Source organism: Acomys minous (genome assembly GCF_964271855.1).
Source record: "Acomys minous genome assembly, chromosome: 15".
Classification (NCBI taxonomy): Eukaryota; Metazoa; Chordata; class Mammalia; order Rodentia; family Muridae; genus Acomys; species Acomys minous.
Genome location: NC_140497.1, coordinates 87139137 through 87211225, shown reverse-complemented (window position 1 = coordinate 87211225; position 72089 = coordinate 87139137). Strand labels below are relative to the sequence as shown.

General features: G+C 41.5%; 2 long non-coding RNA genes across 3 annotated transcripts in view; both read right to left on the bottom strand.

The window, feature by feature from the left end:
- Positions 1-6448, bottom strand: part of LOC311584488 — a 24086-nt gene extending 17638 nt beyond the window's left edge. Inside the window, exon 1 of the long non-coding RNA XR_014774910.1 lies at positions 6344-6448. This is a non-coding gene — a long non-coding RNA (uncharacterized lncRNA). The remainder of the gene's footprint in view (positions 1-6343) is intronic.
- Positions 6449-33886: 27438 nt separating this feature from the next.
- On the bottom strand, positions 33887-43762 carry LOC311584696. 2 transcript variants are annotated; one of them, XR_014774968.1, is made up of 3 exons: positions 43642-43762; positions 42582-42668; positions 33887-33971 (listed from the first exon to the last, which is right to left on the bottom strand). It is a non-coding gene; the product is annotated as an uncharacterized lncRNA (long non-coding RNA). The 2 variants fall into 2 exon arrangements; XR_014774969.1 differs by having other exon boundaries at positions 42582-42672; positions 43642-43754.
- Positions 43763-72089: the final 28327 nt, after the last annotated feature.

The following is a 72089-nucleotide window of genomic DNA, read 5'->3' as shown; positions in this document are numbered from 1 at the left end:
GCAGGCATCCATGGCAGGATTCTTTGTTTCCACCTCAAGAATTGCCATTTGTTGAGCTTCTAGGGATGAGTTCATCCCAATCCTGGACTAACCGAGCTCAGATGCCGTGGATTATATGCTATTTAACAACCCCATGAATGACAATGTCCCTATCTTTGGCACTGGGTTTCAGGGAAGTAAATATTGAGGCTTTTAGTGCAAGCCGTTTAGTTAACTTATTTATATTTTCATTATATATTTTTATTAATTTATTCATATTACATCTCAATTGTTATCCCATCCCTATTTTCTAAAGTATCTGCATCCCTTTGGCTTCCCACTCCATGCTCATTTCTCTTCCTGTAACAGCTCGTGACAAGCTGAGGCAAACTTCCATTGTTCTGTGTGGGAGGCATGGGTTAGGCGGTTTCCATCGTGACAAGAGCACTCGCCCAGAATTTAGCACACAGGGGGGTGATTGCTCACAGAAGCACCTCTCACAGGTGGTGCTTTTTAAATCTTGAAAATGTCTGGTGTGATGGGGGCTCATATTATCTACCTTTTGGGGAAGGTACATAAAATAAGAACTTTTAGATGATTCGCCCAAGGTCAACAACCAAGTGCGTGGTAGAAACAAGATGTGAATTCTGGCAAGTCTACCTCCAGAACCCCTGCTCTCTGGCTCTCAGCTGCCCTCCCTGCCTGTGGCTGTTACGCCATTTCCTGCTAGCCCCGAATGACCTGCCAAGTTAGGCGCTGTTGTTTTATCTATTATAGACAGGAAAATGTAAACTCGAGGAGAAGAGGCCATCTTTTCAAATACCAACAAGGGAAGGAGAAAGGATGTGAACTAAGGTGTGTAGTCATATTTATCCCTAATGTGTGTTTGCCATTCCTGCTTCTTTATGCAAACCTTCCAAGTCAAATATGCTCTGGGCACCAATAATACCAAGTCCCTGCACGTGTGAGCCTGTGGGTCAGGGGAAATTTATAATCATAATTTGGAACACTAAGTACATCTTCAAATCAGCTCTTTAAATTTATATTTCCCTTTAGATGGATATTAATAGCAATGAAATCACTCGGGGGATTCCTACTACAACTAGTCCTCTTGTTTTCCTGCTTTGGAAAAATGCTTCTGAATAACTTCTGGATATTGCTTCCAAATCCTACAACGTAGAAAAGAATCATAGGTTTGACATTTTACCCATGATATCTCTGTTGCAAACAGCAAAGAATTTGTGCAGAGCGTGGGATACACTAGCACTTGCAGACCGGATAATGATGGTACAGTGTGGTCTAGGAAGAAGCTGAGCCCGTCTGTGGATAAGGCTCTCAGCTTGAAGGCAATCTGGGGATTGTATTGCCAAGGCAGCCAGAATGCCAAGAAAGGGGCATTGTGGTGATAAGTAATTCTGGGAGTCCACACAGGGGACCTCTGGGGTCACTGGTTAGCGTGCTCATGAGAGTCGCCAGTAAAAGAAGTGATTCTGGCAATTCTGAGACATAGGCCCCCGATTTTCTTGATTATCACTATGAGGGAACCATTGAAATCCTACTAGCCAATATGTAGGAAACACTTAAGTCATTATTTTCAGACACAAGCAATAAACCATTTAAAGTAAAATCCCAAACCTTGCAATAGCTGGGGATAAATGGGTGGAAATATGTGTAGGAGATACAGAAAAACAATTACAAACACTGACTTACTCTACTTATGTGAAACAGTTTAAAAGGTCTAAGATGCATTGATTTCAAGTAGACAAGTGGTTGCCTAGAGTACTGACCGATGCTGTGTGTGTCATTTCTCAAAAAATCAAAACTGAATTAGAAATGGGTGAGTTTGATGTTATGGAACTACATCTAAATAAAACTAAAAATTAATCAAAGTAAAAAATAATAAAATTAAAAGTTTTTCTTTACATCTCAGTGCCATGGACAACCCCCCGGACTCCAGACTCGACAGTTTAGTGTCCACTGACTTCCATCTACAGTGCTGTACCCCATGATCGCCCTCTACCCTTCTCACCTCTCATTTCCTTTCCTCTCTTCCCGTAACTGTCCATTGTGAGGAAAGAATCTGTCCTGGTCCTTGATCATGTTTTCAAAGTATGCTATACCTTTAAATACTCTGCTAGGCAATAAAGGAGGGAGGCACATTTGTACAGTGAAGTTCTCTCACTGTGCATCTCCAAGGCACAATGGAAACACATGTCTCCCACGACATCACACCGCTTGCCATATCTGGCTGCTTCACTGGGGACACACGACATCACTATGACATCACACTTTGCCATCTCTAGATGCTGCATCTGGCTTTATGGACATGCTGTCGTTTCTCAGCCTGAGGTATCAATGCTTGTGTTTCTCTACGTTGGTCCTAGCTCTTCCCCACATCTTTTCGTTATTCTGTTTTAGGACAATCACAACCAGTCCCTGAATTCAATTACTGTTACTGTATTATGGCTGCCAAATACATATTAGCACTGCAGTCTCCCTCCACTGAGCCCTCCATGATTATCTATTTGGTTATAAAGTGGTGCTCACATTATTAAGTACCACAGTACCGTGAAATCAACCACATATTTTCATAAGGTTGTAATATTCATACTCTTCCTTAGTGACATATAAAAAATGAAAGAAACTTACACCAGTCAACTTCTCATCACTATAAGGAAATATCAGAGGCATCTGACTTATAAAGACAACAGACTTATTTTGGCTTATGCTCTGGAAATTGTAGTTCAAGATCAGGTAGCCTTATGGTTTGGGGCCTTGGTCAAAGGAGCCCATCATATAAATGATGAAAACCATTTATATCATAAACCAAGAAAGGAGAGAGGTGGGATGGGGTGGTATCCACGTTCTGCTTCAAGGACGAATCTTCAAAGGCTGTAGTGACTTCCTGTCCATTCTTTACTCTGAGCATTTTATGAGACTCTAGCATCCTTCCACCAGCACTGCGTTAGGTCATGATGTCATCCTTTCTCTCACTGACTATTGATTCAGCTTTCACATTTCTTAGCTGGACTTCTTTCATCCACTTCTTTCTCTGCAGCCCAATACATTTCTAAATTACAAATTTCATTTTCGGTCAATTTATTTTATTTTTTTGCAACTTATCTACAGCTGCCTGTTGACAACAGGATCAGAAAAAAAAATTTTCTTGGAACTGGAGAGATGACTCAGTGCTTAAGAGCACTTGTTCCTCTTGTACATGACCTAGGTTCAATTCTCAGCACCCACATGCTGGTTCACAACTATCCAGAACTCCAGTTCCAGGGACTCCAGTGCCTTGTTCTGACCTCTTTGGGTACCAGGCACACACTTAGAACACAGAAATACACAAAGACAAAAAACACATAAAATAAGATGAACAAATTTAATCTTAAAAATTAGAAAATATCTCCTTACGTGACTTAAGATACCATTTATTCATTCTGTTCCCATCTTTCTGTCACTCCCACTCTAATGTTTATTTCTCACCTCTCAAGTCTAATGTTCCTTGTCCCCACCCACATGCCACCAGTTCAATTACCAGGTCTCCCTCATGCCCTGTTCTGGGCAGATACACCCACCTTGTGTGGTCATGACATTTTTTTATGTTAAGGTAGTTGTTGTATACTTTAAATGCCATGGTTTGTCACAACCATCCCTTCAGAAGAAGGGGTGAGTCAGCCTTTACTGCTGGAACCTGGAACTTGACATGCAATTTAAATCTGAGAAATTCAATGATTATTTGTTATAAGAGTGAAGGTAAGAGGAAAGTGGAGCATCATAGCATATTTCACACTCCGCTATTCGAATCCTTCACGTTCCTCATCTTCAGGAGGGTTTAACTGTCTATCCTCAGGCAAGCTGGATCATATTTTACGATTGCTACAATTGTCAGGATCTGTACTGGTATTTGTTTTTAGACAAGACATCACTGTTTTGCCAAGGCTGGTCCTAAACTCACAATCCCCCTGCCTCCGTCTCCTGAATAGCTAAGACTAGAGGAATGTACCAACATGCCTGGATTGTAGTTGCCTTTTAAATAAGTTATTATTTTTAACAAAAACACACTTATATCAGCATATATTTACCTACAGAGGTACCTTGACCACAATACTTTTTATATGCATTAAACAATTAACGTACTATGTAATATCCTTTAATTTCAGCCTAAAAGGGTCTTTTTGGTGTTTTCAGTGGGATGGGTCAACCATAAAAGATTTTCCTTTCTCTAAAATCTAAGGATTTTGTACTTTCTCCCCTGTTTCTGAGAGATAGTTTTGGTGGACGTGGAATTCTATGTGGACAGTTTTATCTTCCGGCCTTTTGGATGTGTCATACACAAGGAGCCGGCTAGCCTTTCTATGTGAAATCACTTTTCCTTGAGGGTGACATTCAAGATAATCTTTGTTGTGGTGACTAGATTACAACGTGTCTAGGTATGTACCCTGTCCGTTTCCTCTGTAAGCGCTATTGACATTCTTAGATGAACAAGATTGTATTTGTCATCAAATTTCAGGACATTTTGGCTCTGTTCTCTTTAAGTATTCTCCACTACACACTTAATGGCATTTCAGAGTCTCTTAGAAGCTCTTTTCCTTTGTTTATTCTTGGTTTTGCCTTTATTACCCAAACTGGATAAATATTAATCAACTATTTTCTGTTATGGGTAGATCTTATTACATTTAAATTATATGTCAATGTACTTGACTTCCTAAACAGACTAGATATTTGTTATTTTATATCACCCAGCACAATACTTTTACATATATGCCCTTTTCCTCGTCAGTACTTACAGCATTTTTTCTTAAGATTTGAAACTATCCGGAGTGCAAAGCTCTTGATGCTCGGGGACTCAGTGAAGCTCATGAGCTTTAATGAAAGCTTATTCCCAAGCAGGGCTGATTTGAAGACAAGTCTTATTCTCTTTGGGAACATTTTGGTGACGTCCTCCTCAATCAATCTAAAGGGGCACTCATGAATTTTTCATCAGGACATCAAATACTAAGTTGGATTTAGTTGACTAATTGCTAATAATTTGAATATATTGAAATCACCATCCTTTTTCCTTTGTGATGATTTAAAACTTTTTAATGAGAGCAATATATCAGGCATTTTAGATACATTTACTTGCAATCCTGAGACTTGAAATAGAATGAACAGTTATTTCCACGAAGTGAGCAACACTGAGCATCAAGAAAGGTGAAATATCCTTTTGTTTATTTTTGCTTCAGTTTTTTTTTATATATAGAAAATACTAATCTTTTCTTTATTGACAGCTACTTTTAAGAAACAGATTTTGTTTTTTTAAAATACAGTGGCATTCGGAGTAATCTTGTCTCATTGTTGCATCTACATATATACACATGCACATATTCTCACCCACAAACACACTAAAAAGCACACAGACACATGAGCAAATAAACATGCACTCACACATGTCATAGAAATGTTAGCTGACCACTGTTCTTGCCTCTTCAGTGAACTGTTTCATGGTTCTTCTTGCTGTATGTAGTTTATTGTATATATGTGTAATAATATAAATGTATATGTAAAAAAATAAAAAATATTTAAAAAGAGCACAAGTCTAGTACTTTTTTCCTCAAAATGTTTGCTTCCATTTTCCATGTCAGTTCTAGCAAGTGCTTCTTAAGCCAGTTGCATCTCCAGGATGTAGGTGCTCAGACACAGGACATGGCCAAAGTATCTCCAGTTCGAAGTCTGCCATCGTTTGGGTAGCTGAATAACTCAGCCTATTAATAGGCAGCAGGTCACATAGTGTCCAGTGTTATCCTTCAGTAACTAGCCATCATCTTACGAAATGCACTCACTTCAAATTCGCCCCCCCCCCCCCCCCCCGCCTAGACTGAAAGTGATGAGAAGTGGACTGGTGTACGTTTCTTTCATTTTTTACACGTCTCTAAGGAAAGAGTATGAATATTACAACCTTATGAAAACAGTCTATCAGTCAGTTACTCTCATCTCAACGGAAAAATCTAGAAGCATCAGGTTCTCAATGGCCCCGTGGCAAGCAAACACTTTAAAAGCATACTTAGTCTGCATTTCTGAATCATGTGTTGCCTTATAAAGAAAACGGTTCTCGTCTGGATGCTAACTCCCTCCCGGTCGTACATGCAAGGTGTAGGTGGCGCATGCCTAGAAGTCCAGACCAACACTCGGGAGACTGAAGCAGGGAGGTAAGGAGTTCAGGGCTAAACTGAGATACGTGGACGTTCCCAGGCTAGCTCGGAACATAGCTTCTCCCGTGCTCAAACACCAGACCATTCTGACTAATTTTTGATGCTGAGAATGACAAGGAACCTCCCTAGAGAGTAAAATTTAATAAAGAATCAAATCTCGCACAGCTTACCACTAGAAATTCCAGAGTATGTTTTACAAAGTTGGTGTATTCGTTATTTTTCTTGTTGCTATGACCGTTAGCTCACAAACAGATCTGCTAGCTTCTAGGTTGCTTACCGACCTCTGACGTCATCGCCTGCCCACCAGCAGGCGTGTGCCAGACTATGAAAGGACAAATCTGCCACCCGTCACTCTCTTGCTCTTGCATTCCTCTCTTCTCTCTGTCTCAGGCACTCCTTCGGTCTCTCTGTGTCTGTCCCTCTTTCTGTCTCTCTCTGCCTGTCCCTCTACCTGTCGCTCTGCCTGCCCCTCTGATTCTCTGTCTGTCTCTCTCCCACTTTGTATGTTCGTCTCTCTCATGGCTGTCTCAGACTATATCTTCTCTCCCTCTCTCCCTTGCCTTTCTCACAATGATAAACATCCTCACACCGTACCTGTTGCACAGCGTATAATTTAAATATCGTAACAGTGACTAAGTGTAAGGGTTTAATTGTGGCTTACAATTCAAGGGGGGTACATTCTGTCAAGTTAGGGGAAATCATGGCAGTTGGTCACACTGTATCAGCAGGCATCAAGTTAGGGGAAAGCATGGCAGTTGGTCACACTGTATCAGCAGGCAGAGGAAAGAACCAGAAGTAGGACCGGCTATGCGCCCTAGTAACCTACTTCCTGTGGCAAAGGTCCACCATCTCCTGGACATATCTGAAAGCTTCCCTCCCCCAGGAGAACCACCAGCAGGGAAACAAGGGCTGGAACTCACCAGTCTATGGAGTCACTTCACATTCAAAACACAGCAGATGCTACGATAAATGTATCGCTCAACTTGGAGTCAGGCACCAAGCTGAACCACAACACAAAACTTACTGATTTCAGTTAATATGCTACATGGAGCAATCTGCCAAACTTCCTCATGGGATTTACTTTCCATGTTTCTTATTTTAGAGACTATAAGTAATCCAGTACTCGTCCAAAATATAAAGACAAAGCCCAATAGAAGCGGTATATAGCTTAAAGCATGTTCCCATTTAACCTCATGAAATAAAATACTTACTTAAAAATATGAAACAACAGACTTCACAAGCAATGCTCCTTTCATCTTCTCTTTGTCAAGACTGTTATTTAAAATATATCTGCTTAAAGTTTGACTGTCTTTCTAGGTCATCTACAAACTGTGCCAACAGCTTGAATGCTCTGTAGGTATCTGACTAATGAATTTGGGTTCTGTGTTGTTTTTGTTCCTTGTTGGTGTCACAGGCTGGGAAGAAACGGTTTACAAGGAGGAAAAGGGCTTTGGGCTTTGATTTTTCTCTCTAATTTTTAGAGATTATTAGCTGTCTCACAGTTTCTGGGCCCCAGGTGAGGCAAACCCCATGGTAGAAGGATGGAAGGAGGCAAAACCACATCTTTGTGGTGACTGGGAAGGGAGGAGCAAGCATGCTTAGGCTAGACAGTGTGTTCCTTTTCCCTCGTTTATTCTGTCAGGTCTCCCAGATGGTGCCACCTACCTTCAGGCGGGATCTCTCCTTCTCTGGAAATGCCCTCATGGATGCCCCCCAGAATGGCACTTCACTGGTCTCTTAAGTGTTTCTCGAGCTATCAACCAAAATTCATCTGCCTCTGAACAGTGTAAGTCATAATTTGGCCTCTTTTTCTGAGCGAACTGTCACACTGTGGTCAGTGCAGTGATGCCCGTTGCCGCCGTCAGACAGTTTTACTAACCCCGGCACCGACTAGTCCCGACCTGTAAATAAGAATGATCCGTCCAGTGCCTGTGGATAAGGACCATGCCACCGCAAAAAATACAAGAACTGTTGCTGTTACAGGGCCTGATAGTAAATGCGTCCCGATTTCCCCAAACATACTGGATTGCAGTTTTCAAGACCTAAGCAAAAAGGAAAATTTAAACTTCGTGACATTTTTATAAAGAAAGAGATTAATGGCAGAGTAATTACGGGCGTCTCAGTTTATGCTCGCTGTCTTGTCATATTTGCATGAATGAGTTTCCGAATTGATTTCGAAAATGACACAGACTATTTTCCTCTCTCATATTCAGCGAGAATATTAAAACAAAACCCCTGGGGCTAGGAATATAACTCAATGATAGCGGGACGCGTGCCAAGTGCAAGGCCCCGGGTTCAGTCTGTGGTACAAAAATGACAACTGAGACAACCAGTTTGGCTGCAGTTTTGGGGGAAAATTTTTTTCTTTGTAAAATCCTTAAATATTCTGATTAAAGTCACCAGGCAAGACAAAGGCTGTAGCTGTATTTTAGAACTCTTGCCTAACATGTAAAGCCGTAAGTTCAAGCCTCATGTCCCGACACACACACACACACACACACACACACACACACACACACATACACACACACACACACAGAGGATTTAAGAATCTTTGAACGATTTAATGTTAATCAACTTGTTAGTGTTTAAAACTGTCTTTAACGTTCCATTCTGCAGAGGGGAAGGGAAGCCCTTTGAAAAGGCCATGACTATAAAAATCACTGACTTGTGCCATCGAGCCTGGCTTTCTGCATGACCAGAGGAAAATGGCCTAGTCTCATTTCCCAAGAAGAAATTATTAATTTACTGATCCACACTCCTGTAATTAAGTGTTTACTAATAACTGTGGCCTACTTCTTGCTGGACGCCCAGCCTTTTAATAGCTAACTTGGTGGCTACAAGCTGTTGCTGAGATGTTAATTGTGGGGAGAGAGCCACTGGGAGGAGTTGAAAGTGACTCCTCAGTAGAGGGCTGGCTGCCGAGGTGCTTCCGTGGGGCAGGAGTGAAATTCACGGTGCCCTCAGATCCCAGCACCTGGTCCACAGCCTCACACACCCCAAGCTTAACCTGCGGCTAACAGAACGTCCTTTGCTCCAGACCTATATAAATTAGAACAAAACCCTTCTTTCGTGGTGAGCCTTTTCAGTGACCAAAATGTCTAACTGCACTGCTCAAAGCACTTGCTTCCCCTAAACAGGAACCGAAAGGAGGTTGTCCCCTTGAGGAATTACAGCAAAGGACTGGAGCCTTTCTCTGGAAAACCTGACCGACTTCAGTAACTTCAGAGCAGGAACAAGCTCTAGAATCTTCAGTTTCCTAAACCCAGGTTCTGTTTCAGTGTCTTCGCTGGTCTCCAGCTGCTGCAGATCCTCTCACGCTTAGATATAAACACTTGAGACTCAGCCATGTCATTGTCAAGCGGGTCAAGGGGCTGTTCTCAGCCTGGGAGACACTCAGTCTCCTCCCACAGCGTGCTGATTTCAGCAGCGTATTTTACAGAGAAAAACCTTCTCTGTCTTCTCTACAAGTTCTCTGGAATACCTCACTCTGTCCCCATGCCCTGTCTTTAAAAAAACCAGCTGAAACATATTTTTTAGAATGTTCACAGGATCTAAAATGTAATTTCAATACAGCATGTAGACTTCTGAAAACAACTGCTGTAAAGAAATCAGGTAAGTTAATGATCTTAAAACTGGTCTAAGTTTGCACAATACATAAGTCATGCCTTTTCTGAATGTCGCCTGGAGTAGCGGCTCCAGACAGTACAGGGCTGGGTTCGGGAAGCCCAGCCACGCTGCTACTGTTGTTGCCTCTGTGATTGCCCTTTTATCTGATTTGATAAGCACCGTCTAAACCAAGTAAACACATTATGCTTGCGAGTGAACTCCATCTGCCTCAGAGGGTTATCCACAGTTCACCAAATGTTTTCTCATAGTGGCTTATGCCCAAGAGTATCTTCAAAGAGTTATGTCGTGAGCGCTTCTGTATTAAATATTGACTGATTCAGTCAGAGGCCAAGCAACTGGCTGCTTATCTGCATCTCCATAAATCCCTGAGTGGTTTATTTATGAAACGGGCAAATAAATTAGCAAGTGTGTAATATTTCTTTCCGGCTACATACTCTTTTAAGGCAGGTCTCCCAAGAGACGCCTGTTCAGGGGGCTGGAAAGATGACTCACTGGCTAAGCGCACTAGTTGCCCTTGCAGAGGGCCTCAGTTCAGTTGCCAGCACCCCTATAGTGGTTTACAACTACCTGTATCTCTAATTTCAGGGGATCTGATACCTTCTTCTGGTTTTTGTGGGCACCAGGCATGTACATATATGTGCCCAGACATATATGCAGACAAATTACTTATACACATAACATGAAATAAGTAAATCTAAAAAAAAAAAACCAGAAAGAAAGAGAGATGGCTGTTTGTTTGCCCACACCCCTCACACTATCAGGCCCAACGGGTGAGGAGGTGTCTGCTTTTCTTTTAAGTGTCTACTCTCGATCACTCTGTTTCCCAGATGCATAGGGGAAAAAAAATCAGGCTCTAAATACTGTGTCACCGGGGTGGGGTGTACCACCTACTTCTCCTTGATAGAACCAACACTCTGCATTCCTTACTGCAGCCCTCCCAGCCCTTGAGTACTTCTTAGAATCATCAGTCCTTCAGCACTGCTACTCCTTCAGCACCGCTTCTCCTTCAGCACCGCTACTCCTTCAGCACTGCTACTCCTGCTTCCAATTTTGGTGTCATTAATATACAGACAGATGAGTCTTCTACCACTTTGATGTCATAGACCCTGGACCACGTGTGTTCCGATGATCTCTTGTTTACATCCATCACAAACTCACTCTCCAAATGGCGAGTTTGAATGTGACATTACCAATAGCTACAAATGATTCAAATGCACAGCTCTCTAGCCAACATCTTTAATTCTGATTTTCAGATAACTTGACTTAGCCTAGCACTGTCAGTCCCTCGATCCAATTCATTTAGATATTCACCTTTGCCCTCTCTCTGGTTGAAAGGCATAGGCGGGGTCGTTAACTATCCACCACACACATTCAAACTATGGATCCTTCCTATCTTATTATAATAATTGTTATTTTTCTAACTCTCAACCTTTAAGTCCTTAATGCTCTATGTCAATGATCTGTCAGCCTAGTGTGGCTGGAGAAAAGACTACAGCCATGCCTACTGATCTCCTTTTAAATTCAGGGTCAAAGCCCCATCACTCCATCCACTGCTGCCCTGTTCACATGCTCGCTCTGCTAGACAACTGCTTTACTGGGGTCCATTCTTCCCCTGGGGGCTGAGGACAACAGGAGCAGAAGCGATGAATGGGCTTCGAATGGCCGAGAGTAGGATGGACAAGACTTCCTGGATCAGCTCAGAGAGGCAGTTCATTTCATTGTTTTAAGGGTGAGGTATATAAAGGCTCCTAGGGCTACGCGCAGGAAGGGCTAACCAGTCCTCACATAGTACCTAACCATCTGAGCTGGGTCACATCACGCTTACAGGAGGCTCCGTGCAGGGTCATCCTCCAAGCAAGGTCAGGCATCTGTGCCTAGAGACGCTCGCCAGATAAGGTCAGGCAGAGAATAGGAAGCCCTACTGAGAAAGGGAGTCCTCCATTTTGCTCTGAGCTTGGAGAGCTATCTGGACATGGTGGACTGCAACCTTAACAGCAGAGTCTTCCAACACTTTGCATCAATTCTTTCTTCAAAACTATAGTATTGCCCCCATCTTCATCCCTGTACTCAAATAACTATATTAGCACAAAATCATGGAGAGAAAAGAACGACAGAAGATAATTTCCAAATTTTCCCATCCCATTTGTCCCTTTCCTGCACCTGTCTTGTACCCTGGTGCCCTCCTTGACTTGTTTTGCTCTGAACCATCTTCCTGAAGCTCTGCAAGGAGCACTACTGCTCTGACTACACTTTCTGTGGAGCTTGACTACTCCCAGATTTACTATATTCCACCACCCTGGACCCTTGACATGGCTTGAACACCTGCACAAACACTGTTTGTCTCTCACCGGGTAACCTGCGTGGCACTTACACTCTTTCCCACAATTCTTCCCTGACCACATTGTTTAACATTCTCACACTCTCTCACAACTCCCTGTTGCTTTTTCTTGTTTTTTTTCCTGCATAGTTGTTGCTGCGATATAATATACATATTTTCCCCATTGATTTTTTTTAATATCACTTTTCTACCAGAATATGAGGTCTCTGTTGACAGATATTTCCTTTTACTTATTTCTGGAGACCCAGTGCCTAAAATAATCCCTGGCACGTAGCGATCCTTAAAAAGAATTTGTTCAACGACTTCATAAATATTTGTTATTCCGCAAACAACAAAAACACAGCATAATGTTCTATGTTAGAAACATTATCCTGGAAGGACCACTGTAAACATATCGTGTTTTCTTTTATTCTGATAAGAGGAAAATTTTTATATGTCATAAATTCAATTATAAGGGTAATGGGAGACAGATGAAGAGATGCGGTCGAGTCCAATCAGTTAATAAGCTACTGGCTCAAAACAAAAGATCATTCTGTATTTTTGAATGCACGCTAAAACTTTTACTCTGTTCTCCAAATCTTTCTTATACCCTTAGCCAATCAAGAAGAAGCAATCACTTTCCCTAAAGGATGGCTCTTCTGTCCCAGCACTTTCTTGGCTTTATTTTATTTTATTTTTAACCTGCATCCACTGGAGAGTCAATGACTCTTTGCTTCCACCACTTTTCCTGATAATGGCTCTCAAGCTCTGCTATTGGGAGTTGGGGGAACTTGTCAAAGACCTGGTTTCTCTTTCAAACCAACATCTGCAGCTGCTCAATGCTTTGTTGTTGGGTTTGTTTGTTTGTTTGTTTGTTTTGCTTGTTTGTTTTGTTGTTTTGTTTTACAGGATCCACTACTCTGTAGAATTTCGGTTTAACAATTTTGCTCTGAAAGTTGAATTTCTGCACATTAGGCTATATAATTTACATATTTTTGAGGGCAGAGCCTATGTCTCTTATATCTCCATCAAAAGAGGGGGAACCATTCCTACATGGATTGATTGAGTCTGAAGACGGTCTGCTTTGAATATAGGTGTCACCACCCCATAGGCTGTAGACCTAGACTAGCAGTTCTTGAACTGTGGGTCTTGACTCCCTTTGGGGGTTCTACCTACCCTTTTACAGGGGTCACCTAAGACCATCGGAAAACACAGATGTTTACATTACGATTCATAACAGTAGCAAATTTACAGTTATGAAGAAGCAACAAAAATAATTTTATGGCTGGGGGTGTCACCCCAACATGAGGGATTGTATTAAAGAGTCATAGCTAAAGAAGAGTGGGAACCTCTGAGCTAGACAGAATAAAAGGGGAAAGTACAAGCACGTCTCTACAGCTGACCTCCCCACTTTCTGGTCCCACTAATATCTTGTGAGCTGCTAAGTTCCCTGCCCTCTATACCACAGTGGACTAAACTCTTGAGCCTCCATACCATAATGAACTAAATTCTGCATCATTGTTCAAGGTATATCAGGATGGGGAAGTTGGGGCAGCAGGAGCTTGAAGCAACTGTCCACATAGCATCTGTGATCAGGAACAGAGAAATGTTAAGCTCATGAGCTCAAGTTTCTGCTCAGTGCCACTTCTCCCGGAATCACTAAGATGGATTCTTCCCTCCCCCCACACCCTCCCCCATGTTAATTAATGCAGAGAATTCCCCACAGGCCCATCTCTGAGGTGATTCTATAATGTCTCAAACCGAAATATAACACTAACCATCACCACGGAGTCTGTCCAATTAACTTGCTCAAGGAAATGCCCAGGCATCCCAGAATACTAGCCATGCCAGTGAATTCTGCTGGCTTATGTTAGCCAGGAATACGGCAAGAATTGGAAGCAAGGGGCAGGGCAAATAGTTGATACAAGCTGGCAGTTGGTACACAGAGCCAGCCTGTGAGGTCATGTTTGACTATGGCACTTTATATTTAAAACACATATACTAATTTTGATTTGTAGGGACACCAGCTTTGATTCTCAGTGGGCACTTGGTGTGCTGGCTAGTTTTATGTCAACTTGACATAAGCTAAAGTCATCTGAAAGGAATTTCAGTTGAGAAAATACCTCCATGAAATGGGGCTGTAGGAAGGCCTGTAGGGAATTCTTTAAAGCTAGAGATTGACAGAGGATGGCCCAGCCCATTGTGGGTGGTTTCATGCCTGGGCTGGTGGTCCTATGCTATATAAGAAAGCAGGATGAGCAAGCCATGAGGAGCAGCCTGTAAGCAGCACTCCTCCATGGCCTCTGCATGAGCTCCTGTCTCCAGGTTCCTGCCATTAGGGCATTTGATAATGAACTGTGATATAAAAGTGTAAGTAAAATAAACCCTTTCATCCCCGAGTCATGGTGTTTCATCACAGCAATAGAAATATTAACCAGGATACATGGAAATTGGGCTTTTGAACACCGTTAAACTTATCAATACTATGAATACTTTTGGAGATTAATTGAATGAGTTTTTGCATGAAGACATGGACATAGTATTTAGAGGCTTCAGGAGATGTACTTGGGTATCAAGTTCACAAGGGTAGCTTTAGGAAGCTTGATCTTTATTGTCATATTGATTAGGCCAAAGAAGCACCTGAAAGCTTAGTAAAGCATGGCTCTGGGTGTGCTCCTGTGAGGGCGATTCCAGAGCGGAGTAAATAAGAGGAGAACATCTGCCCTCTGTGTGGGACAGACTCCATAGGCTGGGGACCCAGATGGAGTAAAAAAAGGAAAAGGAGAAATACCACTAATAGTGCAGTCTCTCTTTCTCTCTCTCTCTCTCTCTCTCTCTCTCTCTCTCTCTCTCTCTCTTTCTCCCATCTTCTTTCCTCTCCCCCTGTGCTCCCATATGCTTCTCTCTATGTCCTCCTTCATGTCCACCACAGTGAGTTGTTCTGCCCACAATGTCTTCTCTGCCATGAGGAAGAGCCCCCCCAATAATCCTTCAAAATATTTTCTCTCTTATCATGTGATTGTTTCAAGTACAAAATGTCTGAATGAGACCCTTACTCTCTTATAAAATCTAAGAGATATCTATTTGACATACTGGAATGTGGATATGGAGGGACAGGAAACTCTTGGACTATAACTTACAAAGAACAAAGCATATAAATACCACAGTCATGAAGAGAGCAGATGAATCCACGATGTACTTCCATAGGCTTACAAAATGCAAAGTTCAGATTTACCCCGCAATGTGGAATAAACTAAAAGCCAGAATCTTTGAGATTTTAGTATTATTGTTATTTATCTTATCACAAAAAATAATAAGACCAGATACTGCATAACTGACAGTGGCATAGGACGAGTTCATTTTTGTCCCATTTCCGACGTATGACCTCCACTTTTACCACTACTGACCCTCGGTCACATGTTTTACATCAAGGTCTCTGTGAGTCTCCGCTCTCCTCATCAGTGAAATGTGAAAAGCAGGAGAAAGTCTCTGGTCTTGGTCTCCCTTAGCTAATAAATCCAAATGGCCTATTCCAACTAAACACTTGAAACAACTATGTAAACACAAAAGCTTTTGCATTTATTTTTATCTTTTATTGAGGGGCCAGGAAGATAAAATGTTTTACAACAGCAAAAAAGACAAATACTGAATTTGCAGTTATCCAAAAGAAAAAAAATAGCAAGACTTAAAAGTTTGAAGAAATGTACAGAACATCCTGTCCCCTGCTCACATCATATAGAGCGGGAGCTTTCAGGCTATGCTTTTCTTAGCCTAAGTGACTCCATTTTACCCAGCATCCGTTTGTACTATTTGAGTACAAATACTGAGGCAGAGGATTATTCATCTTGTGCAAAATAATGATGACAATCTGCCTAGCCCAAACCACAAAGGGTAGACATATCAATAATTAACTCACCTAAATAAAATATTACCACAGACAAACTTATCAAATCAAGAATGTGTGGGCATACGTGTATGTATAGAAAGGATGTCATAAAGATTAGGCCTGTGAGATTATCAAGCATACCAGGTTGACAAATGATCAACCCCTTTGCCTAAGTCATATAAAAGGAGGCAGGGGTTCCTAAAATGTAGGTACCATGGCACTCACCAACCCTTTATCATGACAATTATTGTAGCATCGTATGGCCAAATGAGAATAAAATCATGACTCTGTCTTATGCCCCGGCTCAGTTCACTCCCACTGCTCCACTTGGGCTACTTGAGTTGTCATTCATCTGGGTTCAGGATGCCTTAAGTCAGCTCTGTGCCCTGGAAGAACTGCAGACATTGACAGTCCTGTTCATGAAGAGCTTTTTGACGGAGTTCATTGCATGCCTTAACATCTGATCCAATACCAGCAGTGACTCTGCAGCCCTATTAGCTCTCTGCTCTCTGTCTAAATCCTGAATCCTGAATCTTGTTGCCCCTTTAACCCTTCCTCGACTATTCTACAACTTGTAAATCATTGTGTGATGCATAATGTATCATCTGAAATTACTAAATTAATCTATTTACTAATGGCTCAAAGTACCAAGTGAAATAAATAGTACTTGACAAATGTCATAGTAGCTGAATTTATTGTTACTCTGTGCAGTGGTTTGAATGGGAAATACCCTCATAGGCTCATGCCTGAAAACTTGATCTCCAGATGGTGGCACTGTTTGGGAAGGCTTTGAAAGCTTTAAGGAGAGATGGGGTCTTGCTGGATGGAGTATCTGTTGCTGGGGGCTGGATTTCAGATTTTAAAGCCCAGCCACACCCTCCTCCTCCTCCTCCTCCTTCTCCTTCTCCTCCCCCTCTTCCTCCTCCTCCCCCCTCCTCCTCCTTGTTCTTCTTCTTCTTCTTCTTCTTCTTCTTCTTCTTCTTCTTCTTCTTCTTCTTCTTCTTCTTCTCTCTCTCTCTCTCTCTCTCTCTCTCTCTCTCTCTCTCTGAAATTATGTGCATCTACACACTCTTGTTATGATGCCCTGCAAACCCAATAGAGCCACCAATCCTGGGGTTTTCCTTTCTAAAACTACCAACTACATAAGCCTCTTTTCACTTCATTGAATAACCTGCATCAGGTATTTCTGTATAGAAACAGAAAGCTAATGCAGAGTGAATCATCCCATAAATGCCCCCATCCTAATGTCCTTCCCTGGTAGCAGTCAGACAACTGAAAGTCAAAGGGAGCAGGACAATGCCAGCCTATGATCTTCATCACCTTTAACACAGTCCGAAAGACCAGAGGGATCCCCCAATTACCTGTGAACTTGATCAAAGTAGAAAGAGTAGTGACATACTTCGTGAAAAGGATGAAGATGAGAACTAAAAGAACCCAGGAAAGAAGTACATAGACCCAGAAATGTACCAAGCAGGGAGCGCCTGGTGTTTTCCGTGTAGTCAGAGCACATCGGGCTCTGGGCATTGATGTGAGACATGGACTAACAGGCCAAGTCTCAGTAACTTTGACATCCAGACCACCCATTGGGACTGCATCAGGAAAACATGGTAAGAAAATAATAGACAGGCAGCAGGCAGATGATAAGTAGATAGATAGATAGATAGATAGATAGATAATACATGAGAGATAGATGATAGATAGATCAATAGATTAGATATATAAAGATGATATAGATAGATAAATATGAGAGATAGATAATAGAAGATAGATAGATAGATGATAGATAGATAGATGATAGATAGATAGATAGATAGATAGATAGATAGATAGATAGATAGACAGACTATCCCTGTTTAGTCGCAGTCGAACTGATGCAGTGTCATCAAAAGCCGATATTGTACTAAGTTATTAGCATCTAGTTCAGTCCAAAGTCTCTACCTTAAAACACATTATTAGACTACACTGCGTGCCTCAAGGCTTTCATGGAAGCAAAGGTATTCGTATAAAGTGTGATGTTCCAAGAAGTCCAGAGACGGCCTCTGGACAGTTGGGAGGTGGGAAGGATCTGGGAGGAGCTGCAGGAGGGGAAACCATGATCAGAATATGTTGGTAAAAAAAACTATTTTAAATTAAAACAAAAAGGATCATTCCATGACTCGCTTTCGTTAAGGAAGAGGAAAGCCTCGTCTATAGGTCACGTGTGGCTAGGCTCTGCCCTCACGGGGCTAGGATCCACTCAGCGTGGGAAATGTCACCAGCAAGGGAAGCACACATTTATTTTATTCAGTTTAGCTAGTCTCAAAAGAACAAAGCAGAAGTTCTTCAAAAACTGACTCCTAGGGTCTTGCTGGTGTGCACTATGCTGCTGCTCTACCACTGATCTGCATCTCCAGCCCGTAAAACAGTTAACTGGAAAAAAAAATAGTAAAAATGACAGCAGCAAAACTGCATAGTTTCTACTCTGCTAGGTTTCTCAGCTCAGAGCTCCTTTTCCAGATTACTCAACGGACGGAGTTCACATAAGTTCACTGGACTCGTGCTCCTGGTTTTTAGAGTCCCTGAATTTTCCCTGGCTCTCTGAGTGGCTTTTTGATGTCACCAGGAGCCCAACTGAGATAGTTGTAGAAAATTGGATCTGCCTGTTGCTCACAAGCCCTCAGTTTCCATAGTACCATCGAAATTCTCTTAGGGGAGCTGTTCTTTTTATCCCCGCTGTATCCAGGTTTCAGCACAAACAGTTCAAGATGACAGACACCCAACTGAGAACCTTGGACACTGAGAATGTGAGAAACTTGAAAAGTTCCTCCCACATACAGAAATGATTAAAATCAAGAAAATTATTCAAAATACCTAAGAGCTCCAGAAAATTAAAAAGGTAAGCAGAAAGTAGAGAAGAATTTGCTCCCCAGAGATCAGTGCACCCTTTGGCAAGAGCTGTGAATCTGTGGGTTTCTTGAAGGACATTTTCTGTTTCTTCTGCCCAAGCTTTGACAGAAAAATAAAATCACAGTGATTTTTCTAGTGACACATGGGGTGAAGAAAAGTATTCAGAACAGTAGGAGTCTGGGAATTAACACACACACATACACACACATACACACACACACACACACACACACACACACACACACACACACACACACACACAACCACATCTGCAGAAATACAGATCCCAATCTGGCTATAAACATGACTCAAATTTCTGGTCAGTTTATGTCAACTTACTTACGTGGCTGACTTCAAAAAGTAATGGTGAAAAATAATCTGCAAATACCCAACTTTGTAAGAATCTCTGGTAGGACTGTACTAGTTAAGGTTTGTAAGTGTTCTTAGTCCTTGACTTATTGAATCACTGAAGATGCAGGGAACACAGGCACAAAAAAACAAACAAACAAACAAACAAACAAAAAAACTCTTATAAGTTTGTGTTATCGGGAATATCAGAGTCATCTTAGCAGCTCAGTTCATTGTTTTCTTTTCCAAGCTCAGATAAGTGAGATTTATTAGAAATAGAAAAATTTTTAAATAGACAAAGTATTTAGATCAAACGGACTAAACTCTTTAATTTTCTTGATGTTCTGTATTGGCACTCATGGACTAGACAGTGCAGTGTCTTCCCCCAGTCTTCAATAACTAGTCTTGTACAGGAGGGTAACGCCCATACCAAGGAACCCAGAGCAAGTCAAAGGGTCTTTGGTTATCCTTCTCCTGTTCTGGGAGATGAGACCTTCCTGAATTTTCTATATCCGTCTGTGCAGACCCTGGTACCTCTCAGTCTTTGGCTCTCACTACTTTCCCCACATGCTCCACTGTGCTGGGCCTGTCAGGGTTCCAAGTCTGGAAAGTCAATGCATATGGGGGGGGGGCAGCTTCCAAGAAACAGGGTCTGTAGATGCATGCACACAAGTGAACTCTTTCCTGACTTAGGGAGGCAATGGAATCTGGAACTGGCATTCATTTATTCTGCAGTCACTCAGGAGGCAGACTGATGCCATCCACCGGCCAAACGTACCTCCATATTCGCTCTCCTCAAGCAGTCAGGTTGTGCTGGTCCTACCAGACAGAATCCCACCACTGGACATGCAGAAGCCAATCTCAAGAGAAAAGTAGGTAAGAGACATAGGAGGTAATCCTTACATGTCTCTGGAGAAAGGCAAGAGAAGACCCTCTTGCTACAGGGTATGTCCAAGTTAGTTTCCATTGCTGCAACAAAACACCATGACCAAAATGCAAGTTGGGGCTAGGCATGGTGGCCCATGACTTTAATCCCAGCAAGGTCTACAAAGCGAGTCCAGAACAGCCAGGGCTAACACAGAGAAAGCCTGTCTCAAAAACAACAAAAACAAAACAAAACTATTAAAAAAGAATCAAGTTGGGAAGGAAAGGGTTTATTCAGCTTACTTTTCCATATCAATGCTCATTATTGAAGGAAGTCAGAACTGGAATTCAAGCAGGGAAGGAACCAAGAGGCAGGAGCTGGTGCAGAGGCCATGGAGGGGTGCTGCTTACTGGCTTGCTCCCCATGGCTTGCTCAGCCTGCTTTCTTAGAGAACACTGGACTACCAGCCCAGGGATGGCACCACCCACCATGGGTTCAGCTCTTTCCCATCAATCACTAATTAAGAAAATGACTTACAGATCAATCTTATGGAGGCATTTCCTCAACCAAGGCTCTTCTCTCTAATGACTCTAGCTTGTGTCAAGGTGACAGAAAACCAGCCAGTACATGATCCTGTACAGGGTCCTGTTGTTAAGAATTAGGCCTCTGGGAGAGGATGTCCTCAACTCCCCCTCTTAGTTTTGGTGGCCTTTGTTAATTTCTGTCTTTCTCAGAGTTGATTCTTAAAGCCCAATGATTCAAACCCCTTTATCTCACTTCAGATCAGCTCTTACTCTTGAGATGTTGCCATTTCATGTGACTCTATGCAGCAATATAAACTATTGCAAGTCATAGCAACACAAAAGTGTTGTTCCATTGCCTGTGAGGTTCTAGTTAGTATATTCCTTGCAAACATCATGCAACCCTCTAACATGTGCCCTCTCACAGGTCTGTTTCCCACTAACAAAGGTCACAAGACTGTCTTTAGCAGCAGTGGAAAAACACTTTCACATCCCATACTTGGAACCAAAATAAAAAATACGTAAAAGAAACCAAAGCTTGTAGGTTTCTAGGATCTTCTGGATCCTTCTATTTCCCCATTCTCCCATGCTTGATGGGCAGATTTGGGTCCAGGGGTCCCGCTCAAACTATGGCACCAGCCAAGGATAATACGTGCAGTAAACTTCGAACCCCTACCCAGATCTAACCAATGGATAGGACATTCTCCACAGTTGAGTGGAGAGTGGGGTCTGACTTTTACACAAACTCTGGTGCCCCACATTTGACCACATCCCCTGGATGGGGAGACCTGATGACACTCAGAGGAAGGACAGCAGGCTACCAAGAAGAGACTTGATACCCTATGAGCATATACAGGGGGAGGAGGTCCCCCTCAGTCACAGTCATAGGGGTAGGGGAATAAGGGGAAAATGGGAGGGAGGGAGGAATGGGAGGATACAAGGGATGGGATAACAATTTAAATGAAATATGAATAAATTAATAAAATATATTTTTGAAAAAAGAAACCAAAGCTTCCACTACATGTCCCCCTTTTTGTTTTTTTTTTTAAAGTCTTTTCCTCTCACATTAACAATATACACACAGTAGAAGTAATTGTGAGAACCATAAAACTAGAACTGTACATCACATTTTAAATGAGCTGCTTACGTATGCTATATCAAACAACAGTCAAACAAAATGACCTTAAGTTTCTTTCAGCTTCACAGCTACCACAAGGATAAACATCCCTGCTCCAGCACAAGCTCCCCACTGCCATGACCTCTGCTGATAGCAATGACGCCAACAAATCATAGACTGGTGCCTCAGAAACTGAACTAAAGTATGCCCTTCCTGCTCTAGGTTAATTATCTTGGGTGTTTTGTCATAGCAACAGAAAGGTAATAAAGTCCCTACTTTTCATATTCTGATGAAGAAATAAAATTTTTTTTATTACCAGAGTAGCGACGCTGTTTAAATGCTCCTGGCTCTACTGTATTCCCATAGAAGAGTACAGAATTCTTCTAGCTGAATCTTGTTATACTTTATATGGATATTTCTAGTTTTCTCTTGGAGGCCATGAAATTATTGCAAGAAATCTGTGAATCCCTACATTAGTCCAAGGGTTGTGAAAGGCTAAATAAGTGAAGTGTCTTGTACCTATGCAAATCTCATCTTTTCAAATTTATGCAGTTTTTGTTATAGTTGACAAACTACCAATCATATATAAAATATTACCGCACACATAGAATTTGACACATTGCATTTTCAAAGACAATAGATAATAGCTGTAGTGGTTTGAATAGGTATGGTACCCATAGACTTGTATGTTTGAATGCTTGGCCCATGGGACGTGGCACTATTAGGAGGTGTGGCCTTGTTGGAGTGTAGGTGTTGTAGCATATGTGTCACTGAGGGCTTTGAGGTCTCCTATGACCAAGCTCTGCCCAATGTAGAACATAGTCCAATTCTTCTACCTGTGGATCAAGATGGAAAACTCTCAGCTACTCAAGCACAAAGTCTGTTTGCACACTGCTATGCTTCCTGACATGCCAATAATGGACTAAATCTCCGACACTGAAAGCCAGCCCCAATGAAATGTTTTCCTTTTAAGAGTTGCTTTGGTCATGATGTCTCTTCACAGCAATAAAACCCTAGCTTAGACAATAGTAACATAATTACACTTAAAGTACAATAACAGAGGACTCTGCTATGTTATTGTTGGTATTAATTCAATCATCCTTTATGAATAAAAGTTTGAGTGCTCAATTTCTTTTCTTTACTTTTTTTTAAACGTCTGTGTTTGACATATGAGTCCTATGTCTGCCTGCCAGAAGAAGGCATTGATCCCATTATAGATGATTATGAGTAGCCATCTAGGTGCTGGGAATTGAAATCAGGACCTCTATAAGAGCATCCAATTCTCCTTACTGCTAAGCCATCCCTCTACCTTCCCATCTTCTTTTCAAAATATTTTTATTTTTACTTCATGTTCATTGGGATTTTACCTTCATGTGTGTCTGTGTGAAGGTGTTGGATCCCTGGGAACTGGAGTTACAGACAGTGGTGAGCTGCCACGTGGGTGCTGGGAATTGAACCCAGGTCCTTCAGGAAAGCAGCCAGTGCTCTTAACCACTGAGCCATCTCTCCCTGAAGTACCTGATTTCTTAATAGCATGTACCTAAAGAAACAACTTGTGCCTTTTGTGAGGAAATCTTAGTTTGATAAATATTCCTAAATCTTGGTTCCAATACCATGATACCTAGCAGCATTGTAGTCTCGGAAAATTTATTGCCTGTATGGAATTAAGAAGCCATACTCTTCCCACGTCCTTGCTCCTCCAGAAATAGTTTTTTATTCATGCGTTTTACACAGTGGAAGCCCACATATCTGCTCATTTTAGCCATCAGAATTGTTGTACAATACTATGTTTTATTCTAAAAATAATTCATTGGTTATATTTTCACATCCAATAAAGGAAAAAAGTTTTGTTACCAACATAATGTATAACATAATCATACATTTTGTGCCATATGATTAGTCTATTATTGGACTTTTTATTGCTTACATATCAATACAAATTCATACTTTAATATATAATTTTTCTTTTCATCTTCATTTGCGTCAAATTTACTCAACAATACAAACACACTTCACGCTCTGAATACATATTACTGAACTACTTTCCAGAAATACACTACCCATTTAAACTCCCGTTAGGAGTTAGATTCCCGCTGAGAATTTTACCTCCTCTTTAGCCAGACTATTATTTTTTTTACCTTTTAAGCTTCTTGATAACTTGGCAAAAGTTATTATTAGAAAAATGGCACTTTCATATTCTATTACCCATTTTCATTTCTTCTTTTGAGAATTGTTAATTCTTGTTTTTCTAATGCAGGTACATGTTTTTTCTTTAGAGCCTTTCCTTTTTATACTGTCCCGATTCTAACTTGTGCTCAGATGTTCACTTTATCTCCATCTTATAGTTGCTGATCCAGCTCACCAAAACTGTCCCAAATTTGTTGCTGTATTTACATAGTTGTTCTTAGTTTCATTTTTTTTTTTTGTTTTGTTTTTGGGGTTTTGGCGGGGGGTTGTTTGTTTGGTTGCTTGGTTTTTTGGTTTTTTACATTTTCTATGTTAGTTCAAGATTGGGAAATTTCTAGATTTTGTCCAAATGATGTTTAAGACAAACACTACTTATTTTTCTCTGTGGTGGTTTTACTATCCAGACTGTGTCTCTGTTTCCCATGATTCTAGACTCTTCTGTGTCTTCTGTGATGCACAGTAATGGGGCATGAAAGGAGAAAGTTATTAAGCAATTCCGGGTTTGGGTGAAAAGACTGACCACTGGTTTTCTGATGCTGCCTCAAGCTGTTTTTACACCTTCTGTGGCAGCTCCCTGAGAGTTTGCCCTATGTGTTTCATCATGTACTACTGATTTTAGTCTGTAAAACTGATAACCAAGCACATGTTTGTCACTGTTATAGTGGATTTCAAATTGTGGGAAGGACAAGTTGCAGAGAAGACCTATCATCTTGAGTTTTAAATAATCTGGCTTGTTTCTAGATATGATAAAGTTTAAAATTCCCAAGTAATATATGCTATTTAAATGTGTAAAAACAAGTCATGGAAAGAATATGAACTTTGGCATTAGATGGATATAAAAGTATATTTCCAGATTCTTGTCCACCCAAGCAGTGTCGAGGATAGATTCTATCATATGGAATGGGCCTTAAATTCAATCGGATATTGGTTGGTTACTGTCCTAAGTGTTGTGCCACTATTGCACTAGTGAACCTTGGAGAGGAGCACCATTGTAGACTGGAGAGTTTGTAGCTGAGTTGGTGTTTATTTTCTCCTTTAGTATCATGAAGAGTGCTTTCTAGTACCATGGACATTAGTCCATAGAAATGAAGGCTTTATGTAGGCATCAGCTTGACTTCTCCACATTTAATGAGTTGTGTAGGCATTGCTTTCATCAATAGGGCCTCACCATCAGTTTGTGGGGAGCAGCCAATAGTCTTGGCAATAGTCTGTGTTGTTTGGGAGCTCCCATGGGGCCCCTTTGGTCAACAATTCAATTTTAACCCAATCCTGATTCTGGAAGCTTCATTCGGAGATGAGGGGGGCGGGGAAGTATCCAGTTGCAGTGGAGTAGATTTTTTTCAGTTCTTTTTAATTCAGTTTTTTTCTTTTAAAAATGTAATAAAAATTAGTAATAACTATTCATTTCATGAGTGTAAGGATCAAATAGAATATGCAGCATGCCTGTGAATGCTTGTAATCACAGAGCACTAGGAAGATCATTAGTTCAGAGCTAGCCTGTGCTACACTATAAGACGGACTCAACAATCCCTCTCAAAATGAATCAATAGGCGACTGGGAGTAGGCTAACACAGACGCTCAACTGTGCAGTCCAGTCCCATGAGTCAGAGAGCTTATTTGCTCTCATGCCTTCCCATCATTCCAAGAGTACTGTCACCAAAGCCCAGGGAAAGCAGATGCAAGTAGACTGTGGGGCTCCCTGTGTTCTTCCCATGCTAAGTATGTATTGTTTAGGCCAAAGCAGAAGCAGAGTCTAGGCCGTGTACTATTTATGATCCCTTTAAGCACACATCTTACCAAGAACACCTCACAGTTAAAGGCGCTTGATCCTGGCAAATCATTAGTTTGTTTTTCTTCAGAGCGCATTGTCAAGGTGATTAAATCAGTCAGGTGTCATCTTTTCCCTAAGATAGTTTCCACAAGCCCATCTCACTCCCCATAGGGAACGGAATGAGATATACTCAAGCTATATTTCCTTACCAAATACATAATGCATAGTTCCCTAAGTGATAAAGAATCTGTCGCGTGTATGCCAGGCCCTCTTTGATCTGAAGCAAAGATAAAATGTGATAAATGATAGTGTGTAGAGAAAATAAAGCAAGAGGCCCCCAAGAGCAGTTCCGTGTGGCTAAAGCACAAAGCTAAAAGGTGTTGAACGCCGTATGATTGTGTACCTGTTCCTAACCACTGGGTGCTGACACTCTTGCCCAACTCACAAAGGACTGGAACAGCCTCTAGTGAAGGGGAGAGTGGAAGGTGTGCTGGGTGGGCCAAAGGACGAAGGATTCAAATTTGCAAACAATGAACGTTGGGTGAATTATTAGGGTGATCCAAGTGGCTTGATCAAGGACTTGTGCGTATCTGGAGCTTAGAGGAGCCAGACAGGATCAGAAGCCAAATCTGTGACTCACAAGAAGAACTTATAATTCCTAGGAGACCATCAAAAAGGACTGTGTGCAGGCTTTTACCAGGCCTGCATATCGCCAGTCCATAAAGACTCAGACCCTCAATGGGGCCAGAGATCAGAAGGAACCACCAATAAATAAGTTTATCTGTAAACATCCCATTCATCTTATTTTCTCCAGAATCCTTTTTTAAAGAAATTCTAACCTCGCTCGGCTAAACCAAGGATGTAAAAGCGAGCTTTATTTACTTTGCCTGGTACAGAATAGGTAGAGCCATGTCTTGCCTTGACAACTGCCTGAAATTGCCAGAAATAGTTGAAAATTGCTGCCCCAGGAGGAAAGAACTCTAGTTAAAGATAGCTAACGACAGTCTTTGTTGCACGGCTCTTGGCAAGGTCCAACCCGTTAGTGCAAGAGTTCCCAAATAGATCCATGAGAAAGACCTGGAAATTTTGGGAAGATGGTTTCTCATGAACTTCCTCAGACATTTCTATTTGGTGTACAATTCAAATGAAGCCTCATAAATTGTGTTTCACTGAGCAATTGATTTTTAATTGTGGAATGGCTAGAAAATTAAATGCCAAGAAATGATGACTTTAAGAAACACCCCAGGAAATTTCAGTTATGCCAAAATGCAGCCAGGGATCTCAAAGATGTGTGAGAACTTTCAAAAGTTCATCTTTACCCCATGGATTGTGGTGGTTTCAACCTAAGATAAGTTTCTGTCTGCATTGCAGTCTATTCTGTCCACCTTGGAGTCTGTTCGTGGAGTTTACTTTCTGTTTTTTGGAACAGAATTTAGTCGATATTTTAATTAAGGACATAAAATTTGTGAACTATTCAACGAAATTAAATGTTTACTATTTTGAATCTCCCTATTCAAGAACACAGTATCCTAAAAATTAAGTATGTGGAGTACATGGTATAAATGTGGTATGTGGTGGGGGGGTGTAGTATGTGGGGGGCATGTGGTCTAGTGTGGTATGTAGTATATGTGATATGTAGGGTTGTGTGTTGTATGTGATTTGTGTGTAGTATGTGGTGTGTGTGTGTGGTCTGTGGTGTACGTGGGTGTGGTGTGTGGCATGTGTGTGTTTAGTATGTGTTTGTGTGGTGTATGGTGTGTGTGGTGTGTGTAGTGTGTGTGTGTTTGTGTGGTGCGTGTGTATGTGTGCAAAGTATGTTGTATGTGTGGATGTGTGGTGTGTGTCGTGTGTGTGTGCATGTGTGCGGATGTGTGGTGTGTGCAGAAAGGGGGTCTCTCCTAATGGGGGAGCAGGGGCTTCTCTGATATGGACTATGTTACATGTTTTTTTTATCACTTTCCCCTGAAGAGGCTGCCTGGCCAGGCCACAGGGGAAGAGGATGCACTCAGTCCTGCTGGGACTTGGTGTGCTGGGGTGGGTTGGTCCAGGGGAGCTCCTTTTCTCTGAGGAGTAGGAGAGAGGGAGGGTGAAGAGGGAGAGAGGGAGGGACCAGGCACAGAGGAGGGAGGAGGCTACAATCTGGATGTAAAGCAAATAAATAAATAAATAAATAAATAATAGTGCCTTATGAAAAATCTTATTCTTTATATTGTATAATACAAACACTTATGAATTAACTGCTAGGTATCTAAGAAATTACTAAAATATCATGAAAAGGACAGAAATTCAACTGCCTACATTCATGGAAGATATACAAATAATATTTATGAAGAACAGTCTTATTATTTCATGCTTTTCATTACATTAAATAAAAATTCAACATCATTACAGAACTTATGATTAGTTTACAAAAACTTAAAAAGTTCAAATTTCATGAAAGTTTAAAAACATAAATGTAGAAATGCCATAATTTTTATTTTATACTTCTTTATCTTAAGTTACGTGAACTGATTTTTTAAATTGGACATCACAACTTGTGTTAGTGAAGAAAAAAATTTTTTTTTGGTTTTTCGAGACAAGATCTCTCTGTGTAGCCTTGGCTGTCCTAGACTCACTTTGTAGACCAGGCTGGCCTCGAACTCACAGCGATCCACCTGCCTCTGCCTCCCGAGTGCTGGGATTACAGGCGTGCGCCACCACGCCCGGCTAGTGAAGAAATTTTTACTTCTTTCATTAAATATATTTATTTATTTTAATTTTTCCTTTTATTCAAAAGGAATTTTTTTACATAATATATCTTGATTATAGTCTCCACTCCATCTACTCCTCCCAATTCCTCCTCACCTGCCCTCCCATATGGACCCACCCCCTTTCTGATTCTAACAAGAAAACAAACAGGATTCTAACAAGTAACAAAATAAAATATAATAAGATAAACCAAAACCTAACACATCAGAATTGGAGGAAACAAACAGGATGAAAAAAGTCTAAGAAAAAGCATAAGAAACAGAGACCCATTCATCTGCGCACTCAGGAATCCCAGTAGGCTTTCATGCTCTGCCTCACATGGCCTTTCAGCATCTCTCCCAGCATTCTCTCCCTCATCTTCTCTGTCCCTCCCCTCTGACTTATTTCTAGGCAACTTTTTGTTGCTTTTGTTATCGTGAATGAGAAGGGCTTTTCTTGGGCTGGAGAGATGGCTGAGAGGTTAGGAGCACTGGCTGCTCTCCCAGAGGTCCTGAGTTCAATTCCCAGCAACCACATGGTGGCTCACAACCATCTATAATGTGATCGGGTGCCCTCTTCTGCAGATAAAGCATTCATATACAATAAATAAATAAGTATTTTTTTAAAAGAGAGAGAAGGCTTTTCTTGTTCTTTGTTGTTGCTGTTTTCAAGTAAATTGCTATTATTGTAGAAAAACACTACCATATTTGCATTTCACTTTTATCACCCAGTAACTTTGTTGGATTTATTTAATGCTTCAATTTATTTTTATTTATTCTTTTAAAATTCAATGCATTTTTACAATGTATCTTGAACTTCTCCAACTATGACTCTTCTCTCTAGTTTTCCCTAGCTCCTTATTATCCCTCTCTCTAAATCTCATGCTTCTCTTTATCGATTGACTGATTGAATGTAGTTCACTAAGCGTACTTAGTGTTGCCCATACATGGATGGGCATAGAGTAATCGGCAAACGTAGTGGAAGCAGCCACATTCATAAACAAAAAAAATGTCTCTCCCTCCAGCAGCTCAACTACAAGGGATGTTCAGCAAGGGGCGGGGCCTCGGGAGCCCCTCCCTGCTACACGCTGGACTCTGTAACTGGCTTCACCTCTCCTACCTTAGCCATTCCGTGTCCAGAAGAGGTCATTTCACAACATTCTTCTACATCCTCTGGCTTTTACACTCTTTCCCCGTCCCTTGCTCAGTGAGTTCCCGGAGCCTCGGAGGGCCAGATGCTGATATGTCAAGGCTACTTGTTCTAGGACCTTGAAAAACAACGCCCGCCTGCACCAACCACTACTCACCACAATAAAAGCCTCTCCCACTAAGGCTAGGAGCAGCAAAAATCTATGGATATGGACATATACACTTAGGAGGAAGTTTGATATCATGATCATTTCAAAAATTGATATCAATAGGTATTCTTCTTCACACTAGGGTGACGACAGTCCATAGCAGTGTATTGTAGTTTTTATTTTGAGAAATGATAAATATTTGAAATAAATAGATATGCAAATTACCTCATTTTATCATTAGACAATGGACACACATTTCAAAATATCACAATACACACATTTGTGAAACCATTAGTCATCCCTTAAAAATTAGAAAATGATTAATTTCTTTCAAGTGAGAAAGAAATGGTTCTGGAACAATTGCTTATTAATATGAGAGGTTATGAAATCTTATCAATTGAAAGCCACATAAAAGAAGTGAACCTATAAGCAAAAGGCTGGTAGGAAACACTCAACACACACAATGGGCAAAGGCTATATGCTTGTTAGATGTTTCATGTCTTGGCAAACACCTGAGAGAAAAATTTTTTAAGGAAGAAAGATGAATTTTGGTTCCAAGCCTGAGAGGTCTCAGCCTACAGTGGCCTGGCCCCATTGCTTCTGGGCCTGTGGCAATAAAGAAATCCTAGCTGGAAAGGCCTGGTGAAGAAAAGCTAATCACTTCATGCTAACCAGGAAGCAAAGAAACAGGAAGAGGTGAGGACCTACAGGTCAAAGGATGCCCTCGATGACCGCTTCTTCCAATCAGGCCCCGTGTCCCAACAGTTCATTCACTACAGACTTGTGAGTGGATTTTCACAGTAATGAAGTTGGCTGCCTCATTGCCTAGTCACCACCAGCTAAGGGCAAGACTTGAACCCATGAGCCATTTTGTGAGTGAGACACTCTGTGTGCAAACCACAACAGATAATACAACCTAGTCCCTAGTCAATAAGAATAAAACATGCCAACCAACATGGGAAAATATTGCACATATATATACATACAACAGAAGCAGCTAACGATAGATAGCAGGAAGAGATTAATATGAGTGTATTATATGAGTAGATAATTGAAGGAGTCAATCATTCGTAGTCAGCAAAAGGCCTATTACAGTCGCAAAATGCTACCATAATTATATACACAATACCCGGAACAAAAATACGTAACATAACCATTTGGGATGGGTGGTCTGGGCAGCAAGTACAGACATTCAGACATTCTTATCACTATAGCCCATCAATCCCATTGTACCCACACTCAGAAGCTTTGGTGTATTTTACAGGAAGCAGTTTTAAGAATGTTCATTGACTCTTTCCCTAAATATCTAGCATTACACACATGCACACACATGCATATATGCAAATAACTCTGCAGTGCTGGGCCCATATATATACCAGGCAGACAGATATTCTCCCACAAGGTGAAATACCAGTCTCTTAAGAGCAATTTGCACAATGAAGCGCTATTTCTTATAGCTCAAATTTTAAACATTGTTTTTAATTTCCTCATGCATAACATACAAAAGCATAAAGGCTCAAAGTTTAGCAACTTGTCTGCAATGTTTTCGTGACCCAGCAGTTCAAAGTCAAGAGCAGAACCATGTTTCCATCTTCCCCAGTGTTTTCCTTCAGGTCCCACCATCTTCCCACAGAGTCCCTAACTCATAAATTTCCAGCTCTCTTAATAGAATACTTCTTAATATCTACACCCAGAGACATCATCGCAGGCTGCGACAACGGTTTGTTTATTTCATGACTCAGGATGGAGACAGCATATGTCAATTGCATCAAAATACTCTGAATTCCTTCCCTTGGAAATAAACAAAGCCAACAAAGAAAGCTAAGAGCGATGATAAAGCAATGGTCCCAGGGTTGGCAGAATGGCAGGCATTTCAGTAGAACTGTTTTTTAATTTGCTGGGCTTGACTAGAAACATGGGAGAAAGAAAGCTTTCACTGATGGTTACTCCATGCAGGATGCTTGGTTTTCATTCTCCATTTAACCCTCACAACAATGAAGAGTGGGTATCACTTTATCTACTTTACCCCCCTACCCCGCCCCGCCCCACCCCACCCCGCCCCACCCCACCCCACCCCGCCCCACCCACCCCTGCCAAATCAACCAGGCTATATAGCTATAGATAAACTTTTACATATCTATCTGTATCTACGTCAAATATAAATTATAATAAATTCATAGTAGTAAATTGATTTATACATATATAGCAGAATGAGATTCTCTTCAATTCACTTTGAGGGTCTCCTTTAAACTGTTCGATCTCAACCTCAAATGCTGGCATTGGAAAAAGCTTTTAGGAGTGCCTGCCAGGGACCAGGGTGGCGGGGTTCAGGGGTGGGGCATAAGGGACTACTGGCTCTTTTTTTTCCCAGAGGCTGTGAGTAGAAAGCCAAGCCTTAGGCAAGATTTCACGGGAGAATGGAGCTGCCTCTCTGAGGACCTGCAGGACAGCCATGCAGGCTAACCACAGGGCCTCGGCATTGCTGTGGGAACTGTAACTGTGCACATCTCCTCCATGAGAACAGATGTCATGCGCCATGGCCAGAAAAGAGCAGAGATGCTGGCAGAAGACCAGGATGAGTAAGATGTCTCAGGAGAGGCCAAGCAAGACTCAGAGTGAGTCACATGAGTGCCTTCCGGTCTGAGATACCCTGGGAAGGAAGAGTAAGAGAGAAGAGAAGGAAGCCTGGAGAGAATTGGAGAGAACGTTTACATCAGAAAGGAACCAGTCTGTCCCCAAGAAAGTGGATAATCACTCGGGACGAATTGCTGTAAAACCAAATGTGGGATTTCCCTCGCCTGAAGAGGAAGGCTCAAGAGTAAGATCAGTTCAGTTCCAGAAACATGGCTGCATGTCCGCAAACATGATTTAGACCTGTATGTAAAACTGGCGGGGTGAGAATTATATAATTATATAATTAAAACCCATTTAATAATGAAGAGGCTGGCACTCAGAGAAATGGGACACGTTTTATGGCTATAGGGCCACCAAATGGCAAGACACACAGGGGGGCAGTTAGGTACTCATCTGCCCCCGAGTTAATTCTCTGTCCTACTCAGTGAGATGTGACTTTGGTAGGAAAGTGGCCCTCTGATTCTGCGATCTTGGTGTCTTGTCTTATTTATCTCCTTGTGGTTACTGCAGAGCTCCCATAGGGGAGATGTGATCATCAGGGTCACAGCAGCAAGGCTGGCGATACTAACTACTGCGCAGGAACAAAGCGTCCCTCCAACTGTTACACTTGACCACGCAAACGCACAGGGATTCTTTTCTTCCTCAAGAAAAAAAGAAAGAATGAAAGTCTATAGTCAAACATGGCTTTACTTTTTTTTTTTTTTTTTTTTGTAGTGGAAGCTTAACAAAAGAGCCCATTTTACATGTCCTCATTTTCTCAAAAAAATGAGTATTAGCAAATAAAAACATGAGACCTCACAATGTACACCACCTTCTTCCACTGAGGGTGAAAGCTAACTCCCAGTAGGGAGCCTACTAACTAACTCCTTTTATACCCATCTTTACAGTACACTCTGAAATAAGTGTGTGGTGTTTCTTGCTTTCTCAGAGTGTTCTGGAAGAACCAGTAGGGAAAGTCACTAACAAAACAGAAATAACAGATTAAATTATTTATAACAGATTCTATCCACTTCTCCTAGATGAGTTAAGACATGTGCAGAAGTGCAAGCATGTCTAATTAGTCTGTGTCCTCATTGAAAATCCCTAACTGTTTACTCTATGCCAGTGTGAACATTAGAAAACATGCTAGAACAAAAGACAGAGAAACAGAAAGCATATATACATATACATGCAGTAAGTAGTATATATTACTTTCTGAGTGTATATATGTATATATATGCTATATAATATATATTAGATAGATAGATAGATAGATAGATAGATAGATAGATAGATAGATTCATCTGAGAGACTCTGCATTGGTACATAAAGCAGAAACTGAGGAAGACTCTTGAAGTCAGGCTGCAACACATGTGATACACATGTCCATATGCATATAAATCCACACATGCCACATACACATGGAAGAACCAAAAGATGTATAATCTAAGGATCCTCTTAGCTTTATTACAGTTTTCCCCAAGATCATGTAACTATTGTGAGATTATTACCAGTAAATGTAAATAATTGCCCCATTGCCTCAAGTTTCCAGAACTGTATTTATTATCATTAAATCCTTGATTTCTTCAACTTTCTTTCCTCTATCCCCCAGCCAGCATCTGTGCCAAGCAATCTATGAGAAAGGAACAAAGAGGTAAATGCACCCAGGCAGGCATTCCAGGGCAGTTAACTCACAGCAGCATGCCTGGGGTATGCACTCTGCTGAGAGTCCTCAATTCTGCCTACACTGAAAGTGATAGGAACCCAGAGACATTCCTCAGGTTCCCTCGGGCAGTAGCGTTCTTAGGCTTTGCAAATGCAATGCATCTGCATTCAGTTCTGATGGCCAAAGAGGGTCTGAAGGGACATTGTTTGTTTCTAACATGGCAGACAAACACAAGGGCTTTGGGAATGAAGCTTTTGAGCTGGCCTCATGGTCCTCTTGTAATCCATTTTAATGCTGTCAGTCAATGAAATGATTGGTGATGTGTTTCTGTAGTTTCTACAAAGTGCTGGCTCTTTGAAACTCGTAGTAGCCTTTGCTTTACTCTCTCGGTGCTTGCAATGATTTTTCTTTGAGGTGTTCAGTCTCCTCTTCTGCAAATACCTACAGCGGTCCTGTCTTTCTGACCCAGTGAGGTAAGGTCAGGCAATGAAACTCTGCCTCTGCTTCTGAGTTGCTTTGTATGCAGAGGCTGTCGTCTCCTTGCCTCCTTATATGTTATTGTCTGAAAACATGGGGTGAGGGGCAGGTTAGACTAGATGACATTGAAAACCACCAGAAGGCCAGCATCTGATGCTTCTGTTTTCCAGGCTGCCTTGCTGTTCACATTGTTAAGGGTGTGGTGTGATGCCAAGCAGCTTAAGTCCCAAAGAACAACAGAGATACAATGCAGCTCTCTAGAGAACAAAAGAAAACCATCTCTTGTGGCAGGGAGGAAGTACATGCAAGAGACAAAATAGAATCCATAAATACTAGAGAAGAACCTTTTTATGTCCTTGCTTTAGTCTTTTGATTTTTTTCCTCTTAAAAGATCTTCATAGGAACTCAGTTTGTATTTGTTTCTAAAAGTTTTACCTGATTCTGAACCCAAATATCAAAATATATCTTGATCAGGAGGGCTAACGAGGGTTGCTAGGTTTTACAGAACTAACAGAAGGAAGAGATTTCTAAGAGGAGCAGGACCACTCTGGAAATCGTCGTGCTCTCAATGAAATCATGCTATAATGGCTCAGTGCTTTTGTATTCTTTTTCGTTGGCCTGGAAACTTATGTTTGAACCCAGCGGCATCTGCCATGGGCTTATTAGCTGAGTGGCATCAGAGGAGACATTGCACCGCCTGTTGGGAAGGTCTTCCTGCCAAACTTCTCCAGAAACATCAATTGCTAACTTAGTTTCCACAATTTTATATTAAATCAGGATGATGTTTTACTCCAATCTCAGATTTAAATGTGTTATAAAGGAATTTGTCTTTCAGATAAGAGGTAAGTGTTACAAAGCAAAGGGCTTCCTTCTAGAGAAGACTTGCCCTTTCATTTGGTTGAAAGGTGTCTCAACACTGGAGACATGGGAACCCTGTAGACAAGAGAACACCCCCCCCCTAAAAGGTCTGTTTCATGCTTAGTTGGAAAGCAAAAAGGCTCCAGATCTTCAATTTTCATCTGTGTTTTTTCTGAAGCCAACCACTTGAGATTCCTCTGAGGGAGAAACCATTGGGTGCTCTCTTTCCATTTAGAGCCATAGTCATCTCTCCCTGACCTGATAGGTCACAGACTTCTGGTCTACCCCAAACACAATATGCCATATTGCTCCATGCTTCCAAACAAAAGGTCACAGTGCTGAGGAGAGGAGTGACTCTCAAAACCGGGTAATGAATATTGTTTGTAACTCCATAACATCTTTGTCTTACCAAAACTCAGTAAAGACCAGGTCAAATGGTAGATCTATACACTGTCAAAAATATTTTGGCTAATGAAAAAAATATTAAAAGCTGCAAGGGAAAAGGGCCAAATAACATTTAATGGCAAACCTATCAGAATTACACCCGACTTCTCAGCAGAGACCATCAAAGCCAGAAGGGCTTGGACAGAGATCCTGCAAACCCTAAGAGACCACAGATGCCAGGCCAGACTACTTTACCCAGCAAAACTATCAATAACCATTGATGGAGAAAACAAGATATTCCATGACAAAACCAAATTCAAACAGTACCTATCCACAAATCCAGCTTTACAGAAGGTACTAGAAGGAAAACTCCATCCCAAAGGGTCAAGCTACAACCAAAACTACTCAGGAAACAAATAACTATACCATGGCAAAAACACAACTACACAAACGCTCGACTGGAACCAACATCAAAATTAAGACTCTTAACAGTCACTGGTCATTAATATCTCTCAACATCAATGGCCTCAATTCTCCAATAAAATGACACAGACTAAGTGAATGGGTGCATAAACAAGATCCAACATTCTTCTGCATTCAGCAAACACATCTCACCCATAACGATAGGCATTACTGAGGAATAAAAGGTTGGAAAAATATTCCAAGCAAATGGTCACAAGAAGCAAGCAGGCATAGCCATTTTAATATCAAACAAAATAGTCTTTCAACCAAAATGAATCAAAAGGGATGAGGACGGACACTTCATACTCATCAAAGGTAAAGTCAACCAAGATGACATCACAATTCTGAACATCTATGCTCCCAATACAAGGGCACCCACATTTGTAAAAGATCTGCTAAAAAGGCTTAAACCACACATCGATCCCCACACAATAATAGTGGGAGACTTCAACACCTCACTCTCACTGAAGGATAAGTCATTGAAACAGAAACTAAGCTGAGAAATAACATCATTAACCAACACCATGGGTCAAATGGATCTAACAGATATCTATAGAACCTTTCACCCAAAGAAGAAAGAATATACCTTCTTCTCTGCTCTCCATGGAACCTTCTCCAAAATTGATCACATCGTAGGTCACAAAGCAAGCCTCAACAGATACAAGAGGATTGAATTAATACCTTGTATCCTATCAGATCACCATGGGCTTAGGCTGCAATTCAACAACAGAAATAACAAAAAGCGTACACATACATGGAAATTAAACAACTCTCTGTTAAATGACACCTGGGTCAGGGAAGAAATAAAGAAAGAAATCAAGGAGTTTCTGAAATTCAATGAAAATGAAAGAACAAATACCCAAATTTGTGGGATACACTGAAAGCAGTGCTAAGAGGAAAATTCATAGCACTAAGTGCCTTTAAAAAGAAATAGGAAACATTGCGCAAAAGCACCTTAACGACACAACTGGAAGCCCTAGAAAAAAAAAAGAAGCAGAAACACCCAAAAGAAGTAGACATCTGGAAATAATCAAACTCAGGGCTGAAATTAACAAATTAGAAACTAAGAAAACAGTCCAAAGAATCAACAAGATAGACAGACCGTTAGCCAAACTAACTAAAAGGCAGAGAGACAGTATTGAAATCAACAAAATCAGAAATGAAAAGGGAGACATAACAACAGACACTGAAAGAAATACAAAGAATCATAAGATCCTACTTTGAAGGCATATATGCCACAAAATTTGAAAATCTAAGGGAAATGGACAATTTTCTTGATCAATTTCACTTGCCAAAGTTGACTGAAGAACAGATAAACAAGCTAAATAGTCCCATTTCCCCTACAGAAATAGAAGCAATCATTGATAGTCTCCCAACCAAAAAAAGCCCAGGGCCAGATGGTTTCAGTGCAGAATTCTACCAGACCTTCAAGGGCGAGCTAATACCGATAATCTTCAAGCTACTCCAAAAGATAGAAAGGGATGGAACGTTATCAAATTCATTCTATGAGGCCATAGTCTCATTGATACCTAAACCTCACAAAGACTTAACAAAGAAAGAGAATTTCAGACCAATTTCTCTTATGAACATCGATGCAAAAATACTAAATAAAATACTTGCAAAACGAATACAAGAACACATCAAAGATATCATTCATCATGACCAAGTAGGATTCATTCCAGGCATGCAGGGATGGTTTAATATATGGAAATCCATCAATGTAATCCACCATTATGAACAAACTGAAAATTAAAAACCACATGATCATCTCTTTAGATGCATAGAAAGCATTTGATAAAATCCAACACCCATTCATGTTTAAAGTTTTAGAGAGATCGGGGATACAAGGCACTTTCCTCAACATAATAAAGGCTATATACAGCAAGCAAATAGCCAAAATCAAAGTAAATGGTGAGATACTCAAGGAAATTCCTCTAAAATAGGGAACAAGGCAAGACTTCCCACTCTCTCCATATCTCTTCAATATAGTACTCGAAGTTCTAGCCAGAGCAATAAGACAACAAAAGGAGATCAAGGATATTCAAATGGGAAAGGAGGAAGTCAAATTATCCCTATTTGCAGATGATATGATAGTCTACATAAATGACCCTCAAAATTCCACCAGAGAACTCCTACAGCTGATAAACACCTTCAGCAAATTGGCTGGATACAAAATTAACTCAAAAAAGTCTGTAGCCATCCTATACACAAATGACAAGCTTGCAGAGGAAGAAATTAGGAAAGCCACACCCTTCACATTAGCCACAAGCAATATAAAATATTTAGGAGTTACTCTAACTAAGCAAGTGAAGGACTTGTTTGAAAAAAATTTCAAAACTCTGAAGAAAGAGATTGAAGATGACATGAGAAGATGGAATGATCTTCCTTGCTCATGGATCGGGAGAATTAACATATTAAAAATGGCCATCCTACCAAAAGCAATCTACAGATTCAATGCAATCCCTATCAAAATACCTACACAATTTTTTAAAGACATTGAAAGTTCAATTCTGAACTTCATATGGAAAAACAAAAAACCCAGAATAGCTAAAACAATCTTGTACAATAAAAGGTGCTCCAGAGGACTCTCCATACCTGATCTCAAACTGTACTATAAAGCAATAGTAATTAAAACAGCATGGTACTGGCACAGCAACAGGCTGGTTGATCAGTGGAATCGAATTGAAGACCCAGATATGAATCCACACACATATGGTCACTTGATTTTTGACAAAGAAGCCAAATCCATTCAATGGAAAAAGGATAGCATCTTCAACAAATGGTGCTGGTCTAACTGGAGGTCGATTGTAAAAAAATGCAACTAGACCCATATTTGTCACCTTGCACAAAACTCAAATCCAAGTGGATTAAAGACCTCAACATAAAACCAGAGACACTAAGTCACTTAGAAGAAAAAGTGGGGAAGAGCCTGGAACATATTGGCACAGGAGACAACTTCCTAAACAGAACACCAACAGCCCAGACATTAATGTCAACAATTAATAAATGGGACCTCATGAGGCTGAGAAGCTTCCGTAAGGCAGGAGACACTGTCAAGAGAACAAAGCGACAGCCTACAGACTGGGAAAAGATCTTCACCAACCCTACATCTGACAAAGGTCTAATATCCAAAATATATAAAGAACTCAAGAAATTAAACACCACCAAACCAAATAACCCAATTGAGAAATGGGGCTTGGAACTAAACAGAGAATTCTCAACAGAGGAATATCAAATGGCTGAGAAACACTTAAAGAAATGCTCAACCTCCTTAATCATCAGGGAAATGTAAATCAAAACAACTCTGAGATTCCATCTTACACCCATCAGAATGGCTAAGATCAAAAATTCAAGCAACACCATATGCTGGCGAGGATGTGGGGAGAGAGGAACACTCCTTCAATCTATCTGGTGCTATCTCAGAAAAATGGGAATAGGGTTTCCTCAAGACCCAGCTATTCCACTCCTTGGAATATACCCAGAAGATGCTCCAGCACACAACAAAAAAATTTGCTCAACCATGTTCATAGCAGCCTTATTCATAATAGCCAGAACATGGAAACAGCCTAAGTGTCCATCAATAGAAGAATGGATAAAGAAACTGTGGTACATATACACTATGGAATACTATTCAGCTATTAAAAACAAGGAATTCCCAAAATTTGTGGATAAATGGATTGAGCTAGAAATGATCATAGTGAGTGAGTTAACCCAGAAGCAGAAAAACTCAAATGGTATATACTCACTTATATCTGCATATTAGCCCAAGGGGCATGTCCCACAAAAGCCTTCACTTACCAGGAAACTGGGACAGAGGGGAGGACATCCTATTGGGACTCTAGATGAGAGAAGCATGGGAGAATAGCAAAGTAGAAGGATCCAGAGGGTCCTAGAAACCTACAAATAGAACATTATAATAGGCAGATTTGGGCACAGGGGTCCCGCTCAAACTAAGGCACCAGCCAAGGACAATACAGGTGGTAAACTTTAAACCCCTACCCAGATCTAGCCAATGGTCAGAACATTCTCCACAGTAGAGTGGAGAGTGGGATATGACTTTCTCACGTACTCTGGTGCCTCACATTTGACCATGTCCCCTGGAGGGGGAGACCTGGTGGCACTCAGAGGAAGGACAGCAGGTTACCAAGAAGAGACTTGATACCCTATGAGCATATACAGGGGGAGGTAATCCCCCTCAGTAACAGTCATAGGGGAGGGGAATAAGGGAAAATGGGAGGGAGGGAAGAATGGGAGGATACAAGGGATGGGATAACCATTGAGATGTAACAAGAATAAATTAATTTTTAAAAAAAGGAAAAAAGACTTACATTGAGTCTTTAAATAATATTTTTTAAATATATGAACTACTGAGATGGGCTAGCACACTCTTCTACTAGATGGCTTATTATGACAATTTTTTCTGTGGTTAGTAAATCTTGACCTTCTTAATTATCAGTATAATTTTATCATCAATTTTGTGTAAAGAACAAGTATAATTGTAACCTAAACAGAATAAGTTTTATAGCCAAGTGACTTTTTAAAAACACTTAACGTGGTGTGATACATAGTAAAAGATCTTTAATGTTTTGGGCAAGGCAGGTCTCATTCCACAGCCCAGGCTGACCTCAGATTCAGCCAATTTTTCTGTGTTAGACTCCTGAGTGCTGGGATTGAAGTTTTGAGCCACCACACACAACTATTAAAAGACTCTCAAACATAGAACGTAGTAAACAGAATTATTTGATAGAGATCAAATGAAATACATAAGCAATCAAAAAATGAATAATGTAAAAATTTATGCCCATCCTTGCAGAACTCCCTCACTCACAAGTTCTTAAAATGGATTACGGATAATAGCAAATGGCTTATTGTGTAGATCCCACTGGTGTCATCCAAGAGTGGTGTCACAATTTGTAAATGTCAGTGTTTCCACGCGGAAGAAATGCTGTCTATTCAGATTCTTCCAGCACAGGAGAGAAATTAGCAGTCAGCTAAACATTGTGAGCAATTATCTACTTCTTCAGAACTATTTTGGGGAGTGTTGAATCCCACACTTCCGACATTAGTTTCAGTGGGCCTTGCTCAAACCTGCTCATGACGATAAAAGTTGCTCCAAGTGGATTTAGAAGGTAAACTCTTCGTTTCCAAGAATCAGACTTGGCTACAGGTTCAAGTAGATTCATATCTCTGTTTCGTTCCGGTGATCTCCCTTTCTCAGTTTTATCTTTAGTTCACGCCTCCACGTACTGCGTCCTCAGGCCTGCGGTAACCCTGGACACTGTACCTCTTACACCGTGGCTCCCCCATAGTCTGGGCCCCTTACTCAGCAGATTTCTGAATCCTTCCAGAAGCCATGGACTCATATCCCAAGCATCCTTGCACTGACTGGGTGGCTCTGCGGGGTGCTGTACTTAGATCGGGTTGGGCCTTTGGAGCTCTTGATACAACACAACACATTACCGACACAACCGTATGTTCTCTGGCCTGCACACTGCATACGTGGTCCTGTACAGCAGTTTAGCTCTGTACTAAGTCCAGGATCAATTCATCTGCCCGGTTTATCATAGCTAAAAAATGTGGGGCTGATCTCAGTGGGGGGAAAAAGTGATGTAAGAACAATAGATTTGTGGGAAAGGCACAGTACTATAACTTAAGCACTGTTTTTCACCCCATGTTGTAAAACCTGACCTAACTTTAGCATTTTGTGTGAAGTCATCCTTCAACAGGGAAGACTTGAGTCAGTGAGATGGCATGGTGGGCAAAGGCACCTGCCACCCAGCCTCTGATGACCTGAGATCATTCCTTGGGAGTCACACAGTAGAAGGAGAAAACCAAGCCCTGCAGGCAGTCGTCGGACTTGTACATCATTACAAAGAAATGTAATAAAAGTTGATCATTTAAAGGGGGGAAGTGCAAGGGCTAGCATACTAATGCAGCAGAGGTCGCATCTCTGTCAATTACCCAATACTCTTGTCTCTGCAAGCCAGAGTAGCAGCAGCCTGTCCCTCCTGGGCTTTCTGATTTCGACAGTCTTCAGAAATCCTGAGGCCCAATGGAGAAGATCGGCTTTTGTTCCACAGTCACGGGGTGCTGATGCATTTGCAGCTGGACCACCTCATTGGACCCTCTCTACACTCACCCGGCGGCTCTAGGTTGTCGAAGTTCCCTTGGCTGCTAGCAGAGCTTAGAGAGTGGGAGGCAGCATTTAAAGATCTAGTACTGCAGCGCTTTCTGGCTGACTCTTCGCAGCAAAAGTAGAACACAGGAATCAAGTCGCTCAAGTGAGTGCCCTCTAACTCATTTTACCGTGTATGCTAATGTCGCACTGTGGAGAGCAACAGCAAGGTGCTCAAAACCCAAACCTACATCTAGCACACATCACGCCTGGGGATTTACCTGAAAGACTCCAAATCGACACGTCGTGGAGACACTTGCACATTAATGTTCCGTGCAGCACTCTTCACGGTGGATTATAGAACAAGCCTAGCTGTCCAACAACCAAGGAATAAATAAAGAAGACGTGGTATAGGCACATGATGAGTTATGGTTTTCGGCATAAAGATGAAGTTATGCCGTTTGTAACTGAGGATACTGATGTCAGGCAAATTAGGCTAAGCCACAGAAAGGTCTTACATATACTCTCTCACTTGTGGCTCCTGGATTATATAGACACATAAAATCATGACATGAAAGTAGAAGTGAAGTTGTCCTGGAGAATCTCTCTCTCTCTCTCTCTCTCTCTCTCTCTCTCTCTCTCTCTCTCTCTCTCTCTCTCTCTCTTCTCCCCCACCCCGCCCCATGTGAGAGAATTTTTTTTTACAGAACCAGTAAAGTGTGAGAATTCTGTTATATCTCTGTGTGGGTAGGTCTGAGCTCTGAGGATATTACTAGAACTAAAGTAACGTCTCTACTGAAGAGCGTTTCTGAATTTTAAAGAAAACATCTAACAAGAAGCAAATAGCATCTTGCTCAATGGATCAGGGTGAAACTCGGGGTTTGAGCCAGACGGAGTTGCGGGAAGGGTTTGCCATGCCTTGCTCTTTCTCTAAGAAATCTTAGTTAAGTCACTTAACGTCTCTGCCTCTGTTTCCTTGTCAGCAAAATGAAATTCTCTGTCTTCGCAGGCTTCCTATAAAAACACAAAACTCCTAACAGGGTCCTGAGAGCCTGGGGAGGCAACAAGTCACAGATGGTTGCTGTCAACCCATTAGCATGTGTGGTGTCAGCGCTAATAACCACAGCCAGCCAGGACTCTATTATAATTGAGAGGCCTTGCCAGCTGTGACGGCTGCACACCTGCAACACGAGCACTCGAGGGACGGAAACAGAAGTTTCCTGAGTTTAAGGTCAGCGTGGGCTACATGGAAAGATCCAGGGCAGAGGTGAGGGAGAAAGAGGAAGGTGGGGAGCAGGAGAGGGAGAGGAGGAGGAAGGAAGTAATTAAGTCTGGACTTACAGGAAACGGAAACAACAAGTGTGGGACAAAAGGGCCCACAAACGTGTCCTTGCTGCTCTGTACCCGCATCCCCAGCGGTTGTAAGACTGACCCTGACCACATGTACTGCTGTGTATTTCTGTCTCACAGGACGCGGTACCACAGGAACCGTTGCTATGGAAACATGTGCCTCCCAATACATTCTTAGTGGGAAGCAGTTTTCATAAGACTTGGTATGTCTTTGTTAAACGTCAGCTGTCACCTCGGCCCTCTGTCTGCCTGCCCTCAGTTCTGCACAGACTCTACCTGCACTGCGGCTGAGAGTCTGGGTGAAAGGCGAGCACAGTTGGCTGTGATGTGCGTGCTTCTCTCTGCAGTGAGGTCGCTTCCTCTCCAAGCTGCCTGGTTTCACCACTGGCAGGAATTTTGCGAGGTAGGCAGAAGGATGTGAGCAAAAAAAAATAATCATGAGAAAGAACAATCAATCCAGCCAGTACTGGGCACCCTGTCTACTTTCAGAGGCCAGTTAAACACCCCTTGGAAGACAACGGTGTTTTCTCAAGAGCACAGGACCCAGACACAGGATTTCACCTACGCTATCTCTGTGAGCTGCGGAAGTGATCCAAAAGACCTGATGCATCAGTACGCAATTGAAATAAACTTCCTGTTCCTTGGTGTCCAGACACAGTCTCTCCACTGACTGAATGAAAGCCAGGCAAAGACACTCAGATGATGTAGATTAGAGTAGTAAATGCATATTCTCAAAACTTCTGTAGCCAGGGCCCAGGGATTAAGAAGCCACACACATACATGCATGTAACAATAATTAGTTTTAAAAAGAAAAGAAAAGAAAATCAGGCCATGGGTCTGAAGAAAGTCAGAGAGGGGCATGTGGGAGGATATAGAGGGAGGAAAGGAAAGAGAGAAATGTTGTACTTGCAATCTCTAAAATGAAAATAAAATAATTTGTCAATATGAAGACTTATCCAAACATTAACTAATCATCTGTCACACCCAGTGAGTCCTGTGTGCATGTTTCCCCTCTACTCTAATTACACGCTATTGTGCCACGTGCATCACCATGTTTATTTCACACGGCTTTTGAAGAAAGTGGAAGAAATTAAGCTGACTACATGAGAATAGTACATGACTGTTGAGCCAATAAATGAGAAAATGCACAAATGATGTCATTGTTGATTCCCAGTCATTTGGGACATGGGCGGACACTAAAAGAGAACAGACTTCTGTTGCTGTTGTTTCTCTTTTGCTTGCTGGGACTAGAGAAGGCTAGCCTTCATTGGCTAAGGTGACAAGTGGCACATCTTAGAGTTTGTTGTTGGATGTTTTCCGCAGATTAACTGCAAGCCAACCAGCAATTGATGGATGGCTATTCCTCACTAGCCTATGGGGATAATTATAGGCAGAAGCAGAGTGTCCTGGCTAACTGTGATAATATATTAAGTAGACTTCAAAATAAATGATTAGAAATAATTGAGCCTTACGAAGGAAAATTGATGTTGCTGGATTCTAAGAGAAATTTTGGCACATGAGGCCTGGCCATTTTGGATTTGTGTCTACTAAGGACTGATGACTGTCAGGTGACAGTGCAGAAGAGACCTTCCCTGGGAATCCACTGAGGAATAGGCCAGCCACACTGTGGAGACAGTTAGGGTTCCATATTGTATGGCACGTACTAACCATCATGGTTAGGGCTAAGTTTGTTTCTTTGGATGGTTTCCTGTTGCTCTAGATAAACAAAGTGGCAGGCAAACATGACTCAGCCAACAGGCATCCCTGAGTGTCCGCAGGGATGTGCTGAGAAACACAGCAAACCTCCTGTTCCTAGAAATAAGAGGTGGGTTTCCCTTGCTTACAAACACAAAAGCTTGTGATGTATTTGAAGTGCAAAAATAACAACATAAACCAGAAATACAATAGGACCCACTTTATGGGAATAGAAAATATATGCAGATTATATAATAAGATACACTCAGAGAGGCTGGAGGGAGGGTTTCTTGATTAAGAGCACCTGCTGTTCTTGCAGAAGACCTAAGTCTGGTTCTCAGCACCACATGGGCAGCTTACAACCTGCTTGTAGAGGATCCAGTGTTCTCTCCTGGCCTTCCTGTATACCTGCACAGATGTGCATGCTAGCATGCCACACACACACACACACACACACACACACACACACTCACTCACACACACATACACACACACTCACACAATTTAAAATAAATAAATAAATAAAATAATTTTAAAACAATCTGAGGATATCCTGAGTAGTGAACACCTTAGACATTATTCATATTTTATGAATGTGCATGTACATGTGTCTACATGTACAGGTGAGCAGGTATCATGACCCATGTGTGCAGATCAGAGGACAACCTGTAGCGTTGGTCTTCTCTTTCTATTTTGTTTGAGATAAAGTCCTCTTTGTTGGTTGCCACCACATATGCCAGGCTAACTGGTCTGCAAGCTCTGGTAGATGCTCTTGTCTCTGCCTCACCTCCCCCCCATGAGTCAGGAATGTGAGGGTTAAAGATGTGTGCTACCATACCCAACTCTATGTGGGTCCGGGGGACTAAAACTCAAGTCCTCACATTTGTTGTGGGAAGCTCTTTGCCCATTGGCCCCACCTGCCCAGAGCTGCATTTCTTTATGTCTCATTAATATTCAATCTTGTAAGTTTAAAGAAATGTGTCTAAAAAGGAAAAATAGTGAAACTGTCCCACAAACCTAGAAGCAGAAGTCTGGTGAATTTGCACTGTGGTGGGAAACACTAGTATAATTTATGGGTGAGGAGGCTGTGAACAGTACAGCTGGAAGCCAGCACATCTGTGTTTAAATAGATGAGAAGCTCGTTGTTTGTCATTTCCTGTCTATAAAAAAAACACAAACTATCCTTTTAAACTTAAAACAGTAACTTTTACTCATACAATGGATATTTTATTAAAATAGTGTCACCGGTTGAAGCAAAACAGTAGATTGCAAGAAATGTGGTTTTACTCATCAGTGGCTCAGCTAAGAGGTTAAATAAAACAAGCCTTAAACCTCCCAAGTGTGGGTTGTCAAATATACGAGAAGGAACTTCAGGGACTTTTTTAATAAGCTGAACGTATGGTGAGTGGGCAGCACGTAGCTTTGCTTAAGGGCTGGTTAAGTGAAGAGCGGTCCCGCGGCTATGCAGTCTACACACAAAGGTGAACCGTTAAAACAGAAGCTGACATGGCTCCAGACAGAGCCCTACAGAAGGTGACATCCTGGTGTTATGCAGATCTCCTGTTGACTCAGAACTATGAATGAGGGCATCCCTGAGAACCATCCAACCTGAGCACTGCTGATGACGAGGAGCTCAGGAGGGACGGAGAGAAAGGGTTTTGGGGAAGAGGGAACAGTGGGTGTGGTTTGACAGATGTGAAACTAAAAGGTGAGTCTGAGCGTGCAGGGTGGAGGGAGGGCTTCCTTAGCGGCTTGTGGTGTGTTTATGTACAATTCTGACAATGGCAAAACACAAAGGGAATCAACTCAAGTTTCATTCATGAAGCAAATGCATACATTACATAAGTATCAAACTGTTTCATCTGTTGAGAGGGTTATTGTAGGGGCACCGAGCCTCTGTTTGGGGGAATATTTGCAATAAATAGAGAATCTTATTTAGCCAATGTAGCTCAGCAAGTCTACGTAAATGAAACACAGATTCAGCCTCTATTACGCCCATGCACTTTGGAACCATGAGAGTTTCTCCTTGGCCAGAATCTCAGGCTGTGTGACTGGAGGCTCTTTCTAATCTCTGTTTAATCAAGAACAGCAAAGGTGTGACTCAATTCAAAGCATCTGAGCCAGCTTCTCAAACCAGAGGATAGGAGCTGTGGCTGGTCAGGGTCACAGACTCTGCTTGGTGACACAGACAAGAGACAGCGCTTAGCTGTACTTTCCTGTCTGTCCAGGCTTGGTTATGATGGTACAGTGTGCCCAGGCCTCAGGTGTACCCAGGCCTCAGGTGTGCCCAGGCCTCAGGTGTTCCCAGACCTCAGGTATACCCAGGTTTCAGGTGTGCCCAGGCCTCAGCTGTGCTCAGGCCTCAGATGTTCCCAGGCCTCAGGTGTGCCCAGGCCTCAGGTGTACCCAGGCCTCAGCTGTGCCCAGGTCTCAGGGGTGCCCAGGCCTTAGATGTGCTCAGACCTCAGATGTACCCAGGCCTCAGGTGTGCCCAGGCTGTGTGTCAATGTCATGACAATTGTCACTCTCTCCTTGACATAAAACATGGCAAACTTGTCACAGTTACAATGTACTTGTGACACAGCTTCAATATTTGTCAGCTCATAGACGCCTTTTTCGTTCATACTCTTCTTTCTTTATTCTCTGTGTCCCCAAAACTGTGAAGGAAATATTCAGGATTGTGCCCATATATTTGTTTTAACATTTATAGCATTAAAAGATAAGAACTATTGAAAAAAAACCTAAATTAAATATAATTATCATATTTAAAAGTAAGTGCTTGGGGGCTGGGAGATGGTTCGGCAGTTAAGAGTAGGTACTGTCCTTGCAGATAAGCTGAATTTGGTTCTGAGCATCTCTACCAGACAGTTTACGACAACCTGTAATTGCAGCTCTAAGGCTCTGACATCCTCATTTGGTCTCCGTGGCCACCTACACTCACGTGCATACACATCCCCACTTGCACATAATTAAAAAAAAAAAAAAGTAAATCTCCAAAACTTAAGTCCTTCAAATATAAATCTCAAACTTATACTAATTTTATACTAATTTCTGTTTTAAAATGCGTACGTTGCAATTGGTCTCTCTAGACAATTTTTCTCCTTAAGATTCCTCTCTAACTTCCTTTCGTTTTGTTTTTGTTTTTGTATTTTTGTTTTGTTTTGTTGTTATATCTTTGTGCTGGCTAGTCAACTTGACACAAGCTAGAGTCATCTGAAAGAAGGGAACTGCAATGAGAAAATGCCTCTACCATATGGGGCCGCGGGCAGGCCTGGAGAGCATTTTGTTGATTTGTGATTGACGGAGGAGGGCCCAGCCTGTTGTGGGCGGTGCCATACGTGGGCTGATGGACCTGGCTTCTATAAGAAAGCAGGCCGAGCAAGCCAAGGGGAGCAAATCAATGAACAGCACCCCTCCATGGCCTCAGCATCATCTCCTGCCTCCATGTTCCTGTCTTGTTTGAGTTCCCGCCCTGACTTCCTTCAATGATGGACTACAATGTGGAAAAATTCATAGACTCTTGATCAGACTTTGGAGGAATTTATTTGTACAATTACTTTAAGGACAGTACAATTTACATTCACCAAGCATGTTTAGCAATGATTACAGATATTACTGCTTAGACTTATTATTATTCGAATTCAGAGTTTTGGAATGGCATCCTTCTTTCACTACTTCTCTCAGTCCTTGACAGAAATGCATCTACAAAGAAAGAAACTCCAGAGTCATTTGTGGAAAAGACACAATAAATGCTGAATCCTTTCCATTCACCATTTCTAATGATAATGTGTTGATTACTTAACACTCTCTAAAAGTGACGGGTAAGTTTCCTAAAATGCAATCTTGCATTTGTGAATTTAAACATATCCCCTGAATTTTATCCTGCTGAAGTTATGGTCTATAGTGATGATCAAATTATTCAATCTATGGCTAAATTGGTTCCTGGTTCCTTGATATGCTCTATTTTATAATTGCTTCCTGATTCAATAAGAGTATTTTTATGTTCATATCACAAATTTCTTGCCTCTGACAAGACATCACCCGCTTCTCCCAGAAGCACTATTTTTTTTAATTAGTATTTGGATGCATCAACCTGGGCACTGAAGCCTTTATTTCCATGAGATTATTTACTATTTCTGTGACTACAGCAAATATTTCTTTCTTAATTCTAAAGAAAATTATATCATGAGTTAATTTTGTCATAGTCTCAATTAAAATTTAGAACAATTTATTTACCTTGCTTTCACTGAATTTACAACAGTATCTCCTCTTAGATTGCTTAGATTGCTTCTGCCAACCATGCTAACATATTTATTCGTTTTGTTGTTTTCATGCCATAAAGTCAAAACTCTAAAGGAGAGTGCATCTTAAAAATTCTAGCCCTTTCTCACCTCCTCGCCCCAAGCCACTCCCCCCTGTATTAAGTGTTTGCTGCTAAAGTAGAGAAAGACAATTTTCTCCAGGAATGTGGCCCTGCTACTGCTGTCGGCCCTGCTCTCCTGTTCCTGTGGGCACTACTAACTGGTCTCAGGTGGTTACATATAGAAAATAAAATAGAGGAAGACATGAAATTGAAAGGAGGCTGGGGGGCAGGAAGGGTTAGATAGGGACATGAGAGGTGGGCGTGGTCCCAATGTGTTGTATCATGTATCAAATTATCAAAGATTTTTTTAAAAAATAGTTTTTTGAAAAATGTCTCACAATCATCTTTATGGCTTGGATTAGGTTAACAAAAGCATACTATCAATTCCCCCTCCCATTTGACATAGTTATATCTAATTTACATTCTTCTCTCCAGCTGTTGTTCACCAATCCCTGGGACAGAGTGAGCGGAGCCAAAAGTAACCATGGAAACCAGCCACACCCTCATGAGCAAAATGAACGTTCGTGACACATTTTCTTAGTCAGAACCAATTGACTTGTGCCAAGGAGTGTCCCTAAGGTTCCTCGGAAGGAGGTTTGCGACTGCAAACACTCTATGCACAAAATGCTTTGTAATACAAATAGATTCAACCCACACACACTCCCCACGCAGAGCTTAAGAAACCCTGCTTGGCCTCTAGGAGGACCTTGGCACGGGCTAGCTCACATCTGCTCCACTGAGGCCCACCGGGATGCTATGGGAGTCCCGGCAGCTGGCACTGAAAGACATTGGGGGATTTTGAGAGGGTACTGTTAAGATTGAGAGTATGATACCCCCAAAACGGGTCCTGGGCCTGCTAAGAATCTTGAGCTGAAGGAACCAAGCAAGATCATTGTCACCCACTCTCATGTCTCCCGCTCTGCTTTCTCCCCGGAAATAGAATTCATTTCCCTTCAAGCAAACCACAAAACCAGACAGATCATTTTCCGACCTCTTCTTGTATCCTCTGAAGAGTCACCTTCTTAAAATGATCCCAAAACGTAGGAGTATTATTCTAGAGACAGGGGCTTGCTGGAAAGGTGGGGGGAGGGGGCGGATGAAATTCTCTAGGAAAAAAAACAAACAAACAGGTCATCTCTGAACTTCAAAGGCAGATCGAGGCACCAAGGGATACCCTCCCAACCATGTTTTGTTTTGTTTTGTTTTGCCCCTCTCCCCCGCCCCACACACACAGACCAGCCCTGAGGAAGACAGACTTCCTGTCATCTGCCCAATCACCCACACCCCAGGAAGACTCCCCAGAAGGGCAGGAGTCAAACTTGAGTGAAGTTCACCATTTTTTTATTTCTATCCTCAGAACACCCTGTTTTCCAAGCTCAGACTTTAGGGTTTTTGTTTTGTTTTGTTTATCAGATTCTCACTGAACAGCTGTTCCTTCCCTAGAGTAACAACAGGCAATTTTTCCTAGGACTGGGGATGATGACTTCCGTTAATGATGGTTAAAGAAATGGGGAATGAAAAAAAACATTGTATTGAAGGCGAGATAAACATGGTGTTTTTTGTTGTTGTTGTTGTTTGGATCACAAGTGGAATATGAGAAAAAGACTTGTGAGAGAGCAGGTGATGTTTATCCCCTTAGAAGTTGAACCACCATGTGGGGGAGATTGGTTAATAACCAGCTGAAAAACATCCTTGAACAAATTCTGTGGGGAGATATAAGTGTGAGCCAAAAACAAGAGGCGGGGCCTTTGGAGACTTGGGATAGTTTTGGCTGTTCATTGCTCCACTTCGAGACGCTCCTAGAGAAAACCGCTAGAGGGAAGTCTTTAGGGCTCCAGGCTCTGGGCTCCGGCCTCCAGCTGAGGTTCCAGGTTCTGGTTACTCCAGGTTCCAGCAGTAGAAATCTTGCTGATTATGCCAGGAGAATCATTCCTTATGGTTTTGTTATTGTATTCTTTAATTCTCTTCTCCTATTGTTTCTGTTAGTTGGGTAATAAGTGATGTATGCTCGGTTAATAAGTTCGTAATAAAATATATTTGTTAAGAAAATTGAGCCTTTTCAATGTTTATTACGTCCTAGACTATAATGCCTACAGCCTATGCCCACAATTAAAGGGATAGCTACAGGGTGGACAGTTTTGTATGCCAGCAATACACATGTCTATAGAAGCAAATGTCTAGGGCTTTTCCCTCTGTCTCCACTCAGCCGTGTAATCACCAGAAATTTATTTTACCTTAATTTTCCTCATCTGTAAAATGTGCATGCTAATAATAGCACCCATTCAAACCAAGAATTAAGCAGATGCATGTAAAGCACTTATAAATAATTTGTCATTTGGTAGATTATCTATAAAACATTTGCTATCATTATTAATCCCTGCATGAAAGGCCAGCCCACACTACTGTAGACCTAAGTCTGGACCCATTGTGTCTGCTCTTAAGTTCTCTCATTTTTGCCTGAGGCATAGCTGTTCACCAGTGTGTCCTTCCCAGAGCACTATCGGAGGATGCCTTGCTTCTCTTATAGGTAAATCTCCCTTTGGTTCTGATGTCCACAAATGTCCCAAGCCCAGTGTGATCATGTTGCTCTTTATGTATTTTCCATGAGTCGGCTTTGCATTCGATGCCCTGGCTTAGCTTAAAGTACTCCATTGAACTATTGCATTTGAACCCCTCCTGCGTCCTAGGAATTTTTTAAATATGTTTATTTTCATATTGTAAATAAAGGAGTATTTTAAATGATTTTGGAATCATTGATTTTAATAAAAATATTGCACTTTAAATAAATTATTGCCAAAAGATTTTTCCATATTTGTATTTGTGTATATTAAAAGCAAGGGGATTTGTTCAAGTGATCAAATTATTACAATGTGTAAATTTGTGTTTTATGGGGAAAAGTAACATTAATTTTTATAATAGGCATTATGTGAATAATTAAACCCTTTCTGTTTCTTTATTAACCATTTTTCTTAATCTAGTAATAATTCTGAGCACTTGTTTCTATGTCTTCCAGTGGTATCCCACCCTTGGATAAGAAAGAATACTGAAAATCTGTATTAAGTGCAAGTGTTAATATTTTTCAGTCACCTAGTTTGGGATAATGAAACAACACAGAGGAAACTGATGCCAACAATTAAAAATTAGATTTGAGGGTAGATGCATTTAAGACTCAGAACAGAATAAAAGAGAAATTCCAGTTGGGAGTAAATTTGAAAAACTGTAGGCAAGTCTGTGCCTTTCCAGTTGACTTTTGTTTCTTCCCTGTACAGTCAAATTCCCCAGAATCCAAATGTTTAGAGCCAGCCACTCATATTCAACAGGGCTTCACAAACACTGTCGATGGACTACAGGAAGAAAGAGCATTAGAAAGCACAATGTAAGACTCCATTTGCTTTGGTGAGAGAGGACAAAGTTTCTCAGCCATATGTAATAAATGACGCTCATCTCCTATGTGATAAACTTTCAATTTTCTGGTTTATGTAGAAAACAACCAACTTGTTGGTTCTTTCACATCATAGCTTGAAGGGAAATAAAATGCTTCCAAAAAGGATAAAGTTCTTTCTCTCTCCCCCCCTCCTCTTCCCTCCCACCTCTCTTCCCCTTCCTTCTCTTTCTTTCCCTTCCTCTCCTCTCCCCTCCCCTTCCTTCTTTTCCCTTCCCCTCCCCTCTCCTTCCTTCTTTTTCCTTCCCCTCCTCTCCCCTCCCCTTCTTTCTCTCCCCTTCCCCTCCCCTCCCTTCCTTTCCCCTACCATCCCTTCCCTTCCCCCTTCCCTCCCCTCCTCTCCTCTCCCCTCCCCTCCTCTCCCCTCCCCCTCCCCTTCCCCTCCCTGCCCCTTCCTCTCCCTCCATGGCCCTCCCCCTCCCCTTCCTTTTCTTTCCTTCCCCTCTCCTCCCCTCCCCCTCTCCTCCCCTCCCCCTCCTTCTCCCCTCCCTCCCTCTCCCCTCCCCTTTCTCGCTTCTCCTTCCTTCTATTTCCTTCCCCTCCTCTCCCCCCATTTCCCTCTTCTCCTCTTCTCTTTCTTCTCTCCCGCACAAAAATACACAAGAAATTTATCCAGTAAAGAATTTTAAAAGAGAGGTTATCAGTCTTAATCCAAGGGCTAGGTTCTCCAGAATGCATGGCTGTGCAATTTATCTACTAGTAAAGTATGGACCGGGGGATGTCAGCGGGCCCCCCCACCTCCTCGTGCCCCCCATGCACCTCGAGTTGATGAACCAAAACAAAGGTTGATTTTTGTGTTTTTCTCTGTATGCTTTTCTGTAAGTCAGAATCCCAGTGTTTTCCTAGTGAGCGTGGGTTTCGCAGTATGCAGTAGAGCTAACTGACAGAGCGTCTCAAGTGGGTCTTACTAACAATGATAATGACGTTACACTTTTTGTAACACTTCTAAATTAAATTAGATGCTCGCTGGATAAGTTGCATGGGAGACTTATGGTGATTGAGTTTTGTTGACTGAAAGTTCTCTCACAGTGTTACTTTATGTTTGCCAAGCATCTTAACTCAGAAGACACAAAGTGCAAGTAAACAGATGAATATTCAGCACCACGAGCCGCCATTAGGTCAATTAGAAACAGAGCTGTAATCCATGGCCTATAAAAACTATCGCATCAGCGGTTAACTGAGATCACGTACACCAGCAGCAATCCTTCTTTATGACTGCTGCCTTTTGAAGTTACATCAACCCTGGTACAGGGTAGGTCCATTAATACAGAGCCCAGTGAGAGGTGGAATGCAGTGGTTTCTGACCAAAGGCTAAAGTTAGAGAGAAATGGCGGTCCTTTCCTAGGGGGTCCCATGCAAGTCAAATGACAGAAAGCTGTGTGAGACCGGACTTGACAACCATTGCTTTGGGGCATAAAATAGCCAACCACAGGGATGAATCCATCTTCAGGCATAGACAGGCCCTCTCTTGAAGTTGTCTGTTTAAAAGAAAACATGGTATCATTCCTTCATTACTATGTGTTAAAAAAAAAAGCACCGGAGGCCTTCCCTGGAATCCGCAGCTGATGGTACATCTGGAGACATCTATCACTTCTGTTTTGTGTTTCCACTCATTAAGCAGCCAAAAGCCCTGAGTCACTGTGTATGCTGCAGGCATACACATAGCATCACAAAAAAAGAATGCTAAAATAATGATCTAGATGTTTCGAATTATTTCAGAGCTCGAAACATTTTTATGTACTAAAAAGTTAACTACCACCTTGAACAATTGCTGCTATCATATGAGGCTGTCTAAGAGGAATCAAGGAATGGTTCTGTGAGTTGGCGTAAGAATAAACATTAACCATGACGCTGTATAAATTATCAGATACATTTGATTAAACTTTAATGAGACAGCTTTCTAATGAAAGAGCTACTGGTTACCCAGAGTTGAAGACTGAAATATAAATAGCTTTATAAAGTTCTATTATATGTTTTGAGGCAAAAGTTAAGGCATTAAAATGGTTCAAAAACAGAATTTGGCAACATTTTCAGTCTGTTGCAACTGCTTTTAAAAATATCCATATAAATAATATGTTCATGTCATAGTTAAATAGGCCTTGTTGCCAAATCTTGAACCTCAAGCTGGAATAACAGAAAATAGAGAACAAAAAATGCTTTATCTGCATTGGTTGTGCAGCAGGTATTATTTCCCTTGGAAAGAAAAGCTGTCACAGAAGTTGAATTATTTCAAAGCACAGTTTCAAAAGTTCATTGGCCTTTATGAGCAAACTTCATACTGACCCAGAGAACTGGATATATCAGGATCCCGTGAGGGAGGAACTGTGTGTTTATTATATCTATTAATCATAGTTCAGGAAAAATATACTTACTATTTTCCAAAGCAAGCAGAGGTTGCTACTGTAAATCAAGCTAATTTACATGTCTTTGGGAACATTGGGGTTTGGTGTGGGAGAGACGCTATTAACACCGATCTCCACTTGTTTTAAACTGGGAAGTCACTTCTGCCCTGTGATTTTCCCACCTACAAGACGCATGGAAAGATGCTGCTGCCTCGGGAGCATGGGGTGCTGCTTCCTTCACGCCAACGCTGAAGCCAAGACCCTCTGCCATGGTAAGGTAACCCAAGAGGTTTTATGAGAGAGCTGAACTATCCTTTTCACCGTTCCCACATACTCAGAGCAAGTAAATTGTCTGAGGTCTCCTGCACTGTGTCACCTGACCTTATTTTTAACAAGAATCAGTTTAAACAAAAGCAGTCTATAGGACTGTGTTGCAGTAGAAATAAATGCCAGGCAGAAAGCGTAGGATTACACTGGCATCTGAGGGAAAGCAGGCAGAATCCCAGGCTCATTTTTCACATTTAACAATTTTGCCCAAAGCGGTTATGCTTTAAATTTGAACCTAGAATCATGACATCTCCTACTTGATTAGGCTTAGCCTACGCAAATGAAACAAACATTTTTGGAAGCTCTACCACACACCAGTCAGCGTGCCAGGCTCTGAAGGCTAGTTTCGAAAGCATACCACAGCTCAAAAGATGAATACAGTGCTAGCCCGCCAAGAACTCATGACACACAAGAGTCCAACTTTCTGACACTTAGCAAGGACAAATCTGGAAAAGAATGGGGATTTACAAGGGCAGAGGAAGAGTAGGGGGAAGGTTATCGATGAAAGAGTGGGACTCTTAAGTTGTAGCATGATTATAAAATGACTAGGTTGAGGAGACCTAGCAGACAGCGCAGTGATAGCTGGCTAGCACTACTGTGTTAAGGGTGGGTGCTCAAGAGCTTGGCACCTTCCAGGCTAGAGTGCTGATGGCCTTCGTCTTGCTCAGGCCTTAGCAGCCACAGCCCGTGAGGTCCTATCAGTGGTCCTATCAGAATAGTTTCAGTTCTGCCCTTCCCATCCTGTGGCTTTTACAGTCTCCTGTCCTAATATTCTACTATATATACTATGTATTCTAATATATATAATTATTATCATCTGTCAGTCATACCCCCAATAAACCTAGACAGGAGAATTAAAACACTTCTATGAAATTGGTCACAACACAAGGTTTAATTTGCGGCTGGTTTCTGTTAGGAAGACAAAGCTCTGGCAACCCATTGTTCCCCTTAGCTGAGACTGAGCAGCTCCCTTTGTTGGAAAATCCATTCATACCTTTCTCTTTATGTTCCTTCTCTTAGACGTGCTGTGATTTTTTTTAAGCATGGTGCACTACCATGTGTGAACCTTCAGTCAATTGGTTTGTATTTCATAAACTGCATAGCATGACACTAAGAAAAACGTACAGTGTAGACCCTGACAAGTCTCCTTTTAAAGAGACTCCAACTTCCATTAGGCTTTAGAGTTGGGACAAGGACACTCCCGTCACACCTATGATTGCCTGGGCCTATGAAGAAGTTGCTGAAAGGACACATCATTCTTTCATGTCATCGATCATGTGCAGAAGCAAAGAGCTCAGCTGTCTGATGTACAAGCACGTATTTTTTTTTCTGTTGCTTCTGTTAATACATGGATTTCTTATTCGTGCAGATGGATTCATCCATCTTGATTATGAAGTTTTACTTTCCAATTCATCCATTTTGATTATACAGTTTTACTTTCAAGAAATGATTGGCTGGCTGTACCATCAGCTCATGGGCAGACAGAACACGGGAGTCTAAGCCTATGCAGAAGCCAATGTGAGAACTTGTATTTGTTCCTTGAACAGTTCCTATGTGCGTGTAAGGTGTTTTGGTCAGGTCCGCTCCTCGCTTCTCCCCCAGCTCCTCCCAGATCCACTCCTCACTCCTTTCAACTCATGCTATTTTATTTTAATTTATTTCCTGGTATCATATCCCCACCTATCCAAAACTGTACTACCCATCCAAGAACTCATAAATATTGAGTCATCCACTTGAGAATGGTCAATCTATCAGGGGCTACACCCTTATAAAACCGCCTCTTTTTTCCGCCAACATCAAGTGTCCCTGGTTTTTCAATTATTGAGGGGTTTAGTAAACACCCTCTCTCCATTCTAGAATGTTGATTAGTTTGACCTTGTGAAAACAACCATAACTGCCATATCAACCTTTGACAGACACCTAATCGAACCTCTGCTGGGTTTTGGATAAAGAGTGTAAATTTTATCTATATAGTATGTTGTTTAATTTTCATAGTTTTATGAAAAAAAACATAAGTAAGTTGGTTTTAGAGAGAAACCAGATACAAAAGAAGAGGAAGAAGAAGAAGAAAAGAAAGAACAAACTTCAAATCATGAAATCCTTCACAGTATTAAAAAATATTAAAAAGAATTACTCTTGGGCAATTTGCTGTCAGATTTGTTTCATGGTAAGTACACTTAAATTCTGCCTTACCATAGACACAATAAGGCTGATAATGTGTCTTATAAGATGATCCTCTGCCAAGAGACTGAGGAAGAGGCAGAAGAAAAGATGAAAATAATAAATGCTACGGCCTCCTGGGGCTTTCAGCTGCTCTCCACCCCTGCTTGGTTAGAAGGTTGCCAGGGGCTTCCTCACTGGTGGTGTTTGAGTATAAGCATTTCCTTGTCCGGCTCCAGCTGGAATCAGGCACCGTGGAGCCGTGTGAACTCTCAGCAAGAACACACAGAACTGGCCTCTGCTTTTTTCAACCTTTTAAAGGGTTGGGTCAGGACTGAGTTTGCTCTGAATTATTTACGAGTCCTTAGCGACCAGCACTGTCCCTCTCCACCTGGGCAAAGACTCAAACTCGCCTTTTCCCACATCCAGCCACAGCCCGCACAAACTCGTGCCCTCTCAGCCCTTTCTCCCCTGTTTTCTCTGATTCATTGGTTATGTACAGTAAGGGATTTTTAGGGACTTTAGGTTATTTTAGATGCAAAAGAGGAAAAACAACACTGCGTTAAATACCTTCATAGGAATATTTGGTACTGGAGTCCCTTTGCACCTTGGACAATTTTAGGGAAGCAACACGAAGGAAAAGCATTAAAAAGAAAATACTTTCAGTTCATTTAGAGATAAGAGCAAATATCAGAGCAGGTATTTCTAAAAATTATCATAAAATTGTACCTGAGTATTATTTGTGCTGATGAGATGGATTTGTAGCACACAACTTCCCAATGGGCTGGGTTCCAAAAGTTTGTTTAAAAATTGTTTTTCTGGATCTAAAAGGCCATTTCTGTATAAACAACGTTCTAAATTAGTAGCTCTTGGATTCTTTCGTGTTATGAATCCCCTGGAGAGTAAATTGAAATCTGTGGACAGTCCCCCCCATAAAAATTCTCATGTGCATATATGACCCAGTTTTTCATAAGTGCACAGGGCTTTGTGCACTTCCTGAAGTCTTTTCTCCAATGCCGGGCTAGCTCAAATGCTGACACCCGCATCCCTTTATTCTGTGCATTGTATACACTCAGGCATACAAAGAAAATAAATCTTCCTGCTCTCCAAAGATGCCATGTATTTTATCATGTATTTTATAATACAGACACACAAATGCACATTTTCCTACTAAACTCCAACTTCAGAAAGCATAATAGCTTCAAATTCGTCTCACTCCTAACACCACATAGATCGCAGGGTCAAGGCTAAGGAGATGGCTCAATCAGGAACGTGCCTGGGGCAGATCAATGCAGACCTGCATTCTGAGGTCCATTACCCATGAAGAGTCTAGGCCAGCAGCGTGCAGCTGCATGAGAGGGAAGGGGCAAAGAGAGGAAGGGAACTTGCTGAACAGACAGAAGGCTAGCTTAGTGGGAGCACCCTGGGTTAGTGAGAAGTCCTGTATTAAAAACGAGAGACTTTGAGGACGATATCAATGCTGATGTCTGCTCTCTGCAGGCGTGTGCGTATGCTGGCAGACATCCTTGCACGCGCGCACGTGCGCACGAGCGCGTGCACACACACACACACATGCATGCATTTGGACATGCACACAAAGTTTTTAAAAAGAGAAAGAAAAACCTTGGAAATTGGGCTCAAAGAATAGTCCCATGCTAGACCAGAGTACATAACACAGATGTTGATGCTATCTCGCCACTGACTTTAGACCATGCAGACCTCACGGGGCAGCAGCAGCCCTGCGGAGATAGGATGGACAGGAGCTTTTCCTGTCCTGTGTTTTTGCCACTCCTTTGCATTCCTGGTTGTCCTGCGCATGCCCCTCAGAGAGAGGGGACTGCTACAGAAAGTCAGGAAAAGTGAAACAGAGCAAAGCCCTGCTGACATATAACTGAGATGTCCCCAGGCTACACTCAAGAGAAAATGGCCACCGTTAGACACCTGTGGATTTAAAACTGGATGCCATACAACACTGCTTTGGCAAGTGCTGCTAACTCACATATTAACTCGTTAAATTAAACAGAAGTCTATGGTGGAACTGTTAGCATTCCACTTTACAGAGGCAGAGAACACTTGCTGAGTTGGGGCAGTGTTTCCCAGTGCTTGCCATCATCCGTCCTCCTCGACTTTTGAATGTAAAGAATACACAGGCACACGTATCGCTGTGCTCAGGGGTGTGTTGCCTTCTTGAAGTGCTTTCACAGTTGTATCGTTGCACTTGTGTTCTGTGTGACATCCCGGGAGATTTCCCATGAACAGAAGTTCATGTCTCAGGTGTTCACCACGGCTTGCCACTTCATTCCCATGTAGGATTCATGGTACCTGAGCACAGAGTTCAGATGGATTCATGATGCCAGGTGGCAGAGGAGATGAAAAGCAAGTAGCTGTCCACCCCCCTCCAGCCCACAGATGACATGTCCCAGGACTCCCACTGTGTGCATGAGACGATGCATATGTGCCCTCTACACACGTGCCTTTCGCCTGTACATACACACCTATAACGTTAGTGGATTTCAGGGTAAGGGAAGGCTTTACCTTCTTTTGGTGTGTACGTTTTTCACCCCCTGGATTTCTGTTAAAGGACCACTCTGCCTCCTTTAACAGAAATAACTCACTCACCAGGAGAATTCTCCCATTAACTTTGGAAATATAAAACTATGTAGAGCTAGCTGTTTGTGGAAAGCTGTGGTGGTTTCTTATAAAACGCGTCTAGCTTGTGACCCAGAGCAGCTACTTCCAGGTGTCAGTCTAAAGAAAATGAATTCACACCCCCACAAAAGTGTACATTCAAGAATGGTTACAGCTGCTTTGTTCATAATAGTTAAAACTAAAAATGAATAAACAGGCCAGAGTAGATTAGCATAACGAAGTTCTATATGGCAATAAAGAGAAAAAAAAAAGTGCTAAGTCCAGTGTTTTAACTGAATCTCGAAGTCACACATTGCACAAGTGCACAGTTAGCAAGAACATGCATTTTCTTTCTGGGAACTATTATACAAAGTTCAAGAATTTGTGATACTAAACTATGCTGAACAAAAACCAGAGTAGCCATTCTCTGTGGGGTGCCAGGAAAGAGGTGACCGCAAATGGGATGGAAGAAATGTCCTGTATCTTTATAATGGTTTGTGTCACACAGACGTGTCCGTCAAAGCCCAGGTTGGCAAGAGTTCATTGAGTTTATGGAAATTTTACCTTAAAAAGAAACAATTTTAGAACCACTCAGTTCTAGTTAGATGCATTCTCAAGCTGTGGGTCCAGTAGATTCATGTCTGCACTACCTGAAAACACGACAGTGAAGATGAAACTGGGCGTGGTGGTGTGTGGCTGTGATCTGGCTGCTGAGGAGGCTGAGGCGAGAGGGCCACGTGCTTGAGGTCAGCCTGAGCAGCACAGAAAGCCCCTGCCTCATGAACAGAAGCACAAGATATGCTATAAAATAAACAGTTAACAGTTATAAATTGAAGGCATATAGATATTCAGGATACAATTAAAGTTTTCTTAGGTTTAAAAATTTTGGTATTAAGAGCTTGAAGACAAATCCAAGGGAATTACACACACACACACACACACACACACACACACACACACACACACACACACAAAGCAATAGAAAACCAAGACAATTTCATCTACAGCCTGACATAGTGAAACCTTTGGACCAACTCTATGGCTGAGAAGAAGTAAATAATTAGTATATTTTTTAATTTAGCTTTAAAAACCCCAGAAAGTTCAAATAACAGAAAATTAAGTAAACTCCATTATATATACATATATATATTTATATAACAAATAAGTATAATATATAGGTAATTATATATATTATGTATTATATTTATATGTAAATATAATTTCTCACCTTATATCAACTCAGAATGAATCAATGACCTACATGTAAAACCTAAAATATAAACCATATGTCAAACCTGTCAAAATATAAGTAAATATAAAATATAAAATAAAGCCCCTAAAGCTGACACAACAGAAGCAAAAAATAGACATAGTGGATTGGATAAGAATGCACGCTTTGTCTTGATGAGACTATTTGATCAACACATTTCTCTTCTGCTCAATTTCCCTAATTACGATAAATGCCCTGTACTTATCACTATGGTGCCTTTCTTAGGGGTAACGTTGTTCTCATCCACTTGGGTTACAATCACAACAGACTAGAGGTTGAGGATTTTATGAACTGAAGGTTTATTGACTCATGACTCTGGGGCCTGGGAGGGTTCAGACAGCATGGGACTAGCACACTGGTGAGGCCTGGTGGTGACATCACAGCATAATGGAGCCTGGAACAGGAACAGGTCATCCACAGAGAAAGCCAGGCTTCCTCCACGTAAACAGTAAAGTCTCCTGAGAACTACACTAAGTCTTTCAGGGCAGGACTGTCAATAGCCAACTAGAACTTCCTCCACCGCCCACTCCCTAGAGGTCCCACCATCTCTCACATTGCCATACTGAGGACCAAGCATCCATCTCCAGTGTTTGATGGACAGACTCAAACTCTCTTCAAACCACTGTGCTTACCATGCTGAAAGTAAACACATTTAAAATATATATATAATTTATTCAGATTACATCTCCATTGTTATCCCCTCACTAGTAACTTCCCATCGCCCCCCCCTTCACCCTATTCCCTTCCCCTAACCCTGTGACAGAAGGGGACCCCCTCCCCCACCATATGATCACAGCCTGTCAGGTGTGTAAATACATCTTGCTGTCCCCACTCTTGCATTAGTCTGGCAGCGTGAGACTGGATTGCAAGTGAAGAAGTCAAGGTTACACATGGGGGAAGACTGGAAATCATACAGAGACTCACAGAGGCAAAGGGAGCCCTGATTTATTTTAATTGTATTTTATCGTAATGGCAAAGAGGGAATGTGTTGGCTGCTCCCACAGTATCTCAAGGGAAAGGAATTGCTAATGATCACCTGCTGGCCTCTTTCCTAGGGCCGAACCTTCACCTAGCTCAGTGAGCCTTCCAAATTCCTTCTCTGGTAAAGTTATCATCTGGATTTTGCTTATCAACAAATTTCACTTGTATCAGGCATCATACAATCTGGGCCGTGACATTTAGCTCATTAGTAACTGCTTACAAAATAAACGCGCCCTCTTCAACTCTTTTATTTCCTAGTCACATGGATCTCACGAGTTCAGTGACCTCTGTTGCAATCGGTTCTCTAGAGCTAAAGTCTGAAAAGGCAACAAGCATACTGTTTGTTTTTCTTGCCGTTCATTTTAATATTGATGTATAAGGTGAATTTTTTAAACAATATGAAAAAATGGCAATTAATCTGGAGACACTTGGTAGCTGATGGCCAACTAAATTCGAAACTGAGCATTTTGTGTTCGTGGCACCTGGGTTCACTTACCTCCTCTTTGTGTCTAATATCCTGAAGTTACTCTGGTCTCTAGTGAAATTAGACTAGATGTAGCAGATTTATTGATACGATCCCACAAAGCCTAAAAATGTATTTTCCTGACTCACAGTAGCTATAAATAAGAGACTGAAATTCATTGTAACTTCCAAAATTGTGTCTATCTGCAGTCCCCTAGAGGGTAACTGCCTTCTTGTATGAGCACTGTTTAGAGGATTCTCCCAGCAGGGCCACCACTCCAGATGTGACTTAGAGAAAAAAAATAATCCTCTTTTCTTCCCATTTAGCCAGACGCCTATAAAATTTTTCCTTCTCGGATATCTAATGTCATGAAACACAGACACAGCTAACACTTCAACTTCAGAGAGAATGTAATTTATTCAGTTTACTTGGACTAACAGTTGATCTTTAACTATGGGGGAGTGATTTATTAGTTTTTTTTTAAAAGTTACCACATTCTACTGAGGAACTCCACTGAAGTGATTTATGCTTTCATTCCTACAAGTGAAGGGAAGAGTGCATTGTTTGTGTGCAGGAGCAATGGTGTGCAAATTCTGTTACTTTATTTTGAGACATTAGACAATTTGTTGAGATTTCTTCATTCTTGATTTCTTCATCTAGTAAAATATAAACGGCAACTCTAAGGGATTTTGTGTTGCTTTGCATATTTTCATCTGTCTGAGATCAGAGATATTAAAATATCACATAAAAGTGATAAAATAAGGTCATGAAAAGCTAATTATTGTGGAAATTTAACATTCTTATGTTTTTGTAGGGTTCTGCGTTATAAGATTTAAAGCAGCAATAATAACCTTGTGCTTCCATTGAGGGAAACAGATACATAATAAATGGTTAGGTTGGGATAGGTGTAGAAAAAGAAAAACAAGTAAATGTGGCTTATTATCTAAACCATCTTAAGATGGAAAGCTTGCCTCAGAAAGACCCTGTGTTCATCGTAAGTTCCTGATGAAATGTAGCACGCTCAGGCCTTGCAGGGATTTTTCTGATCTCCATGAGAACACCTTTGAGAGCCGACCCTCTTAAAGCCAACTGTCTCCTCATAGGCGTAAAGCAGGCAGAAAACAGAAGACATGCAATCAATACTCCCTCTCTGTGTCTCTGAATATTTGATGCAACCCTCTGAAGATCTGAGGCAGTGGTAGGATAACAGACAATTATCAGACACTTGTTAACCACCTAATTGTTCTGGTTCCCAAGATTATGGGTTCATGGGAAGAGCCTAGCAACAAAGAGTTGACTTTGATTAGAACAGTGAGATGACTAAGGGGCCTCCAGTTACTACAGCGGCCCCACCGGGGCTTGGGTGTGATGCTCTCAGTCTGGATACTTCACATCTCCCGAGAGACATGAAGTGGGTGATACCTAACACCCTGGAAATTGAAGGCCTTCCTGTTGTTTTACTGTTTCATTCTTAAAAAAAAAAAAAAAAAGAAAAAAAAAGGAGTTTCCCCAATTACGTTCCACTGTTGTATGTTCACCAGGCATAAGTTCTTCTGGCGAATGTTCATCCAGAAAAAAAAAACATTGGAGCTGTGTAGGCCGTCAGTTCATATCATTGGTGTGCTGGTTGGTTTTCTGACAACAGGATGGAAGCTACAGTCATCTTGAAAGAGGGAACCTTAGATGAGAAGATGTCTCCATCACGTTGGCCTGTAAGCAAGTTCGTGGGTCATTTTCTGAGTAATGATTGCTATGGCAGGGCTCCAGCCCCTGTGTGTGGTGCCACCTCCGAGCAGGTGACACTGGATTGTATAAGAAGCTGCAGAGGGCCCAGGGAGACTAGAAAGTTACCTGTCCCTGTTGGCCTCCCATGCAGTGTCCACAGCCACTGATCGTGGCTAAAGAAGCCACATGGAGGCTGTACACTATACCCAGCATGGACTAAAAGCAATACAGCCTACCCAGCTGTTAGCTTTATTACACAAAATGTTTAACTTTACAAAACTCTAACATGCAGGGTACTCTATAAAATTAGTGGAAAGAAGAGGCCTGCCTGATCCACACGTATCAATGTAGGGACAGTAGACACAAAACGATGTTATCTAGAGTACATAAAAGCTTCCACGGAGCAGAGCTCAAAGAAAAGAAGTTGAAAAACAACCTGAACAATTTACAAATAAAAATTTGAAGAGTATAGTGATATCTGACAGGTAGACACAATTTTTAAAAATTAGAGCAATTCATCACCTTAATGAGAAATTCAGCAACAAGATAAAGAGAATTTTAAAAGTTTCCAGTGCAAATACTGGATCTGGAAGGCTCAATAAGTCAAATAAAACCACAGCAGAAAGTCTCAAGAGCAAACTAAAGGAAGCAGAAGGGTTTTTTCTGAACTCAAAAAAAGACAAAATAACCCAGTCAAACAATTAAGGAAAATCCAAAGAACATAAATGTCATTCAATACTTATGGGATATTCTTAAGAAAAGAAGAGTTCTAGTTATTGGGTACTCCTGAAGGAAAAACTCATGGAGAACGCTTCATTGGAATAATAGCTGAAACGTTTCCAATCTTAGGAAGATATGGACATCTACATCAAGGAGGCTGAAAGAACCCCAGGTATTTTTGTCCAAAAAGATCTTCTTGGCATATTTAAATTTCAAGAAAAAGGGTGGAATTTTAAAAACAGGATGAAAACAAAATCAAGTGGCCCTTAAACAAATCTCATTGAGCCAGGCATGGTGGAGCACGCCTGAAATCCCAGTATTCAGAAGGCAGAGGCAGGCAGATCTCTGTGAGTTCGAGGCCAGCCTGGCCTAAAAGTGAGTCCAGGACAATCAAGGCTACACAGAGAAATCCTGCCTCAAAAAAAAAAAAAAATCAACCAACAACAAGAACAAAACCAAATCTCACTGGACTAACAGATTTCTCAGCTGGAAGCTGATAGGACAAGAAAGGATAGGCTAGTTAATATGTTCAGAGTTCTAAGAGAGAAAAGACAATTTTTAGAGGGGAAAAAAAACGTATCTAGTAGAGTCAGGCTTGAGATACAATCAATGAACGAAGAGTTTCCAAGATAAGCAGAAGCTGCCCGGGTTCAAGAACACAACACTGGCTTTAAACAGGGATGCTTACAGGAATCCCACACTTGGAAGGGAAAGAGAGCTAGCCGCCAATGGGGAAGTGTTTGAGAATAAAAGAAAGATGAGCAGCAGAGAGGAGAACCAAATACTGGCAACGCAGAAAACCACCAAGCAGCAAAGATAAATGAAATGAGAGAGAGAAGCAAGGGCTCGGTGAAGCAACCAGGGAAAGTTAACGGGCTGCCAAGAGTGCGTCCGTACTAACCCAAAAGACGCTGCTGGTGTGACATTTCAGCTGAAACTGTGACCCTGTCATAAATCCGGGAGACTGGTTCACCACCCATGGTGATGCGGCGAGCAAGCCCCAGTCTCCAAAGGAAGAACTAACAAACAAGCTGTACCAAAAATGAAGCAGGAATTTTGTTTGACAGGAAGTTTTAAAAGCCCATTGTGCGCATTAGATTGGCAATTCTAGCGATGAGGAAACAGGAGAGAGAGGACCCTGGGATTTAGAGATCTGGGGAACTTCAGTACGATCCTATACATATAACAGTTGGTTGTGGGAGCAAGACTAATTTGGAATCCACTATAATAGACTTGATCCTGCTGTAAGCAATGTGGTTAAGGTAGATTTGCGCTCTAGCCTCAGCCTCGAGCTACACGGAAGAACTTTAGGGAGTCAGATTCCTAAGAATGACAAGAATTCTGAAAACTTTTGCTTTGTTGAGCCTTTTTTTATTTTTCCTTTACAGGCAGGGTCTTGCTATTTCACCTTGGTGATTTTAGAGCTCTCTCTAAGATATACAGAAGGCTGACCTTGAACTTGCTGTAATCTGCCTCCACCTCCGCTTGCGCCTTCTAGATGCTGAGGTTGCGTGTAGGTGTGCACCACCATTCCTACCTTTCTTTACATCATCTCAGTGTCTGCCTTTTGTCTAATACGTTTTGCTATCAACTGAGATAACATGACCACCAGATAGATGTCCTAAGTTCATTTCTGTTGCTCTAATAAAAGAGCCGACAAAAAGCGACTTAGGGGGGCAAAGCTGTTCCAGTCCGCCATCAGGGGAAAGGCAAGGCAGTCACTTAAAATCGATAGTCACGCCTCGCCCGCTGAGAAGAGCGGAAGAGAACTGAAGGCATGCATGTTTACTTGCCTGTTACGCTCAGCTTGATTTCTCTGCTTTTACACAACGCTAGCGCCCCTGCCTAGGGAACTGTGCTGCCCACAGTGAACTGAGCATTCCTACATCAGTTAATTTAATGACGACAAACTCCCACCCACAGGAATGCCCACAGACCACTCCAACATAGACAGTCCCGCATTGAGAATCGATTCCCACCCGAGTCTAGGTTGAGTAAAGTTGACAACTCAAGTTAATCATTAAACCAGCCTTTAAAGAAGACCTTATCTTGTGAATTATTCCTTGTTATTTATAAGACTAGGACAAAGTGTTGCTGTGGGAAACCAACTAATACCAAGTTTTTTTTTTAAGTACTTTTAACACCAATCTCTGCGTGTCCTCTCCTCGTTGGTTTCCTTTAAAAATAAAAATCTTTTGCTATCCAAGGAGTTCTACTTAAAAAGCCACCTGGGAGTACCCATAAGTTGTTACTTACTGATTGCTACATATTGCTTTGAGGAGAAGTGATTTCCTAAGATCCACCCACTCTTGCTATGCATAAATACATTTCATGGAGGAAAAATCACATATGCTGAAAATAACTTTATCAAAAATATCTAATTGTAAAATCTGTATTGTCTTGGCCTCAGCTGGAATCCTTCTAGCTAAGCTGTGCTTTGTCTATCAGAGGATAAAAGGGCGTAAGACGCATGAAACCAGACACATGACAAGGTTTATTCTAAGATAGGCCATTCTAAGAAAAAAAAATTGCTGAGAAATATTACATAGGATTCATTTGTCTTTCAGTTCACATTTAGGTATAGAGATGGGTAAAATAGTAGAAAACATGATTAATTGATTGATTTATTAATTAATTGATTGATAGGCAGACAGTAGATAAGAGATGAAGTGTGGCCGCTACGTAGTGTTCACTCTCCTTCCCATATAGTAAGCAACTTGGACTTGTGCTAACAGATTGTAGATGAAAGGAATAGAGTGGAGGCTTAAGAAGAATTGTGTACTTTCAACCATCAGTTTTGTGTGTGTGTGTGTGTGTGTGTGTGTGTGTGTGTGTGTGTGTATCTACATACTCATGTTTAGGCATAAGCATGCATTTGCATATGCATGCTCATGGAAGCCAGAGGTTGACTGCGTTCTACTTTTTTTTTTTTTTTTTTTTTTTTTTTGGTTTTTCGAGACAGGGTTTCTCTGTATAGCCTTGGCCATCTTGGACTCATTTTGTAGACCAGGCTGGCCTCGAACTCACAGCAATCCGCCTACCTCTGCCTCCCGAGTGCTGGGATTAAAGGCATGCGCCACCATGCCCGGCTCGCGTTCTACTTTTTTAAGGCAAGCTTTCCCACTGAACCTGGGGCTCACCAGTTTGGCTAGACTAGCATCTAGCAAACCCCGGGGACCCCTTGACTTCACTCCCACAGCTCTCGCAGGGTTGTGATGCAGCCCAGCTTTTGTACATGGGTGCCAGGGATCAGAGAGAGCTCCTCATGCTTCCTCTGGAGGGAGTGTTTCGACTCAGAAGAAATTGCTGCACGGGAACACATTTTGCAGTCTTCACCTTTGCATTGCCATCTTGACACATCTTGGATCAATTTCTGCATAATAGAATGTAGGCGTCCATCTTGGTTGGCTTTCCTCTTGTTTACTTATCTGTATATGCATTGGTCTTTCGTACTTCACAACATACTGCGGATAGCACATTATAGAGCATCAGAATGGGACTGTGTCTCTTTAATTAATGTTGGTTATTATCATGGCAAGTGCTTGATTCACTGACCGGTCCATTTGTTCAGAGTTGAGTACACTTCTTTCTTTGTGTTAGTGTAGGTGTATACTGTGTTTGCCATCAGGCTTAGAGAATGATCCTAATTCTCCTGTGTGAAGCTCCTTGGGCCTCAGCAGAATGTCAAAGGTGTCTGCCTACTCTCAACACATTGGGCAAGCCAGTCCACTAACATGCCAGCATTGGTCTATAATATTGCCTTTCAGCTTTCAGCTACGCAAAGACCACTGTCGGTCAGACCTCTGTGGTATGCATTCCTGTCCTTAGATAGGGACCTTCAGGGAATGTCCACATGGTCCCGTGCCTCTGTTCTCTCTTCTTTCAGGCTACCCTGAATAACCCCCTTTCCTGTACTCTTCCTTGGAAATTCAGTTGCTTTGCTGTGCCATTCCTCCTTAGCAAGCCCACGTTGTTCTGTTCTGACTCCATGCCTGACTCCCTGGCTGTGCAGAATACCCTGAGAGCCTCGGGCACCAAGAACACAAAAGCATTTTCACTCTCAGGAGCTTCAGCTCCAGATAAGCACTAAATATACAGCATGTTACCTTTTGCCTCATTTTGTGTTTATCTGGATTCTATGGATTAAATCATACAAGAACTGTGGGAGCTTAGAAGGAAATTTCTCCCTAGAACTTCTAAATAAGGGGCCAGACTGGCACCTTGACCTCACTACCTTGTGAGAATCAGAAAAGAGAAATTGATTAGACTCACCCAGACTTCTGGTTCACAGAACCAAGAGTTGACAAGATTGCGTTCTTTCAGGAGGATTTGTGTCTTAGGGTATCAGTAGAAAACTAATGCAGCCGGGTGTTCGGTTGGTCATGATTTTACACTTGTTTATTATTAGAAAAGTACTAACTGAGTTCGCTCCAGGATGTAATTTCCTTGTGTCGTTTGTTAAGCCATCTTTCTTTAGCAATAACAGAGTCAAAAGCATGGTGCTCCACTCAGTCAAGTTTGTTGCTTCTGTTTATAATAATTGCTACTTTTTCACTCTCAAAGTGATCTTTATGCTTGCTTGACACCAGGGCAATTTGTATAGGAATCTAAGGTGGTAGACAAAAATGCCTTAAATAGATGCCATCCTAGAAATAATAAAGCACTGTCTCCTCACAGTGGCAGGAATATTTGTCTGTCATGTGTGCTAGTCTCTTCCATGATTGACATTAAATTGACATAAAGTCTTATTAGTAAGGCAAGGATATGTAAAAATGAAGATCAAATGTTTTGGAATATGCACACAGTTTTATATAATGTGTGTAATTTGATATCAACACATTACTTTGCTATCTCATCAACTTTATTGTACAACAAAGGCAAACTGTAAAGCTAAAGTCAATAGTTTTTTGATTTGTTAAGGTCATAAGTTTCTGTAAAAATCAATCAGCCAGTTAATAGAAGAGATCTCAGCTTCTCAAGAAAAAAAAAATCATTTTTCTCCAAGGGAAATTCAGTTCTGTGGCACGTCATCTTTTTGCTTCCTCTCCTCAAGGCCACAGTCACACCTTTCTCTTGGAAATCAGAAATCAGAAAGCTGGCCAGTGTCTTACAAATATTGCCCAATCTCAGTTACCTGACAGAGACTTACGGAAAATGAGGTGGGGCAGGAAAGAACAGACAGCGTGTATTTCAGTGAAGAATGTTGTGACTGTCTTCATACTTGGATCCACGAAGAAAAGAGAGCACAGAGGAGGAACTGACAGTCGAGGCCTCTTAGCAATGGTCCAAGAGAAACACTAGCAATCAGGTAAAGATAGTCAACATGCTTACTACATAAAAACAAGGTTGAAGCCGGGACCAGATTGTTCTGATGTCGAAAGAACCAACTGTGAGACTCATCCAAGAAACTAATAGCTTTTGGCTGTCCAAAAACCACTGATAAAGGAGTTTGCTACAAGCTGTGTGAGGATTTTTGGAGAATAAGGGAAAAGGTTAATTTTTCCAGCTGATGTTTTTAGAACTCTGGAATTCACAAGGTTATATTAGGCTGCCAGTATCTGATTAATCTTAAGGAGTTGAAGACACATGAGTTGCATCCTTTTGATCTAAGAATAGCTATCATGTGACAAGAGCTTATGAAGACACTAGGGATATAGTGACAAGCGAAATCAAGTCCTTAACTTTGTAGAATTTATTAAGAGGTTAATAAACACTTGAGATTGAGATCATTCAGGGGGTGGTGACTGATATGAAGAAGCTGAAGCAAGGGGCTGAGCCAGGGTCTGGAAGGTGAATGGACCAGGTTCAGCCAAATTACCAAATAGGTTCTTGGGGCAAACAACTGTCTCTCAGCAGAGACCTGTCATGAAAAGGAAGCATTCAAATGTAGAGCCTGGGGCAGGGCATTCTACAGAGTGATGGCCCAGGACCCTAAGATTAGAATGCACATGGTGTTTTCAAAGGCCAGTTGCATGCACAGAAGTGAGGAAGGTGAGGAAGCCAGGGCATTTGGTACTTGAGGCTGAAAGCAAAAATAGGAAGCAGAGAACCAAGGGATGTCATTATGTAGCGAAAGTTAGCTTCTGCCTGAATCTTACAAAAGACCTTGCTACACAGACAGCAGCTCCTACCCTCACAAGGTGGATAGACACCAGCTGATCAATTAATGATCCCAGTGCAAGGCCCCCTCATTAACTATAACCTTCCAGAGCTTAGGCAGCTTAGATTGGGCTTTGAATTTTGCTTCCCTAAACTATTGGTTTGGGTTCTCTGGAGAGCCATGACTAACCCACCTTATAATTAGCCAAACAAGCCAGTCATAT